This window comes from Lactuca sativa, chromosome 6, assembly GCF_002870075.4.
Source record: "Lactuca sativa cultivar Salinas chromosome 6, Lsat_Salinas_v11, whole genome shotgun sequence".
Taxonomy (NCBI): Eukaryota; Viridiplantae; Streptophyta; class Magnoliopsida; order Asterales; family Asteraceae; genus Lactuca; species Lactuca sativa.
The window spans coordinates 129,864,026-129,936,114 of record NC_056628.2 but is presented as its reverse complement, the minus strand read 5'-3'; the positions used below and the strand labels follow the sequence as shown (position 1 = coordinate 129,936,114).

At 37.0% G+C, this 72,089-nt stretch overlaps 4 protein-coding genes across 4 annotated transcripts; all 4 read right to left on the bottom strand.

Moving 5' to 3' along the window:
* Positions 1–31,227: 31,227 nt before the first annotated feature.
* LOC128126869 (uncharacterized) lies at positions 31,228–32,803 on the bottom strand. Its single transcript, XM_052765020.1, has 3 exons — positions 32,431–32,803; positions 32,141–32,384; positions 31,228–31,774 (listed from the first exon to the last, which is right to left on the bottom strand). The coding sequence occupies exons 1-3, from the start codon at positions 32,801–32,803 to the stop codon at positions 31,228–31,230; spliced, it is 1,164 nt and encodes a 387-aa protein (XP_052620980.1).
* Positions 32,804–32,865: 62 nt separating this feature from the next.
* On the bottom strand, positions 32,866–33,945 carry LOC128126868 (uncharacterized). The gene is made up of 2 exons (XM_052765019.1): positions 33,030–33,945; positions 32,866–32,900 (listed from the first exon to the last, which is right to left on the bottom strand). Exons 1-2 carry the CDS (start codon positions 33,943–33,945, stop codon positions 32,866–32,868), a joined length of 951 nt encoding a protein of 316 aa, XP_052620979.1.
* Positions 33,946–34,098: 153 nt separating this feature from the next.
* On the bottom strand, positions 34,099–43,060 carry LOC111880446 (uncharacterized). Its single transcript, XM_052765018.1, has 11 exons — positions 42,938–43,060; positions 42,716–42,790; positions 42,538–42,611; positions 42,258–42,316; positions 37,223–37,360; positions 37,070–37,132; positions 35,951–36,208; positions 35,411–35,849; positions 34,937–35,315; positions 34,374–34,791; positions 34,099–34,244 (listed from the first exon to the last, which is right to left on the bottom strand). The coding sequence occupies exons 1-11, from the start codon at positions 43,058–43,060 to the stop codon at positions 34,099–34,101; spliced, it is 2,172 nt and encodes a 723-aa protein (XP_052620978.1).
* On the bottom strand, positions 42,221–46,887 carry LOC111880447 (uncharacterized). Its single transcript, XM_052764476.1, has 12 exons — positions 46,790–46,887; positions 46,649–46,689; positions 44,998–45,155; positions 44,556–44,826; positions 44,378–44,471; positions 44,126–44,253; positions 43,737–44,045; positions 43,443–43,639; positions 43,226–43,346; positions 42,938–43,116; positions 42,716–42,790; positions 42,221–42,611 (listed from the first exon to the last, which is right to left on the bottom strand). The coding sequence occupies exons 1-7, from the start codon at positions 46,852–46,854 to the stop codon at positions 43,957–43,959; spliced, it is 846 nt and encodes a 281-aa protein (XP_052620436.1). The 5' UTR covers positions 46,855–46,887; the 3' UTR covers positions 42,221–42,611; positions 42,716–42,790; positions 42,938–43,116; positions 43,226–43,346; positions 43,443–43,639; positions 43,737–43,956.
* Positions 46,888–72,089: the final 25,202 nt, after the last annotated feature.

Below are 72,089 nucleotides of genomic sequence, written 5' to 3'. Positions count from 1 at the left end.
ATGGGGAAAAAGATGTCATTCACGGCTTCTACAAAGACCATGTAACTGTTGGATTAGTGTCTAAGCCCATAACCATATTTGGTAAGTACTTGATCCGGTTGTGCATGGTCCTTTTGGGTTGCCATGAAACCTGGCAATGGAATATGATAATTGTTGAAGAGAGAAGAATGATCTATTAATTTTTTACTTGGTTGATAAATTAATTTGAAATCAAGATAAATGATTTATTAATGTATTATGGATATAATATATTGATTAGAAATCATATTTTTTAATTAATATTTAATCAGAAATTAATTTGGAATTAATTTTAGGATTAAATGAATTAATTAAAACTGCAGGGACTAAAGGTGACAATGTTCAAAACTTGAACATTGAAGCATTCTAGAACCTCCCTTAGAGGTGGGGAACGAAATCTAGAGTTTCCTAGGGTTTCCTTGGGCTCTAAGGGTGCATTGGAAGCCTTAAGGAGGAAGTTAAGGGATTAGGGTTATCTAAGATACACCTGCCTTATCCTAAACCTTCCTTATCACCTATATAAACCCCTATAGGGTTGGATTTCGTCCAAGGCACTCCAAGAGAGGCTTAGAGCCGAATTTTCCACTTCCCTTCTCTCTCCATAGTAATCCTTGGTTGCTAGGTTTGTTTGTGAGCCATTAGAGGGTCGACACTTGTGACACTTGCTTTCAAAGACAAGAAGATTCATGATTTAAGTTGTTATTACAATATAACAACAAGAGGTATGTATTTCATATTTCTTTGTGAATTTCGAAATCCCTAGAAGCTTGTTAGGGTTCTTAACATGTTCATAATGTTGTATAACTAATAGTGATAACAGAGATCCAACTCTAGGGTTGCATGCATACATAGGATTGTTTGTATAAAACTCATCAGTGGTATCAAAGCCATTGGTTTTTGTTTTCAATTAGCATTATACAAATGTATGAACTTGACAAATTAGGGTTTATGGCCAATAAACCCTAGGAGGCATGAATTTTCTAAATTAGGGTTCTTGAACCCTGATTTGCGCAATTTGGTTAGGGTTACCCAAACCCTTTCCTTAGCCTCCAAGATTTCGAAATTGGTTAGGGTTTCCCAAATCCTTTCCTTAGCCTCCAAGTTTTCGAAATTTGCCTCCTTCCCCAAGATAAGAACCTATTTTTTAGGGATTTGGATGAATGCCATATCTTGTAATTATCTTTTAAGTGTTTAAATTTGGTAATTAAAGATTTTGAATTATCCCATCCCATAATTTTGAATTTTAAGGGATTTAAGGGGTTAGGTTAAATTAATTGTTTAATTTAAAAGATATCCTTACCAAAATAGTAGATAATTGTCAAATTAATTAGATATTCATTGCCTTATGTGATAAACTTGATTTATTTGAATTATTTGATAGATTATCTTGTAAGAAATTGAATTAGGTCATATTTAGATAATTTCTAATTAATTGGTTAATTATTACTATTTGTAATTTGATCTAGAATGTTCTTGCTTATGTTTTGAAAAGTTTCAAAACCTGCCCTCATGTTTTGGAATTTAAATTTTGATTAAAAGTTTAATTTTCAAATGTTAAATTCTAAAACCCTAGTTTTGAAAAGTTGAAATTTCATCCTTTTGGTTTTATTAAGTTAATTAAAAGTATAATTAAAAGAAAGTTAATAAATCCATCATCATTTGGTTTATATTTGATTAAATTAAAAGTGTAATTTATAAAATTAAACCACATAGTATTTTAAAAAGTGTAAAATACACCCTTATACTATATATAACATTAAAAGTCTAATATTATATATGTATAACTTAAATGCTAGTCTTACCATTAGCAAGCCTCATTCACGAAGCCGATCTATAAGGGGGGTATAAGGTTATGGCCTATAAAATGGTCGTTTAATGTGTGTTCACTCTCACCCACCGCTTCCTTGATTGGTGGAGGGTCGTTAGCCCAACGGGTAGGATAGGGCAAACCCTCTCCTCATTAAAAGTATAATGAATAATAAAGTAACTAAATGTTTTATAAAATTCCCAATCCTAGTTACTTTAGGCAAAAGTGAATTGATGCAATTCCATGAAATTACACTTTGTACCCTTGCTAAGACGTTAGTGGAGCGTGTGTGGTTAACCGACACACTAATTGGGTTCTAAGCAATGGTGGCAAAGGGTGACTCGATGTTTGTCATAGTTCGATGGAGCGTGTGTGGTTAATTGGCACATCGAATAGGTGACTGTAATGTTGGGGGCACCATGTATATTTGCATGGTTATTCACACATTGTTTTGTGATCCTCGGTATCCCAGTCACAAATCGAGGAGCATATTGAGATTTAAACATGCCATTGAAAAGTTTAATAAATATCAAAAGATCTAGGAGTTTTCAATACATTTAAAACTTAAATTCCTTTTTCGTTTTTCATGGTGGAAAATTAGTGAATCGTCATTCACTTACCTTCAAATGTTCTGCAAGTTGGATTACGACATCTCTCTTCCAATTTGTAGAATATTGTGTTGGGTCCTAGCCTTAATATCTCATTTGGGTGTTTTATTAAGGAGTCAATCAATTAAACTTGAATTTTCTCGCATTTCATAGATGTCAAAGTCTGACAACTATGGTCTTCCTAAATCCGTTGGAAAAGGTTTTCAACATGAAGATGATGTTCCACGATTGGATTGTGGAAATGGAAATCATGCTTCATTTATCCACCTCCTCCAATAATTCTCTCTGACCCACGTGTTTAAAGACTTAAAAAAGTTCAAGGCCACTAAAACCCTATTGGCAATAAGACACAAAGATGGAAAGTCTGTGTGTACATACGTCTTGAAGATGAAGTCACACATTGACAAGATTGTTAGGTGTCGATGTCTCAAGGAAGTTTGAAGAACTTGGTTCCTAGTACGTATAATCTATCTAAGTGACTTACATTTTTAGCCTTGGACTCGGCAAGTTGTAGGTCCGACTCGCCGAGTATAGTCGGGACATTGATTACGTTTAAGTTGGCGACTCGGCGAGTCCACATTCTGGACTCGACGAGTCCCCGCTTTCTGGATGAAACCCTAATTTCAAGGGTTTTCACCCTATTTAAACCAGCCTTATGCGCCCCAAGCCTGACTCCTTCACCCTTAGAGCTCCCTATATCGTCTTAACCCCTCTTCTTGTGAGATTGAAGTGTCTTGGTGTGATTTCTTGAAGATTTTGAGAGAAGAAGAAGATTAGATCAAGAGGAGGAGAAGGAGGTCGAATATCTTGGTGATATTTCAGTGATTCATTGAGGCATAACTCAGTTCCTTCTGTTTTTATGCTTGAAGTCCCTTAGAGCACCATTAAAGTCCTTTTTGATCCATTTCCAAGCTTGATTATGGATTAGAGTTTGTAATGAGTTGAGTAACCTCTAGATCTAGGCATGTTTGAGCTCCAGAAGCTCGGATTCAGGGCCTTTATGGAAGCATATTCCTTGAATGTTCTAGATCTACCATTTTTAGCCCTTATTTGACCTTAAATCCCCATTCTATGCATGTATACACATAAAGTTGGAAACTTTACGTGTAAATCCTACCCTAAGAACCCATATCTATGTTTGGAATGAGCTGGATTCAAGCCAAATCAAGTGTATAGTAATTGCATGTGAACGACTCAGCGAGTCGAGTCGCGAGCCCCGAGTTTTCCCTTTTTTTTGTGTTTGCTGAGTGGAGTTGTGAGTCATGGGTGGACTTAGTGAGTCAGAAGCCAGACTCATCCATGGAGGGACTCGGTGAGTAAATGCCCTGACTCGGCGAGTCTAAGGCAATCTTCTTACCTCAAGAACAGACTCGGCGAGTTGTTCATACAACTCGGCGAGTCGCAGCATAGAGTGTTCATCAGATGAAGAGGAACTCAAAGAGTTGTTCATACAACTCGGCGAGTAGGATGAAGGACTTTGGGCATCAGTTTAGAAGGAGAACTCGTCGAGTCAATGCCTAACTCGACGAGTAGAGACAAGATTAAGGGCAATCAAATGGATAGGGACTCGACGAGTTGGTAAGCCAACTCGGCGAGTCGGGTCAACTAGAAGTTGACTTTGACTTGGACTTTGACCTGGTCAAGGGTAAAATGGTCATTTTACCCTAAGTACAGCTAGTAATGTTTGACTGAACGTTTTGTGGGAATTATAGCCGGAGGACTTCCGGAACAGCAGCAACAACAGTAGACAGTCAGTTCCCAGTCAAATCAGCAGCTACTTTCAGGTGAGTTACCTTCCAGTAGCGGTGGGTCTACGGCCGCAATGCCAGCCCACCAATAGGAGTTGTATGTTAGATGATTGTCTTTGTGATATCATCTAGGTTTGCTACTACCTGATATGTTATGTGCTAGCATGATATGTTATCTATATGATAGTAGTAGAGTTCGGTCGTTAGGACCGAAGGGTAGTCAGATACCCCAGATATGTTGACAGTATGTGAGGTTATGTCTATATGCTAGCATGACCTGTTATATGAGCCATAGGTAGAAGGAGGTAGAGTTCGGCTGTTAGGACCGAAGGGTAGTTCAGACACCCCAGACATGTCTGATAATATGTTATGTTATGATATATGTGATAGTAGCAGTAGGGGGTGAAATAGTCCCCGAGGATCGGTTGTTAGGACCGATGGGTAGTCAGCACCCCAAAATGGCTTGACACGGGTAGGATGGCACCCCAGAATGGCCGCATGGGTAGTCGGCACCCCAGAATGGCCGTACCGGGTAGTCAGGCACCCCAGAATAGTCTGACAGTATTTATGTTATGTGATTGTATGGTATGTGGTACAGTGGGGGAACTCACTAAGCTTCGTGCTTACAGTTTACAGTTTTGGTTTCAGGTACCTCTTCGTCGAAGGGGAAGAAGCTGGCGCGGTAGCGGCACATCATACACACGCACACTGTTTTCCGCATTTATGGGAATTGTTCTGGGATTTATACTCTGACATTTGATTTGATTACATGTTTTGAATTTTAGACATAACATATGTTATGAAATGGTTTGATCAAACAATGTTTATTTACAAATGATTTTACCACATATTAATTGAAAAATGAAATTTTTGGATGTGAAAAATGGGTCGTTACAAAGTTAGCTGTTGACTTGGTTTTTCAGTGACTTCCCAAATCATATGGTAAGTTCGTTAGAGAGTACTATATGATGGACCACGACATGACCCTTATTGATTTGACTCATTTGCTTATTGCTGCTGAATCAGAAATGATTTTGCGCACTGGTCGAGCAAATTTTTTCTGATAAATCAATATCCCAACCTTCTATGGGAAATGGAAACATTGGAAGTCCAAAAATGTTTTCTCTACGCAAGAGACAGGCTGAGTCTGAAATAGTCCCGTGTACCATTCCAGAAGAATCCATGTGTTTATACTGCCAAAAGAAGGGGCATTGGTTACGAAGCTTCCCTCACTACCTAAAAGATCTAAGAGATGGGAGAGTCAAGATGTATGACTCTGCTTTAGGTAAAATCCACTATCTAACGCCATTAAATTCTATTTGGAGATTCTTAATACATGTTGTGATAAGATTATATTTTGATGTTTTAGAAGGATTGAAGAAAAGAAAGGAAGCTTAGAGGAAGGAGCGAGCTGGGTCTAATCGCGAAGAAATGGATTACGATCGCATGGATTCGATGATCGGATTTTTGAGCTGCTGCTTAGAGTTATGGTAGATTGCTTAGGAATATGTAATAACATAGTTTTTATTTACATTGTAAGGATATATATTTTTCTGCAATAAATAAATTTTGATTTTGTCTTATTTATATTTCCTTGTAATGGCAATTGTGAAAATTGATGTTTGTGTGTTTCTATTATAAGCAATATAAAGTGGATGTGATTCTTAGTTATGTTATTTTCTAAGTAAGGAAATATTCCCATCGCCCAATTTTCAATTGGACAGAAGCATGGAACCATATGATTTGAACCATGTGATGTATGGAAATCTTGGTACTTAGAAATTTTAAGGCTAATTCCTTGACAAAGAGTCAAGTGAAGGACTAGGAGATCGAGTTCACAATGTTGTGCACTAGTCAAGTCCACCATAAATAACAACACGATTATTCTTCATGATTTACTAAAAGTCTAGTAAACATGATTATGCTTACAAGATTAAGTGTAATTCTGAATCATCGAAAAGTTTCAATGAATGGCACAAGGAATAAGAAGGATCAATTAGGCAGAAAGATAAAAGTTTCTCCAATCTAAGAAGAAGGGAGAGTACTTTTGTATCATGTTTTATGATCATCTTAAGAACCATATTACAATTCATCCTCTAAGGACACCTTAGTACACTAAGTATGGCTAAGAAGAGGATTCGGGAATTGTCAAATGGGTTAAGTCAATAAGATGAATCGTACTTCGTTTCAAGATCAAGTCTTAGAGTTAAAATCCAAGATTATGACTTGAGTGATAGAATCTTAAGTGGGAATGTTCTTATTTTTTCACATTTTGGTGAGTTGTGATGTCTAGAATAAGACAAAGACCAACTAGTATCAAATTATGTGTAGGTTTTGTCTTAATAAAGACACACACTAACTCTTGAATATTTGTTTTGTCAAGGAATGTTTCTTGACAAGAGAATCTTATATTTCAAGAGGTTAGTAGGAGTCTAAATGATCTTGAATAGGTTCAAGAACTAATCAAGAGTAAACCTATTATTAAACATTAGCACACAACTTGAGGTTTCTAACCTATCGTGTTGACATATTTTTGTTTCTGTGTCAGTCCAGTTTGGTCAACTATGCATGTGAGTTCTATGAGTTCTTAATGGATTGCATAGGGGCAAGGCACCTTATTCAATGGAAGGTACATTGAAATGAAGTGGTGGGCTGCTCAATAACTTGGAAGCAATGGTGGGACCCTTGATGGCAAGAAATTAAGAATGAACATGTTCTATCCATAAGAATTTGGATTTGTCACTAACATTATCTTGTGATTATGGTTATAACAAATTCACATGGATAAGGGCATATACATAATAAAATCTAAGTATCATAAGGTTTCTCTCCTTCATGAAAATGATTGTGAGGAAACGCTTTCACTAAGAGAGATTTTGAAGATAGCATTATGTAATTTGGGTTTCTCAAATTCAACTATGATTACGACATCCCTCTTCATAGTTCGAATTGTGGGAAATGGCAAATGGGTTTGATCATTTTAAACTTATTTCTATAAGTTCTAGAATCGTTTAGACACCCATATGAGTTATCTAAGAAAAGGTGTACGAAGCTTAGATAAAGTCTTATCGAAGCATCTAATTATTAGAAATATGAACTTAAGAAACTCAATAAGCATTGTTTTCTAGAAGTTCAACTTTTTTATGAATACATGTCAAAGCTAGTGGGAGCATAAGTGTTATGCTGGTATGAATATAATCATCATGTTACTGGGAGCATGATAATTATGGTAAGTTGCAAGTTAGCAATAATAATTATAGAAAACAAGTGTTTTAATTTGCAAAGTTGCAAGGGTTGAAAAGTTGTTTTGCTATAATTAACGGAGAGAATATTGTACTTCGTTTTGAAATCTAAGTGTAACGCCGTAAAAATTAGAACAATTTTTCACTTTTGAAAACCATGAAATATCATTTGCATTTATAAATAAAAACATTGTATCACATTGTGTCAGTACAAAACCCCAAGTTCAAAATATTTAAACTCCAATGTGCGTGTGTACGTGTCATGCCGACGCCTTCCCGCGATCATCACTGGTACCTAAAACACATAACACATACCACTTTAAGCATAAATGCTTAGTGAGTTCCCCAAAATACCACATACTGCACATACGCCTTTCCAAGCCATAGGATCTTCCGATCCAAGTGTCTCAGGGGATTTCCATACCAGACTCGGTTGACCTTCTGGTCCAGATCATCTTGACTTTCCGGCCCACATCATACTCATATCACATAACATATCACATATAACTTACATCACATATACACCATACACATAAGACCCTTCGGTCACACATAATTACCCCATCGGGTAAGGCATAGTGAGAAGACTCACCTCAGACGTCTCGGTAAATCTCTGACTCGGTAGAAATATTGACTAGCCTCCGCCTATTCACATAAAGTAAATACTCTCATAAATATAACTCTCAAGACTAGACTCAACCCTCTATTGGCACCCTCAGAAGGGTAAAAGACTATTTTACCCCCCCCCCCCCTATTGACTCAAGGACCCCATCGTTGACCAAACCCTAAAAGTCAACGGTCAAACTTTGATCCAACTCACCGAGTGCACTCCGGCAACTCGGCGAGTACACACATGTCCACTAAATCTCCGTCCCGCTTGGTACGTCGAGTCCCTCCCTATGTTTGATGAGTCACACCTGGCATGAATCGCGGGGCGACCCCGACTCAAATTGCCGAGTCTCAAGAACAACTCGGCGAGTACCACCTTGAACTTCAGTCCTTTAATCCCCTTCTGACTCACTGAGTTATCCCCCAACTCGGCAAGTCTACTCACTGAGTGATTTGCATGAAACCTTAACTCTACTCGCTGAGTCTCAAGAACAACTCGGCAAGTTCATGCCATGCACAAACTCTATTGACCTCCTGAATTCAGATTTGTGCCCCTAATCCATAGATCTAGCCTCCCAAGCATGAATGTCACGTAAAGTCCGAATCTTGATGCTTATATATCAACCAAAAGGCATCAAATGGTGATTTAGTGCCAAAAATGGCAACCTAAGTCCAATAACCCCAAAATGAATCATAAAGCTCCAAGCGTTAAGGTCTCTGGACCTCTTTGAGTCCAGATCCAAGGCACAAACTCGAGAAGGGACCAAATACTCTACACAATCATCTTTCAAAGGGGTGAGAAAACCCTAACTCTATGAATAACCATTCAAAACTGGAGAAGCCCGAAAGAATACCTTAATATGAAGCCCTTGAACTCTGAAATCACTAGATTTGCACTTCCTTTAGCCTTCTCTTGCCTTGATCACCTTCTCCTTCAATATACACCAAAAAAAAATATCAACAATGGCCACTCCTTGCCTCTCAAACGATCTAAGTCTCTCTCTGGGGTGTAGTAGCCGCTATAGACGGCCATAAGGGCCTCTAAATAGGTCCCAAACCTCGGAAATTAGGGCTTCACTAAACAGCGTGGACTCGCCGAGTCCACCCATGGACTCGCCGAGTCCGGACGTGAACTAGGATGAACATCCGCGACCCTACTCGGCGAGTCTTGGCACCAACTCGCCAAGTTCCTCCACAAACTCCAAAACTTAAATGAAGAAATAATATAATTGGGAATCCGGATGTTACAATTCTCCCCCACGCATCTCACACTCAGCGAGTCTTGGCACCAACTCGTCCTCGAAGTCTCGTTCTGAAAACAACTTCGGATGCTACTCACGCATCTCACGCTCCGGCTCCCAAGTAAGCTCTGACCCTTTCCGATGTTGCCAATGGACCTGCACCAGAGGCACTTCCTTGTTCCTCAGAACCTTGATTTTTCGATCCCGAATTGCCACCGGTTTCTCAATGTAGTTTAGGTCCACATCCACTTGAATATCCTCCAATGGCACCACCACGACTCGTCGGCTATACACTTTCTCAGCTGCGACACGTGGAAGGTATCATGAATCTGGTCCAACTCTGCAGGTAGGTCCAAACGATACGCTACCCTGCCCACCCTCGTGATCACTCTGAATGGCCCAATATATCGGGGCCCCATCTTGCTCTCCTTTCCAAGGAGATACCTTCAGGAGCACGAAGTCACCAACCTGGAACTCGAGCTCAGATCGTCGCCTATCCGCATAACTCTTCTGGCGACTCTGAGCGGTCATCAACCTCTGCCTGACCTGCTGTATCTGCTCAGTCGTCTGAAGCACAATCTCTGTACTACCCATCACACGCTGCCCTACTTCTCCCCAGCAAATGGGGGTCCGACACCTCCTCCCATACAACAACTCAAAGGGTGGCATGCCAATGCTCAAATGATGGCTATTGTTGTAGGAAAACTCCGCCAAGGGCAAATACGTGTCCCAGCTCCTGCTGAAATCCAACACATATGCTAGAAGCATGTCCTCGAGCGTCTGAATTGTCCGCTCACTCTGCCCGTCAGTCCATGGGTGGTATGCAGTACTAAAATGCAGCCTCGTACCCAACTCATCATGAAATTTCTTCCAAAATCTGGAAGTGAAACGCACATCTCAATCTGAGACAATCGAGATCGGCACTCCATGTTGCGATACCACCTCTCTCACGTACAATTATGCCAACCTCTCAGCAGAAGAGCTCTCATTGATGGCAAGGAAGTGAGCGCTCTTCGTCAACCTGTCCACAATCACCCAAATTGCATCAACACCCCTAGAAATCCTTGGCAAAATGGTGATAAAATCCATGGTGATATGTTCCCACTTACACTCAGAAACCTCCAACGGCTGCAGCTTACCATGCGGACGTTGGTGCTCAGCCTTAACCTTGCGACAGTTTAGGCACCTCTCAACGAACCACGCGACGTCCCTCTTCATACAGGGCCACCAATATTCCCTCTTCAGATCCATGTACATCTTAGTGGCACCGGGATGGATCGAGAACCTCGATCTATGCATCTCCTCCATCAAAATGGTACGCGTTCCACCCACAAACGGTACCCAAATCTGACCTTGAAAAGTCATAAGCCCTCGGCTATCGGTAACGAACTCCGATACTTGTCCGATAAATCGCTCTCTCTTCTGGTTTTCTGGTCTCACGGCCTTGGCCTGGGCTCCTCGAATGGTGTCCAACACCGGAGTCATCATTGTCAATCTCATACAAACGTCTCGCATCGGAACACTCACCACCCTATGACTTTGGGCATCGGCTACCACGTTAGCCTTACTTGGGTGATACAGGATCTCGCAATCATAATCCTTTACCACATCCAGCCATCTCCTCTGTCGCATATTCAGGTTGGGCTGATCCATCAAGTACTTCAGGCTCTTATGATCCGTGTAAATGGTACACCGGACTCCATACAGATAGTGACACTAGATCTTGAGGGTGAACACTACTGCCCCCAACTCTAAATCATGGGTAGGATACCTCGCCTCATGAGGCTTCAGCTGCCTCGATGCATATGCTATCACATGCCCTCTCTGCATAAGCACTGCTCCCAACCCTGATATCGACGCGTCGTAATATACCACAAAGTCCTCCATTCCCTCCGGAAGGGCTAACATCAGGGCTTCACATAGTCTCTGGCGAAGTGTCTTGAAGGAGGCATGCTGCTCTAGACCCCAAGCAAAAGCTACACCCTTCCGGGTCCACTTAGTGAGTGGCACGGCTATCTTGGAGAAATCCCTGATGAACCTCCGATAGTAGCCTGCCAGTCCTAGGAAACTCCTGATCTCCGTTAGTGACCTAGGCACCTCCCAACTTATCACCGCGTCAATCTTGGCCGGGTCGACCAATATCCCTTTCTGATTAACGAGATGTCCCAGGAACTGAACTCTCGCAACCAGAAATCAAACTTAGAGAATTTGGCATAAAGCCTTTCCGATCTCAAAACCCTAAGGATCTCCCTTAAATGCTCCTCATGCTGCTCTCTAGATATCGAATACACCAAAATGTCGTCGATGAATACGATCACCGAGCGATCCAACATCGGTCTGCACACCCTATTCATGAGATCCATGAATACTTCTAGTGCGTTGGTGAGCCCGAAAGGCATCACCACGAACTCGTAATGCCCGTAACAAGTCTTGAACGCTGTCTTCTGGATATCCTCATCTCGCACCCTCACCTGATGATATCCAGACCTCAGATCGATATTGGAGAACCAAGATGCTCCCTACAACCGATCGAACAGATCTTCAATCCTCGGCAATGGATAACGGTTCTTGACCGTCAACTTGTTCAACTCCCGGTAATCAATGCACATCCAGTGCTCCCCACGGCAAACTGCTCGGCCGAATAAATCCCTTCCCCAGCAGCTCCTGAAGCTGCGAGGTTAACTCCGGCATCTCGGGAGGTGCAAGGCGATAGGGCGCCTTGGCGATAAGTGTAGCCCCGGGACCAGATCGATACTAAACTCTTCCTGCCTCACGGGAGGCACACCCGACAACTCCTCCGGAAATACAACCGGGAACTTACGCACTATCGGAACCTCTTCCACCGACCTCGGTCTCTTTGAATCAACCCTCGTGTCCATCACATACGCTATAAATCCCTTACATCCCTGCTAAAGACTCTGTCTCGCCCTGGCGACTGAACAAAACGCCAACCCAGAATGTGTACCCTCGCTGTACACTGTAAGAACTTCCCCACTAGGGTCTCGCATGGTCACCAGCTCTCGTTCGCAGTCACTGATCGCTCCAAATCTGCTCAACCAGTCCATGCCCATGATGACACAGACATCTCCATCGCAATGGGGACTAAATCGATCGGAAACGCTACCCCGAAAATCTGAAGTTCACAACCTCAAATCACCTTGGTGGCATACACCGCTCTCTCATCCGCTATGGAAACTCTTAGAGGTCAACTCAACGCCAACGATACAAAAGATCGACTTGCACCCGAGTCAAATAACACTAGAGCAGGTACAGAACTCACAAGAAAAATGCATACGCATAACATAACATAAGCACAATATCTCAACATAAAAATGAAAACATGATAGAATACATACCAGCCACGACGTCAGGTGCTACACGGACCTCCTCCGCTATCAGCTAAAACGCCCTCCCTCGGGCCTTCGGCGCCTCGGCTTTCACCGGCCGACTCTTACTAGCTCTCGCAGCAGCAGGGGCAGATCCCTGAGGTACTCCCTGTGTCGTCCCTCGCAACTGTGGACACTCCACCTTTCGTTGCCCGGTCTGGTTGCAATGAAAGCAGACCATGAATCCCTTGGGGCAATCCTTGGCGATATGCCCCTCCTTGCCACACTTGTAGCAAGCACCAACCCTACAAAATCCATCATGACCCTTGCCGCACTTTCCACAAGTGTGGCCCTTCTGACCCCCAGACCTCGAATCGGCGGACTTGGCCCGCTTGGTTGCCGGTTGAGACTGTGCAGGCCGCCGATCCATCCTCTGAGACTCGACCTCCTCCTTGGTCTGCGTCTCCAACTCAATCTCCCTCTTCCGGGAATTTGCCTGAAGTTCAGAAAATGTCCGGTATGATGAGTTTGCCACAAACTCACGAATTTCTCTCCTCAGAATGCTCAGATATCGACTCATACGTGCCTGCTCGGTCGACACGTGCTCAGGGCAGAACATCGCCATCTCTTGAAACTTCCGAGTAATCTCTATAACCTACTCAGTACCCTGCTTAAGGGTCAGAAACTCCTGTGCCAATCGCTCCCTATCCACCTAGGGAACGTACTCATCTCGGAACATAGCAGTGAACCTCTCCCAGGTTACTGTAGCAAGCTCAGCAGGAGTGTAGTGCACCGTTACAAACTTCCACCAGTCCTTCGCTCCCAAGCGAAGCTGGTTCAGCGCGAACCGAACTCTAAGATGTTCCGGACATGAACATGTGTAGAAGCACCCCTCTATGTCAGAAATCCACCTCATCGCGACTATCGGATCCTGAGTCCCGCCAAATTCTGGTGGCTTCGTGTTGCTGAACTCCCGGTACAACAACGAGTCACCTCCCTGCGGCCTGGCAGTAGCGACAGCCGCAGTGGCTGCGGCAACAGCAACATCAGAAAGAGTAGCATACCGCTCATCAAAAGTCTCAATCAAGGTGGTCTTAATAGACCCGAACATCTCTGGAATCTCAGCCCTGATGGCCGCAGCCACCTCCTCGTGGATGATCCTACGGATCTCCTCATCACTTGTCCCATTGATCTCTGGTGTGTGGCGTGTCCCAACCATGATCTCCCTCTGAAATACAACATAATAATATTAGGGACCCACTCGAGTATAATCACACTCGATAACTCAACCCCACTGGTTCCTTAGTGCCCTAAGGATTCTTACTTGGACTGCGCACCAACCCGATATCTTCAGTGGTATGGGCCCAATACTACCGTCCATACCGCATCGGCATTCATCCCTAGTCCTCCTCCTTGAGCCCGACATCCTAAGTTCTCTACTCTTTCTATCAAGTGCTACTCACTAGCAAATCTCTCATAAGCACCTCATTGCTATCTAAACACTCTTAAGCATTTCTAGTAGCAAAACCCCTAGTATAAGGCATCATATATCAGGCCACTCTAGTCCTAATAAGAATACCTAGTCTACTCTAGCATACATATCGTAGTTCATCATACAGCCTAACATAGCATATCTGATAACACTTATTATGAGGGTATTTTGGGAAATCACCATTCGGGCGCTGGATGATCGTACACACGGCTCTGCTCTGTTTCACTCCTTTTCAAAAATTTTACTTTATTATTAAAATTTTCCTCAAATCCCCAGTTTGAGTTTAGATACGCCCGAAGATGTATCTGAATCCCTCAAACCAAGGCTCTGATACCAACTTGTAACGTCGTAAAAATTAGAACAATTTTTCACTTTTGAAAACCATGAAATATCATTTGCATTTATAAATAAAAACATTGTATCACATTGTATCAGTACAAAACCCCAAGTTATTTAAACTCCAATGTGCGTGTGTACGTGTCATGCCGGTGCCTTCCCGCGATCATCACTGGTACCTAAAACACATAACACATACCACTTTAAGCATAAATGCTTAGTGAGTTCCCCAAAATACCACATACTGCACATACGCCTTTCCAAGCCATAGGATCTTCCGATCCAAGTGTCTCAGGGGATTTCCATCCCAGACTCTGTTGACCTTCTGGTCCAGATCATCTTGACTTTCCGGCCCACATCATACTCATATTACATAACATATCACATATAACTTACATCGCATATACACCATACACATAAGACCCTTCGGTCACACATAATTACCCCATCGGGTAAGGCATAGTGAGAAGACTCACCTCAGACGTCTCGGTAAATCTCTGACTCGGTAGAAATATTGACTAGCCTCCGCCTATTCATATAAAGTAAATACTCTCATAAATATAACTCTCAAGACTAGACTCAACCCTCTATTGGCACCCTCAGAAGGGTAAAAGACTATTTTACCCCCCCTTTTGACTCAAGGACCCCATCGTTGACTAAACCCTAAAAGTCAACAAAAGTCAACGGTCAAACTTTGACCCAACTCGCCGAGTGCACTCCGGCCACTCGGCGAGTACACACATGTCCACTAACTCTCCGTCCCGCTTGGTACGTTGAGTCCTTCCTTATGTTCGACGAGTCACACCTGGCATGAATCGCGGGGCTACCCTGACTCAACTCGCCGAGTCTCAAGAACAACTCGGCGAGTATCGCCTTGAAATCCGGTCCTTTAATCCCCTTCTGACTCACTGAGTTATCCCCCAACTCGGCAAGTCTACTCACTGAGTGATTTGCGTGAAATCTTAACTCTACTCGCCGAGTCTCAAGAACAACTCGGCAAGTTCATGCCATGCACAAACTCTATTGACCTCCTAAGGTTAGATCTGTGCCCCTAATCCATAGACCTAGCCTTCCCAAGCATGAATGTCACGTAAAGTCTGAATCTTGAAGCTTATATATCAACCAAAAGGCATCAAATGGTGATTTAGTCCGAAAAATGGCAACCTAAGTCCAATAACCCCAAAATGACTCATAAAGCTCCAAGGGTTAAGGTCTCTGGACCTCTTTCAGTCCAGATCCAAGGCACAAACTCGAGAAGGGACCAAATACTCTACACAATCATCTTTCAAAGGGGTGAGAAAACCCTAACTCTATGAATAACCATTCAAAACTGGAGAAGCCCGAAAGAATACCTTAATATGAAGCCCTTGAACTCTGAAATCACTAGATTTGCACTTCCTTTAGCCTTCTCTTGCCTTGATCACCATCTCCTTCCATATACACCAAAAGATCAACAATGGCCACTCCTTGCCTCTCAAACGATCTAAGTCTCTCTCTGGGGTGTAGTAGCCACTATAGACGACCATAAGGGCCTTTAAATAGGTCTTAAACCCCGGAAATTAGGGCTTCACTAAACAGCGTGGACTCGCCGAGTCCACCCATGGACTCGCTGAGTCCGGACGTGAACTAGGACGAACATCCGCGACCCTACTCGGCGAGTCTTGTCACCAACTTGCCGAGTTCCTCCACAAACTCCAAAAATTAATAGATGAAATAATATACGTGGGAATTCGGATGTTAAACTAAGAGCTTAGATCGAGAAATTTTAATCAAATTTAGTCAAATATATGAATTGCATTCTCAAAATTCGATTATGATTACGGCATCCCTTTTCTTAATTCGAGTTTTGAGAACATGGAAAATAGAAATATTATGGCAAAAGGCTGTTAAAGTATCACGTCTTTATTTAAGACATTATTCTTCGTGTTCCATACGCTACGAGTATAGGATCGATCGCATATGCTGTAATAATTGATCGTTCTAAAATTTTCCAAATGCCTAGAGCATTAAGAGGGAAAAAGGACTAGAACCATACATGACTAAGGTTATTAAACAACTATCAAAGGACAATCTAAGGTTCACCAAGGATTGGTTGCTTATGAATAGTTGGAAGTATAGTAGTGGATGGACCATAATGACATTATTATTACAAGAATTGATAATGAATTGTCATATGGCAAATGTGGAAATGTTTCTATATTGGGAGTTGGACGTTAAGAATCTATATGTCTAGATTAGAAACTTTTATGCAGAAGGATATTCAAAGGAATGTACCTTGATTATAAGACTTCGTATCTATGGAATTGTCTTGCAACAATCTCCAATAGAGGACTTTGTAATTTCATTGGCAATAGTCTTTGTGACTTTAGTGCAGTGGCATTACGAAAGAATCGTTGCATAAAACGTTAGAATATAACATATTCTATAAGTGGCAAGAATTTGATATTCTTACACTTGTGATAAGGATTGGGAGTTGTGAAATGAGTATGATTGGAAATGTGTTCATTTGATCTATTTCAAAAAGTAAGGACCATAGGTAAACATTGTGTGCATGCTAAGAGCATGGGACAATTGTAGTAATAATTCAAGTAATAAGTTAATTAACCGAAAAAACAAATAATGAGTAATCGATATGGTGATAAATAAAAGGTGTTTTATTTGTACTCAAAGGTTTGGGACCATATAGGATTAGTATTATTCTTGTGTTTCACTTTGCATGTTTTGACTTCCTGAATAACTAATTATTTCAGAATAATCAAATTATTCGAATGCTGCACAGTCGTTCATGTCTTGGAAGTAGGTATGTATGAAGACTGTCATGAATTAGTTTGTAGATTGTCTAAAGTGTATTAGACATAGCAAAGGTTTGCTGCAACATTCATGAGCGTTTATGAATATGATTTTGAGCATTGGATTAAACCCATGTCACTTGGATCGCTTCATGAATTTTATCACGAGCGATTGGTGATACAATAATATCTTATATTCTTGAAACCGAGATGTGTGAGTTGTATCTTGCGAATCGGTTACACATTGATAATATGTAAATGCACCAGTAACTTGTTATAAAACATATTGTTGTGTGTGATTTGGGGAGTGAGTGCAAACAACCATTGAGTCGAAGTTTATCCGTTACTTTTACCTAAAGTGGGATAAAAGAGATATATGTGGGCCCCTCGATGATTTAGTGATGACAAACGTAAATGCTCGGCCGGGCTAGGGCTAATTTGATTTGTTCAATTAGTCAGTCGTCGTAAATCAGAAATCAGCAAACAACACATAGACTGAGAGAATGATATCAATTCATGTTTCATGTCTATACGATATCTAGAATGGAGGAATATATGATTCCTTATCTAAAGGACAGGTTACTGATACGATGAGAGTTCGACAGCGTCTTTGAGAGCTATGATTGCCAATCAGGTTGTACTTGCATTTATGGTTACTAGACTTCTCCAAGTGAGAGATTGTTGGATTAGTGTCTAAGCCCGTAACTATATTTGGTAAGTACTTGACCTGGTTGTGCATGGTCCTTTTGGGTTGCCTTCAAACCTGGAAATGGAATAGGATAATTGTTGGAGAGAGAAGACTGATTTATTAATTTATTAGTTGGTTAATAAATTAATTTGAAATCAAGATAAATGATTTATTAATGTATTATGGATATAATATATTGATTAGAAATCATATTGTTTAATTAATATTAATCAAAAATTAATTTGGAATTAATTTTAGGATTAAAAGAATTAATTGAAACTGTAAGGACTAAAGGTGACAATGTTAAAAAGTTGAACATTGAAGCATTCTAGAACCTCCCTTAGAGGTGGGGAACGAAATCTAGAGTGTCCTAGGGTTTCCTTGGGCTCTAAGGGTGCCTTGGAAGCCTTAGAGAGGCTTAGAGCCGAATTTTCCACTTCCCTTCTCTCTCCATAGTAATCCTTGGTTGCTAGGTTTGTTTGTGAGCCATTAGAGGCGCGACACTTGTGGCGCTTGCTTTCAAAGACAAGCAGATTCAATATTTAAGTTGTTATTACAATATAACAACAAGAGGTATGTATTTCATCTTTCTTTGTGAATTTCTAAATCCCTAGAAGCTTGTTAGGGTTCTTCACATGTTCATAATTTTGTATAACTAATAGTGATAACATAGATCCAACTCTTGGGTTGCATGCATACATAGGATTGTTTGTATAAAACTCATCAGTAACAACGTAATTTTTTTAAAAAAAAATTCATTTTTCAAATAACATAATCATCATTTAAACATTCTCAAATCACATGTTCAACAACTGTCATCATATACAAACATATCCCTAGATCACAAATGAAATCCCCTAACTGTGTGTGTACGGATCATGTCGGCGCCTTCCCGCGATTGTCACTAGTACCTGAAACACATAACACATAACACTGTAAGCATAAATGCTTAGTGAGTTCCCCAAAATACCACATACAACACATACGCTACTTGAGGCTACAGTGTGACCCTTCGGTTGGTGTGTCTCAGCGGGACCCTCCAGTCCCGTAGCTCGTTGGACCCTATGGTACGGTCATAGCTCGTTGGGCCCTTCGGCCCGGTCTGTATCATTGGACCCTTCGGTCCAGTATGAATCGTTGGACCCTCCAGTCCGGTCTATACAATCATATAGCATACATATATCATATTGCACATAATCTCATACATAGCACATAAGACCCTCCGGTCAACACATAAATACCACTATAGGTAACATATAGTGAAAAGACTTACCTCGGGTAACACGGTAATCTTGAACTCTGTAAAATCGGGTCTAGCCTCCACCTAATCATATGAAATAAACACTCTAAATCAATACATCTCCCAAGGCTATACAATTCCCTCTCTTAGTACTCTCAGGAGGGTAAAAGACCATTTTACCCCTCTCATGGCTCAAAGACCCTGAAGTTGACCAAACCCTAAAAGTCAACAAAAGTCAACCCTCTAGGTTACGTTGCGCGTACCAAACATGTACTTTGGGCGTACCCAGCGTCCTCATAGAAACGAGGTGTACGACCCCTTACGCTGCGCGTACTGGGATTACGCCCCACGTAACTCCCAGTTTCAGACTTTAAGCTCTTGAGGTCTTAAACAGTTAAGACCCACGTCCAACTTTTAGATCTGACCATTTCTAAGCCACTTAATCCATAAAGTCGGTGACTTTAAGCCTTTGCATGGCTGAACAAGTCACTAGCACCAATAACATTCCATTTTCCAACTCTAAAAAGTCCATAATTCAAGCATGACCTTATAACAACGACCAAGATGGAATCTTTATGGATCTATAACACAAATATCACTGAAATAGAAGAGATCTAGGTCCATGGAGTACATTACACTCATAAAGTCTCCACCTTTGGGACTTTTAACCCTAAAAATGGTCCATGCAACATCTAACCAAATAAAGAGGAAAGTTTTGAACTTTATACCTCTAGATGAAGCTCCTTTCTCTGAATATCACAGATCCAAACTTGCACTTCAAGTACTGTCCTCCAGAAGATCTTCTCCTTATTCTTCACTAACACACCAAGACACTTTTTTCCCCAAAACACACACACTCACTAAGGACGATGGAAGGCTCTCTCTTAGGGTTTCACTCACTGATATGGAGGGTGAGAAATGTGCCTTAGCATCCTTTAAATAGTGCTCAAGAAAAACATTTAGGGTTTGCATCTGGACCCGTTATGCCTAGCGTAACCCTGGGTACGCCCAACTTACCCAAGTGAGTTCGTATCTAAATTAAGCGCATGAGTACGCGCAACGTACTCCCCAGTATGCCCAGCGTACTCATTTGCCACAAGAACTCTCTCAACGGACCAATTTTGACAACTTGACAAAATGCAAGGGTTAAATAGCTTTACCTGAATTTTGGGATGTTACAATTCTCCCCCAGTAGAACCAGACTTCGCCCTCGAAGTCTCATGCCGAAAACAATTCCGAATGCTGCTCCCGCATCTCTGACTCCAGCTCCCAAGTTAGCCCGGACCCCTCCGATGCTGCCACTGGACTTAAACTAGAGGCACCTCCTTGTTCCTCAGAACCTTGACCTTCCGGTCCAAGATCGCGATCGGTCTCTCAACATAATTCATCCCTGCGTCCACCTAGATATCATCCAATGGCACCACTGCCGACTCGTCGGCTATACACTTCCTTAGCTGAGACACATGGAAGGTATCATGAATCAGGCTCAACTCTGCAGGTAGCTCCAATCGATATGATACCCTACCCACCCTCGCGAAACGGTCCAATGTACCGGGGCCCCAACTTGCCCCTTTTCCTAAATCAGATCACTCCTTTCCAAGGAGACACTTTCAGGAGTACAAAATCTCCAACCTGAAATTCGAGCTCGGATCGACGCCTATCCGCGTAACTCTTCAGGAGACTCTGGGCCGTCAGTATCCTCTGTCTAACCTACTATATCTTCTCTGTCGTCTGAATCACTATCTTAGTGCTCCCCATCACTCGCTGCCATACCTCTCCTTAGCAGATGGGAGTCCGACACCTCCTCCCATAAAACAACTCAAAGGGAGGCATACCAATGCTCAAATGGTGGCTGTTGTTATAGGAGAACTCAACCAAAGGCAGATACGTGTCCCAACTCCCTCCGAAGTCCAGCACACATACCCAAAGCATTTCCTTGAGTGTCTGAATCGTCCGCTCACTTTGTCCGTCCTTCTGTGGGTAGTAAGCGGTACTGAAATGCAACCTAGTACCCAACTCCTCATGAAACTTCTTCCAGAACCTGGAAGTGAAACGCACATCCTGATCTGACACAATCGAGATCGGTAAACCATACCGCGATACCACCTCCCTCACATACACGTCTGCCAGCCTCTCTGTGGAAGACCTCTCATTGATCGCAAGAAAGTGAGCGCTCTGTGTCAGCTGGTCGACGATCACCCAAATTGCATCGACGCCTCTCGCAATCCTCAACAATTTGGTGATAAAATCCATGGAAATCTGTTCCCATTTCCACTGGGGAACCTCAAGTGGCTGCAACTTTCCATGTGGACACTGGTGCTCGGCCTTAACCCTGCGACAGGTCAAACACCTCTCTACAAACCACGCCACATCCCTCTTCATACAGGGCCACCAATAGTCTCTTTTCAGGTCCAAATACATCTTAGTGGCCCCGGGATGGACCGAAAAACTCGACCTATGCGCCTCCTCCATCAAAATGGCACGTGCCCCACCGTTAAATGGCACCCAAATCCGGCCCTGGAAGGTCATAAGCCCCCGGCTGTCGGCAATGAAATCAAATATCTGACCTATCACCCGCTCTCGCTTGCGGTTCCCCGGTCTCATGGCCTCTACCTGGGCCTCCTGAGTGGTGTCCAACACCGGAGTCATCACTCTCAACCTCAGACAAACATCTCGCAAGGGGGCGCTCTCTGCCCTACGATTCAAGGCATCTGCTACCATGTTAGCCTTGCCCGTGTGATACAGGATCTCACACTCATAATCCTTTACCACGTCCAACCATCTTCGCTGACGCATGTTCAGGTTTGGATAATCCATCAGATACTTTAAGCTCTTGTGGTCCGTGTATATGGTACACCGAACCCCATACAAATAGTGACGCCAAATCTTAAGGGCGAACACCATAGCCCCCAGCTCCATATCGTGAGTAGGATACCTCGTCTCATGAGGCTTCAGCTACCTCGACGCGTATGCTATCACATGCCCTCTCTGCATCAGCACCGCACCCAGTCCCGATATTGACGCGTCACAACATACCACAAAGTCCTCCATTCCCTCCAAAAGGGCCAGCACTAGGGCTTCGCACAATTTCTGGCAAAGTGTCTCAAATGAGGCCTGCTACTCCAGGCCCCAACTGAAAGTCATGCCCTTCCGGGTCAATTTGGTGAGAGGAACAACAATCCTGGAGAAATCCTGGATGAATCTCCGATAATAACCAGCCAACCCCAGGAAACTCCTGATCTCCGAAGGGGATCTCGGCACCTCCCAAATCATCACTGCCTCAATCTTGGCCGACTCAACCAATAACTTATTTCGGTTGACGAGGTGTTTCAAGAACTGGACCTCTCGCAACCAGAAATCACACTTGCAGAACTTAGCGTAAAGCCTCTCCACCCTCAACACCCCGAGAATCTCTCTCAGATGTTCCTCATGCTGCTCTTTAGATCTCAAATAAACCAATATGTCATCGATGACCACGATCACCGAACGATCCAACATCGGCCTGCATACCCTGTTCATTAGATCCATGAACGCTGTCGGTGCATTGGTGAGCCCAAAAGGCATCACCACGAACTCGTAATGCCCATAACAAGTTCTGAACGCCATCTTTTGGATATCCTCATCCTGCACTCTCATCTGATAATACCCATACCTCAGATCAATCTTGGAGAACCAAGATGCTCTGTCAAATTGAACGAACAGGTCATCGATCCTCGGTAAGGGATAACGGTTCTTGACCATCAACTTGTTCAACTCTCGGTAATCAATACACACCCGGTGTGAATCATCCTTCTTTTTGACAAAAAGGATCGGCGCTCCCCAAGGCGAGCTACTTGGTCTGATAAATCCCTTCCCCAGCAGCTCCTGGAGCTGTGAGGATAACTCTTGCATCTCTGGCGGCACAAGGCGATAGGGTGCCTTAGCAATAGGCGCTGCTCCCGGAACTAAATCAATGCGAAACTCCACCTGCCTCTCGGGAGGCACACCCGGCAGCTCCTCGGGGAAAACATCGAGGAACTCTCGCACTATCGGTACCTCATCAACCAATTTTAGCCTCTCCACTGCCACTCGTGTGTCCATCACGTAGGCCACAAACCCTATACAACCTTGCTGTAGACTCTGCCTCGCCCTAGCATCCGAACAAAATGTTGACTCAGGACGGGTACCCTCGCCGTACACCGTAAGCACTCCCCCACTAGGGTCTCGTATCATCACCAACTGTTGCTCGCAGTCTATAACAGCCCCAAAACGGTTCAACCAATCCATGCCCACTATAACACAAACGTCCCCCATCACAATCGGAACCAGATCAATCGGGAATTCAACACCGAAGATCTCGAGTACACATCCCCGAATCACCTCAGTAGCATAAACCGCTCGCTCGTCAGCTATGGAAACCCGATGAGGTCGAATCAATTCCTCTCGACAAATACTGATATGGTGACTAAAAGCTAACGACACAAAAGATCGACTTGCACTCGAGTCAAAATAAATAGAGGAAAGAATACATACCTACGCATATCATAATATAAGAACAATATCTCAGACACAAAATAAATAGAGGAAAGAATACATACCAACCACAACGTCGGGTGTTGCGCGGACCTCCTATGCTGTCAACTAGAAGGCTCTCCCGCAAGCCTTCAGTGCCTCAGCCTTCGGTGGCCGAACCTCGGTAGCTCTAACAGCAGGTGCAGATCCCTGCGCTGATACTTGATGTAGCTGAGGGCACTCGGCCTTCCGATGGACGGTCTGGTTGCAATGAAAGCAAACCGAGAATCCCTTGGGGAAATCCCTCGCGTAATGGCCTTATTTCCCACACTTGTAACATACTCCAGCTCTCCACGTCCCCTCATGACTCTTGCCGTACTTTCCACAAGCGCGGCCCTTCGTACCCCCATATCTCGAATCAGCAGGCTTTGCCCGCTTGGCTACCAGCTGAGATTGTGCCAGTCGCCGATCCCTTCCCTAAGACTCCCCTTCCTCCCTGGCCCGAGTCTCTAGCTTGATCTCCCTTTTCCGAGCATTTTCCCGGAGTTCGGAAAATGTCCGGTAATTCGAGTTCACCACGAACTCACGGATATCTCTCTTGAGAACACTCAGATATCGGCTCATGTAAGCCTGCTCGGTAGACACCTATTCAGGGCAAAACATCGCCCTCTCATGAAACTTCTGAGTAACCACAATAACTGAATAAGTACCCTGCTTGAGGGTCAAAAACTCCTGAGCCAGTCGTTCCCTTTCCACAGGGGGAACGTACTGATCACGAAACATAGTGGTGAACCTGTCCCAGGTCACCGCAATAAGCTCAGCTGGGGTGAAATGGGCCGATACAAACTTCCACCAGTCCTTCGCCTTCAACTCAAACCGCACCCTCAAATGCTCCGGACACGAGCAAGTATAGAAACACCCCTCAACATCCATAATACATCTCATAGTAGTGATCGGATCCTGCGTCCCATCAAACTTTGGTGGCTTCGTGTTGCTGAAATCCCGATACAGCAACGAATCGCCTCCCTGCGGTCTGGCAGCAGCGGTGGCCGCAGCAACAACAACATCAGTAAGAGCGGTATACCGCTCATCTAAAGTCTCGATCAACGTGGTCTTGATAGACCCGAACATCTATGGTATCTCAGCTCGTATGGCCGCAACCACTTCCTCATGAATCAACCGGCGGATCTCCTCATCACTGACACTGCTGCTCTCAGGTGTGTGCCGTGTCCCAACCATGGTGTCTCTGAAATACAACATAAAAACATCAGAGACTCGTTCGAGCATACTCGTACTCGATAACGCAACCCTACTTGTCCCCTAGTATCCTAAGGATTCTTACTTGGACTGCTCACTGATCCGGTGTCTCTAGTAGTACGGGCCCTATACTACCGACCACACTGCATTAGTATTCACCCCAAGTCCTCCTCCTTGGATCCCAGATCACAAGTACTCTATTCTCGCTATTCATTGGTTACTCTCCAGAAGACCTCTCATAAGCTCCTCACTGCTACCTACTCACTCTCAAGGCATCTCATAGGAGCAGTGATCTCCTAGGCTAAGGCATCACAAATCAAGCCACTCTAGTCCTAATATGAATACCCAGCCTACTCTAGCATGCATAACATATCATAGCATATCTGAAAACACTTCACGTAAGGGTATTTTGGGGATTCACCGTTCGGGCGCATATCATATCATAGCATATCATAGCCCAGCGTAACCCCATGTACGCCCAGCGTACCCAGGCGAGTCGGCATCCAAATTAAGCGCATGAGTACGCGCAGCGTACTCCCCAGTACGCCCAACTTACTCATTTGCCACAAGAACTCTCTCAAGGGACCAATCTTGACAACTTGACAAAATAGAAGGGTTAAATAGCTTTACCTGAATTTTGGGATGTTACAGAACAAGAGGTTAAAACAGCTAAAATAAGAGCTTTTATTAATATTATGCTTTTTAAAGGACTAAAAATGTAAATTTTAGCCTATAGGGCTTAAATTTGGGCTTTTTAGCTATTTAGGCCCAAATATGCAAAAAATCAAATTTAAGGGGGCTGAAATGGAAAGTTTTCTCTAAACAGGGGCTATAAACGTAAATGAACCTATTCCAGGGGTTAACATGGCCTTATTTATCAAAAAGGACTAAAATGCAAACATTTTGGATTTTCGATTAAAAATGTAAAATTTTCGAAATTTGGGTCAAAATAGTAAAATTTTGTAAACAAAGGATTGAAAATGTTCAAAGTTTATAACTTGGGTTGAAACTCTATTTTAATAAATATTTTGGGCCGAAAATGCCAAGAGAATAAACTTAAGGACCAAAAATGTCAGTTTTCATTTAAAAAGGACTAAAAATGTCATTTTATTTAAAAGGGGCTAAAAATGTTACTTTTGGTGAAGAATGGGCTGAAATGACCAAATAAACATTTTGATCAGATATGTCAAGAATACAACAATTTCTAACTTATGGACACGAAGTATATATACATATATCGTTAAAACATAACGTCTTTATAAATCGAACATCGGGTGTTTTTGCTTCGTAAATAAGTAATCAAAGTAAAACAAATCCTATGTCACTAGTTATATAGACAAACAAATACATGATACGATAATTGGGCCCATTGTTCCCTATTTGTGCTTATTGGGCCTTCGTGACCTAATTTCATAATCTCTTGGACCCATTATAATTAAAATATGCTTAATGGGTCTTGGTGGCCCAGTTACGTGTTTTTTAGACCTCCATTAACTTTTAAATGCTATTGGACCTCAGTGGCCCATTTGTATTACTAATGTGGTCCCAAACATTCATCACAAGCTTAATGGGTTTTAACGGGCTGTCGTATGCTCGAATGCCTAGAATAACATACATGACCTACAGTCCGTCATGGTCCTCACTCATGTTTGTTAGGCCCACTTCATAATCACGAAAACATTAAACAATTATGGACAAGGTTATTCATATTCATAGACTATCAGTTTGGATTTATTGAGAAACGTCGTTCAGCACCAACAAGTGTTTGGGCGTAACCTGTAGTTATAATCAGAGTCTCCCGGAGGGAGAGTGAGAGTTTTTTATAGATCTATACGGGGGTGACTCCCCTACACCTAAGTTGTTCGCTACAGTTAGACTCGCCCAGTCTAGGATGACAAAACCTTGATCAAATCCGACATTTTCACAAATGCTAAGACAGGCGAAATAGTCATCATCATGTCTGGTTATAACGACTCACATCGAGATCCGTTACTCATTTCATTATCTGGGAAGGCGAATTCATATATAACGACTCACATCGAGATCCGTTACTCATTTCATTATCTGGGAAGGCGAATTCATATATAGTAAACGTATGAGAAATTATTCAATAATACAAAAATCGCCATACTATTTTAAAACGGAAAACATCGGGTTTTCCGGGGGTAACAACGGTATTTATTATAAACATATACTCTTTATACAATGATCAAATATGAAAGTTATTCATTTCTCATGTCTTAAATCACACACACATACACTTATGGGATCTTCGCAACATTTTTCATAAACAGTCTTTTTACAGAGAATATCAGATTTTATTGGTTTTACAAGCGACATAAACTACTTTACATCAAACATACTTATGAACTCACCAACATTATATATTTTGATCGTTTTCAAAATAACTTGTATTCTCAGGTAACCATTAGAACGAGAAAGCATCAAGTGTGTAATGAAAGTTTCTTTTGTGATATTGTTAAACATCAAACATTTAATATTTTGGGATTATGTAATATAAATAATGTACTTGATGTGAACAATGCTAGTTGTACTATGTAATGTTTGGTTATGAATGTGTTATGTTTCATGTATATTCATTGTAATGATATTTCAATTGATAGTCACGTCAGCCCCCGGATGTTTCCACCGTCTGGTTTGGGGGTGTGACACTTTATTATTTACTATTAATAAGCTTTATTAATACAAATATAAAAAAAATGAATTTTACCACACTGAAAACAAAACGCAAAAGAATGAAAAAAAATAGAAAAAACGATATATAATTTAATATTTAAAAGTTCATATTGTTATGTCATGTATACTCTCGAAAAACGGCAATATCTTTATTTTAAATGTAGTTCAATATTATTATATATAATATAACATATTTTACCTTTTCAATTCGAAATGAAACAAATAAAGTGGAAATTTATCATCTTAACATTATTCGTTAAATGAAAGTAATCGCCGTCCGCTGCTAAAGAAAGAGTAATGGAGGCAAATTACTATTTGCCGCCCGTCTAGAGACATCTGATCGCCGAAAGGAACAAATCACCGAAATGAAACAAGTCGAAAGAAACAAGATGACGACCGCTGAAATGACACTAAATTTCATTTGTAAATTAATATCCAGAATGAAACAAATCGTCACCGTCGCATCGTGGGTGTACGCTACTATTATATATATATATATATATATATATATATATATATATATATATATATATATATATATATATATATATATATATATATATTATCATATCTTAATATTTTACACTTAATTGTGCTCATTATCAGGACAAAAGATACTTAATTTGCAATGTTTTGTGTATTAGTAGGAAAATACATGCTTGGATCAGAAAGGAAGAAAATTGGATGTTGGAAGCTAGGAACTTGGACTAAGGCGCAAAGAGGATGAAAAAATAAAGGACCACGACATGTGGAACCTCTCCACACCATGGCGAAGTGAAGATTCCTGATAAGTCTATGACTTGTCGGATGCACCATTTTTGCACCAACCAAGGCGTGGTGGCCATTAACCATGCTATGCTGCACTGATTTTTGGAAAATTATAAATGAATTGAATTATCTCACAAACCTATCTTACGTTGGAAGCTATTATTGACTTCTATCAGAGACAAACCTGGAAGGCTTTAAATTTCAAAATTCGATTACTAGCTGGATTTTTATATATCTAAGGAAACATTACTCCCTTTTACTTGATTACTTTGATTTGATTATGTCTTCTAAAGTAAACATTGTTTTTATATGTTTGTTTTATGAAGTTAACGGCTAACACCCTAACTTTCATTTAGACTAGATTGCTTCCTTATTTATGAGTTGATTTATGAATTGGATTATGCTAAGTTGAATATTTGTTATGTTAGTTTATTAAAGAACCTATCAATGTTTATGATAACTAATTTTTTGTTTATTGATCAGTTGAATTAAGTTTGCATGACCTGTCATTCTCAATTTACTTGAATCTTATGATCTTGTGATTTGCAAAATTGTAGGCCTAGTTTTTTGACCAAAAACCTATGATGAAATAGAAAAGTGGGTAAGTGAATGTAGGAGTTAATATATGAAGACCAATCATATATTTAATTGATTTTATTAAGAAAATAGATTAATCTGTTACAAATCTCACATAACTTGAACTGAACACTAGTAAACATTTTAGTTTATTCATTTTATCACGGTATGAATTAATTTATTTGCTAAAGAATTAGGTTAGTGAACATTTATCTACTCACCTTCGGAATCAGTAATCAACGAAGCATTAATCTACTGCACTTCCATTAAGTCAACCATAATAGCTAGTATATCGAATCTATTTGTGTTATTCTATTTCCGATTAAGTATACTGCCTTAGGTATAATAGTTTGTTAAATTTAGTTGGTTAACAATAGCTTATAAGTCATGTGATACCTATAGTTCTTCTTATTGCAAAAATATAGTTCTTATGCCAAAATAGTGCTAGTTAATTCATAAGAACAAAATGATCATGAAAATATGCTTTGTAATAAGAAGTGGGGGATTACACAATTTTAAGCGAGGGGTCAATCTCAATAATAAATTTAAAGCTTAAGATGGAAGGAAGGTGAATGTATTCAACACAAGTCGATCTGAAAACTATTTTTGAAGAAAAACTAAAAGCACTGTAAAAAATCATGCCCACAATTATCTACTACGTGCCACGAATATTTGTCAAAACTGAAGATAGAGAACATAAAATCATGCCACATCTAATGAAATCATGCCACAATTTGATACTGCTGATGAATGCATGACTTTAAGAACAAATTATTGGTTCAAAGTGCCAAATCATGACCCGAAGCTATTTTCAAAGAGAGGAAATAAGGAATGTAGAGTTAAAACTGAAGAATAGCGCTTAAACGAATGAGTATTTAGCACGGACACAAGTTGAATACTTATTATTCACAAAAAGAAAGACGTATAGTACTAATTAGAAATTGAGAGAAGGCCCCAAGCAGAAGAAGAACCTCATGTTCGACCAACTCTAGCATCTTTTTGCAAATGAAAATTTTTTCAACTCAGTTCATTCCATAATAGTTAAATGATGAAGATGCCAATGCTCACGTACACATATAAGATGCCAAAATCCCGCCAAAGAAGATGTCTGAATTACTTAAGTGTGGCCATTTGCTGAAAAAAAAAATACAAATTCCAGCTAATCCAACAAGTTTCAAATTTGAAGAAGTTTTCAAACAAACATTTTGTCCTCAAGTCAAATATCCACCACTTCACTTCTATCCCATGGAGTCCTTTTAGTCGTTCATTTTTATTAATTGTTTATTCGCAAAGGTACGAAGACATTATATTATTCGAAAAGGAACAAATATATTTTCTTAATGAAGTTTGGGTATGGGATCGAACATGCAGAAATGCATATTATAATGTAAAGATGCATATATTAGGAAAATTGAATTTAAATGCTAAATTATTTCTAAGAAAATAGTTCTTAAGTTGTGTTTAACCATTTTGGATATTATTTTTGTTCTTTTTAGAATTTCAAGTGAATTTTCAAATTGTAAAATCAGACGTTTGTTACGTTAGATACCTTAGAATTTTGCATAATCAACGTAACGTACCCCTTAAAATTTTATTAACCAACATAGAATAAGTTGGGTTTCCAAGTAAAAATAAAAGAAATGAAGTAAAGAAAACTTCCAAATATAAAATGTGAAATATCGAAGAAATTATAGTTTTCTAGTTAACTTCAAGAGGAAAAGTCAATCTATGACATTTAGGATGAAAAAACTTGTTTAATATATATATATATATATATATATATATATATATATATATATATATATATATATATATATATATATATATATATATATATATATATATATATATATACTAGGTTACAACCCGTGGAAACTACGGATCAAAAATTGAAAAACAGATTTATATTATTAATAAGAATTAAGTTTGTTTAGCAATATTTGTAATGATTATTTAAAATTAAAATTAATATAATTTTGTAAAAAAGTATATAAATTTGAATATATGTTAAATAGAAATGCAATCAATCCATCGAAAGTTAAATATGAAGATAACTAAAATACATCTTTGAATATGTGAATGATTTATGAAGTGTGAGGGCAAATCAATATTTTTTGTAATGGGGAGGAATCAAGAAACACCATGTGGCGTCTATTAAAGTCTGAAAATGAAATATCAAAACAAACTGAATATTATGGATTACAATGCTATATAAAGAATAACTTATTTAAAAAAAAATGTTACAAAAAAACAGAAAAAAACATAATTGTTAGAATTTAATGGGTAAGAAGCAGTTATAAATTCCTAAAAACTTCCTTATACACAACATTTGAAGTTTTGTTTGTAAGTCTACCATCGTTATCTAAAATTAACAATTTCAGTCCTTCTCTACTTTGAACTCTAGATAAGGCAACATACAGTTGTCCATATGAAAAAACAGGATCCTTGAGATACAGACCAACCTTTGATAACGACTGCCCCTGACTTTTATTAATTGTCATTGCAAAACATACAGCCAATGGAAATTGTCTTCTTTGAAATTTGAAAGGAATTTTTTTTTCAGATGGACTTAAAGACATTCTTAGAATAAATGTTTGCTTTCCGATATTAGTTCCAGATATTATAATTGCCTCAATAACACGTTTTCCAAGAGATTTCACTTGTAGTCTAGTGCCGTTACATAATCCATTTTTCTGATCAATGTTTCTTAGTAACATAACTGGAACACCGACTTTTAGAATTAACTTGTGATTTGGCAAACCTGATACCTTAAGACCATTTAAAATATTCGGGGAGTATAAATTGGGATCAAACTGATCATGAATAAACTCGGATTGACAAAGAGTATCTGAACTTAAATATTCTACTTCTTCTCCGGGAAACAATGATAACAAACGATCATTGATTTGTTGGACAACTTCATTTTTTGGAGCTAGTATAGCTCTTTCTTGAAAATAACTCGTACCGTTGAAGTTTTCCAAGATTGAAGGATATACAAACTCAATTAATGAACCTATAGGATCATGTGGATCACTAATCAGAATATCATCCAGAACATCAATAATCGTTTCACCATCGTTCAAACCACCAAATTTTCCTTCTCCTATGTCCAAAAGCCAGTTTGCAAAATTTTGTATTTTTCGAATATCAGATGGATCCTTTCCAACGGTTAGTCTCATGTTTTTTGTTAATCTATGGACTTTGCATTGTTGCCATATATATGAAGAGCTTAAAGAAGCATTAACGATATTTTGTCTGCTACCTCCTTGAACAACAGGTAGAATCTGCCTGAAGTCTCCTCCAAAAACAATCGCTTTCCCTCCAAATGGAATATCTGAGTTGGTAGACTTATCAAACTTACATACATCTCTCAGAGCTCGATCTAAAGCTTCAAATGCATGTTTGTGGACCATAGGTGCTTCATCCCAAATAATCAATGAGCTTTTTCTTACTAATCTGCCGAGTTCACTATTAGGCGGTATCTTACAAACATTTACAAACAGAATACTCGGTAAGATTCAACGGAATTATAAACCGAGAGTGTGCTATCCTACCTCCAGGCAATAATAAAGATGCAATACCACTTGAAGCAACATTTAAAACTATATCACCATTACATCTAATTGCTGCAAATAACGTCTTCCAAAGAAAGGTTTTTCCTGTTCCACCATATCCATAAACAAAAAACACACCTCCTTTATTATCATTGACTGTAGTCATGATATCAAGAAAAATATTGCGTTGCTCGTTTGTTAATGCATGAAACATACTATCAAACTCTTTCTTTAAAAGCGTTATGTCATACTCCAGCTCCTCCATGATAAGTCGATTTGTTGAAGAAGAAACTGTGTCGGAATCAGAGTAAGGCATTTGTTTATAATTTTTAAGACTCGTGTTGTTACGAAGTAAAATCTGTTCGATCTCGAACAAAGTCAGGTTTTGAGTTGATCCTCATTGAGTGATAAACCTGTAAAAAATGAACAATATGTCAAAAAGAATTTAATATTAACCAATTTAATGGTAAAAAAAATTATACCGTGCATATTTAAAATATATAAAATCCGTTTTTACATATAATGATACGAAATTATAATACCTGGAGATTTTAATCTACGCTGTTGGTTGTAAAGAATACCATCTGACAAGTGTTGCCATGTATTTTCCCAAACAAACTCTGGTCTACCCAAACTGTTAGACATTAACATTGTAGCAAATAAGAAACGAAGATAAAAACCAGTTCCTGGATGACTTGCTTCCTTAATTGCATCAACGTATTCTTTGTCATCATCTAAGAGGCCCAAAGCATAGCATGCATCTCGAAAAGTAGGAAATTCTTCACCGTTTACCGTGCGAATTTCTTCAAATGATTTTGGACCTTTCACTTTATTTAAAAGAATCCATAAGAAGTAGACTTCGCCAAGTTTAGGTGAAACAGAGTGAATCCTTCCTATTGAACGTCCAATTTTCCTTGGCTTCCACAACTTATCATCAGGTTTCCAAACAAACTTTGTAGGAAATTCAACATATGTAAGTTTTCGTGCATCTTTATTAATTTTATTACATTCCATCCAAGATGTGAATATAGAAGCAGCAACTGAAGGTTGTTCAAGAACATCGTCAATATCATCGTCTGCGGCATATATGACTTGTTGTTGATCAGGAAGATGAAAAGGTAGTCGCATCACAGAAGGATATCGGTAATGAACATCGTATTTAAATATTCGCCACGATGCTTCACATGCAGATATATATCTACAATCATAATAATCTTTTATTTCATCGACAACCTTTTTGTGATTAGAATCAGCGTTGATGTCAACAGCAATTGTAGCTCTATCTGGACCTTTGTTTATATATTTAAACAGATACTTTATGGAAGATCCCTGATTGCACCATTCAACATTAATGTGTGCCTGATATCTTTTCAACAGATATTTGTTATATGGAACAACATTTCTGTTGTCTAACTTGACACCTGATTTTTCGACAAAATATCCATTGTTTCTTCTCATATATAAGGGATAACCGTTGACATCAACCGAAGAATGACCACATAATTGCTTTGGAAAATTTTTCGAACATTGCTTGTCAACCATGCATGGACAATTCATATTTTCAGCTCCACAAGGACCATGTATCATGAATTCACTTACAAGTGAATACAATTATGGATCTTCATTGATATTTGGAATCTCAACAGAAATAATCGAATCAATATATTCAACAGTAGGCCGCTTGGAGTTAGCATGCATAAACAGACAAATATGACAATGTGGCAAACCTCTTTTTTGAAATTCAATCGTATAGACCACTGCAAATTAATTTTATAAATAAGATAATCTTTGTACTGGATGAAATATATTTGCAAATTACCAAAAATATTAACAAACTAAATAATCATTATAACAAAACTATTAGAAATAAATACAAGTTTTATTACCTCCTTTAACAATGCCGAAAATTTTATTTTCCCGTATGTCTTTAAACAAAGCATCGAGCTTTATTTTGAATAGCCTACATAAGATATCAGGTCTATCTTCTGGATTTAGTGAAGTGTTATGAAGAAACCTTTTAACTTCAGGCCATTTTGGATTGCATGTAAAGGTTATGAAGAAATCAGGATATCCAAACCATTTACATAAGGACATGGCATCAAGGTAGTTTTGCATCATATAACGTGCACCACCAGTGAATGAAGAAGGTAAGATTACACGTTGTCCAACGTTGGATATATCTTTATTCCCTAGGTTCTGTTGAATACGTAACTTTTCATAAGACTCACATCTAAGAATTTGTTGTTTGCTCCTTATGAAATGTAATCTCTCACTTTCAATCATAGTATAAGCATCAACCAAAAACTGTTGGAACAACCTTTTTGAATTAAGAATTAGTGAAAAATATTGATCCCTGTCTTGTATTCTATAAGAAAAAAAACTCTCTCATTGTACAGTTGGGCCTCTTGCTGTTGCTTATTGGTGTAATACCTCGATGTGGTATGTCAACCCTATAACCATCATCACCATATGGAAACAGTAGTGGATACTGAAGAGGAAGGTATGATGGATGTAATTCACTAATACGCCGTAGAGAACCTGATGACGTTTGAACAACAATATCTCTATTATCAATTGAATCACCAATATCTCCAACAATTAAAGCGGCAACCTCAGAAGCAGATGGTAGGTTGTATATCCTTCCATCTTGGTCCCTTCTTCCAGTAAGTCTCAACTTGATATCAACATGAGGGTTTTGATGAAAACAATCCCTAACCATTCTATAAGACTGAACCAAGACATTATTTGAACCCAACATCAACTTCAAATCTTGTATAATATCATTATCAAGGACAGAAGAATTTGACGTAGATCGTTGATTATCTCTACTGCAAGTAACATGAACATATAAACATAAGATAAATAAATAATATAATGTTGATGAATAAGATATCTATTAATGTGATAATTGTGAAAAGTGTACCCAAAACATGTCCGTCTATTCGCGATCTCATTATCAGTATCGTATATGTACAACTGAGAGAATTTTGGTTTTAACCCATGTTCCGGTAAAAGGCTTCCGATACTATGATAATTTTGACCGCTAAGTCTAAAAATGTACGGAGCATTTCCTCTATTGATTGAGGAATCAATTTTTCCACCCATTGACGTAAAAGAAAACATAGAATTGTAAGAACGAATGTTCTTCATGAAGTGTTTGCTTTTAGAATCTCCCGATGTAAAAAGATGGGCATAACTTGAAGGTGCATTCTTTAAAGCTGGTAGTTCAACTTTGCCATAACCACAACATAAAGAATAATTTTGATTCTCATTTTTTTTTTTACATTTGATAGATTCTTCTTTCCATAATTTTGCAAAACATGTTTGGCATACAACAATCTGATCACCATGATCCAAATAATCTATCAATTAAGGTTGACATAAAGATGTTAAATTTGTAAGTTTATATAAGTGAAAAATATTGAATGAAAAAATGTAAATATTATATTTGTATCAAAATTACCTTTTGATATACCGTTGTATATGTTTTGCTCATTTTGACCATCGATTTTGTCTTGATCGGATCTCAAACCAAATATTGGAATAGGAGTTAAATTTGGCCTTTTTTTCTTTGCTTTATTATTTGGATTAGCTAACAGGACTGAAGACGGTTTTGATGTTATTGTAGATGATTTGTTGGATGTGTCGCCATTTGAAAATACAGAGAATTGTCTAATATTTGTTAACGGCGATTGACAACTATTATTGGAAATATCCATGGCTGCGGAAAAAATTGAAAGTATACATTGTTAAATATGATACAATAATAATATATGTTACAAATTAAAATGGTAAAATAAATGAGTTACCGTTGGAAATGTTAGATAACGGAGTTCTAACATTTAAATGTGATGGAGGAGGTTGTAACATTGCTTGTTTTGATGTATTTGAACTTGTTTTTGATCGGGATGTGCTTTTATTTCGATGTACAACTCCTTTGAATTCATATAAAAAAAATGGTTATCAGAAATGTAAAATTTTTTAATAATTATTTTAATATTATATAAATATGAATATTGATAAAGAGATGATATAAAAAGACGATGATGTAATAAATTTTATTACATATATTTAAAAAAAACTTAAAAAGTTTAAAAGCAATCAAGTACTTTACCGGTTGAATCCAATTTCATGTTTTGTAACGGTGTCTGAAAACTGTTATTGGGAATATCGATTGACTGAGAAAAGAAGATTGAAATGTAGATTATCAAATATGATACAATAACAACATATATTATAAAAAAATATGGAAAAATAAATGAGTTACCGTTGGAAATGTTAGATAACGGACTTCTAACATTTAAATGTGAAGGAGGAGTACGTAACATTGTTTGTTTTGACATATTTGCACTTGATGTAGATGTGGATACACTTTTATTTCGATCGACAACTCCTTTTAATTTGATTGGAAATAATATCTTATTAGAAATGGATAAATATTAAATAATCTTGTAAATTTTTAAATAGTATATGAATACTAATAATGATAAATAGATAATATAAAAAAATATGGATGATAGAATTTTTATTTTACAGATTTAAAAAAGAGAAAAAAAAGTGTATAAGCAATCAAATATGTTACCGTTTGAATCCAATCTGATGTTTGGTAACCGTGATTGAAAACTGTTATCGGAAATATCCATGACTGGTAAAAGAAGATTGAAGGTATACATTATTAAATGTGATACAATAAAAATATATATTATAAAATAAAATGGTAATATAAATGAGTTACCCTTTGAAATGTTAGATAACGGAGTTCTACCATTTAGACGTGAAGGAGAAGTTTGGAAATTTGATTTTTTTGAAACATTGACACTTGATGTAGATGCGGATAAGTTTTTATTTCGATGCACAACTCCTTTGAATTTGGCTGCAAAAAAAATTGTGATAACAAATGGATAAATTTTAAATAATAATGTAACTCCCCAAAATATTCTATGAATATTAATATACAAAAAGACATAATACAAAAAATAGCATGTGAGAAATTTCAATTTAGATATTTAAATTTAAATTTAAATAAAGAATAAAGAAGAAAAGTGTATAACGAATTAAGTAAATTATCATTTTCATTTATTTTAAAAAGATGTGATGTTGATGTAGTTGTATGGATTTATTCGGTCGAACCTTTTTTTTTATTGTCCAAGTATAATTTTCTTATTCTTCTTTTTTCTGTAGCCTGAACATGATAGATATTCCTATTTGAAGCCGCATAATCAAATATACACAAATGAAATAGTTATAATTCAGATTAAAAACATTGATAAAGAAAGTTGTAAAATATATAATGAATGTACCGTTATCACCAGGGTTAGTAACATTTGTAGAAGTTGGAATTTGACCGACTGATGTAGTGTACGAATGTAATTGTTTTGTATTATCCAGATAGAAATTATTTAATTTTATCTTCTTATTAGTCTTAAAGGAGTCCATGTTAGTAGTTGCTATCTGAAATGGAACAAAATATATAACTTTATACAAAAACATTATATATTGAAATTTATTGTCAAATTTAAAAATAAAAAAAAAATGTTGTTGATTGAACTTACGTATGACATGAAATACAAAAGTACAATGCCTTTATATGTAATGTTTCCGAATTTTGTTGCAGATATAATTTTTTTTGTACTGTATTGTTGGATTACATTTTTCTTTCATTCTGTTATTTTACTTTGTAACTATTGGAACTAATGTTTATTATGTTATATAAAGATAAGCATTGTTGGAAAAGATACTATTAGGGAGGATGATTTTGATGAATGACTTCCAATTCCATAGTTACAGATTATGATATATCAAGGATATTAGGTCCAAACATATTAAAAGAAACTATATACCCCTGATGTGAAAATTACCAATATGTCCTGGAATAGTAGGCAGATAAAAAGATAAAAAAAACAAACAATGACAACATCAGTGATTCAAGCATATCAGGATCAGAAAAAACAAAAAACAGATAATTGGATAAAAAGATGAAAATACATTATCCATATTTACAAATTTACAGATTATGATATATTAAGCATATGAGGTTGCGAAAATACAAAAAACATAGAAGGTGAATGTGATTCCTACAGATGATCTTAGTAAAGGTATTGTTCCAAATAAGATGACATTTGTTTCTAATGAACACCAAGTTGGATGAGGAACTTGTCGATTGTAACAACTAAAAATGGACTATTTATTATACTTTATTCCGTGTATATAGCCCGTTTTGGATATGACATGTTTTAGCCCGTTTTGTATCTCTCGACTGAGGAAGGGGAGCGATAGATGAACAAAACGTAAGTTTTTCATCGTTGTTATGATCATTCTTTTGCAATTAAGACAGACATTGGACTTACTTATAACATGAAAAATAAAAGTACAATGCCTTTATATCTATTTTTTTTTTAAATTTTATTGCATATATATTGTTAATAAAAGTGTTAAGATAAATATACAGTCGCATAACAAATCTTTAAATTTGAGAAACTGATTTAGATAGCAGGAACATAAATTCTTAATCTTAATCTTAATAAATTAATAAGATTGCGGTAATTGGAGAGGGCATTTTCGTCCATTGAACCTAATTATAAATTGTTAGTTATTGCAAGAGGTAGGCAGTGACAACAAACATTCATACAAAGAAATGAAAATCTGAAATAAACATGCTAACAAACATTCATGGGATTACATCTTAGTGGTATGTGCTTTAATGGTAAACAAATCTATGTTATTTTGGGCTTCATTTATTACATCACAAGGAATTCCATGGCGAGGGCATTTTCGTCCTTAGCATATATAAACGTTGTTATGTGGATTGTTTCGAATTTTATTGCATATATATTGTTAATAAAAATAAAAGTGTTGAGATAAATATAGAGTGACATAACAAAAAACAGAGAATTGGACAAAAATAACAAATGTTTAAGTTTGTCAAATCCATGGCACAGGCATTTTTGACCATTGAAGTTAATTATAAATTTTTACTTATTGCAGGAGGTAAGGTGTCACAACAAAAATTCATACAAAAAAATCAAAATCTGAAATAAACATGCTAACAAAAAATATATACCCCTGCAACAGGTAATGCCTTTATATGTATTTTTTTCGAAGTTTATTGCATATATATTGTTAATAAAATGTTGAGATAAATAGAGAGTGACATAACAAATCTTTAAGTTTGATAAACCGAGTGAGATAGCAGGAACATAATAAGATCAAACCGACCTAATAATCAAATTCAAACAGGGATTTGGCAAAAAACAATGATTCAAGCATATCAAACCGACCATAAAGACCCTGTTGAATGTCCATATTCAGATTACTGCCTTAATGCCTGCTGCCATATTCAGATTACTGTCTTTAATGTCCTTAACCGAGCATATAACGAAATTTGATTCAAGCATATCAAGTTCAGAAAAAACAAAAAACAGAGCGTTAACTGTTTACCAATCGATAACGTACGTTCAATACTGAGAAAGGGGACCGATAGATGAACAGAACATAAGTTTTTTATCGTTGTTATGATCGTATGTTTGCAATTAACACAGTTTTTTCCCACAATTGATAATAAGAAACTTACAGAATTACTTTCGTTAATGTCCTTAATCGAGCATATAACGAAAATTGATTCAAGCATATCAAGTTCAGAAAAAACAAAAAACAGAGAATTGCATAAAAATAAAAAACTTACAGAAGGATTGAAGTTGCCGATTAAAGAATGATTCTTGATTGCTGGAACACAATGTGTCGATGATGCTTGATTGCTGAAGTGTCGATGATGCTTGATTGCTGGAACACGATGCAGTAAATTATGAATCTTATTCGTATGTTTCAATTATATATTGAACATAATAAAATCCAATCGACCCAACAATGAAACTTAAATGTAATTGATACGATTGATATTGATACCATAAAAAGATGTAGTTAATCGGGCATATAAATAAAATTGATTCAAAAGTACATTCGATTTCCATCCATAATCGGAATTTCACATTGAAATTGCCATATTGCCATAATGCCATATATATTTCGATTATTAATCAAATCAAAGATTGTAATAGTACGTGAAACCAATCAGGGGTAAAAATGGGATTTAACATTGACAGGAACGTGAATTTTTGTTAGGACAGAAGTGAAAAATTTGTAGGAAACTGAATTTTTGCAAAATACTTATTTTTTGAAGTTTATAATTTCATTATATTTCAGTATATCAATATAACAAACTGTAATAACATAACCATTTTTATTATTCTGATTTATTTGAAGTAATTTAGACTTATAATACCTGTATAAAAAAACCAAGAGTTTGCATAGGTTCATGGGATTACATGTTCGTGGTATGTGCTTTAATGGTAAACATATATATGTTCTTTTGGGCTTCATTTATTACATCACAAGGAATCCCATAGCAAGGGCATTTTTGTCCTTAGCATATATAAATGTTGTTATGTGGATTGTTTTGTACTTTGTAGTGCTGAAGAAACAAGAACATATGAGTAAGTTGTGAATTGATCCGGTTCAGTATCAATGATCTGGTACCATTATACCCTTTGTAAGAGAAAACACAGAAAGTCACAAAATATATACCACTGCTGTGAAATTACTAATATTACTAATATGTCAGTATGAAAAAATGATTATTATTTTTATCAGGTTGTTCTAATTACCATTATACCCTTTGAAACCGGAGAATGATTAATTAATATGTCATGCATTGTTTCTTGTTGTTGCGTGTTCAATATTATAATCATCAATAAACAATTTTAATGGAATTTAAATGATTGAAATTTTAGAGCTGATCAAAAGAATTGACAAAGGGCAAAATTGACATCTGATGCGTTGTTTCTTCTGTTGCGTGTTCAATATTATGAGAAATCTCATTTGACAGCTTGATTACAATTTTTTTTAATACAATACCTCAAATAATATCAAAGCACATTCCCAAGAATGCATGCACCAATATACCATTTTATTGTGAAAATTATGAATATGTCCATGTTTAAAAAATGATCATTATTTTGAACAGGAATTTATTGAATGTATTCAAATTTGAGACATCTTTTTTATAAAGCAAATATACTGATATCTTATAACACGAAAATGAAAAGTAGAATGTTATTGATTGTATTTTTTTTTATTTTTATTGCAAATATATTGGTAAAAAAATCTGTAAAAACATAATGGTTTCCTTCAATTAAAGTATCAATAGACACACATAATTTAAAAGAAGATTAATCTAATTACAGCCATAACCCAAAAAATAGTTTTTTACAGTAAATGAGAGAATGCTGAATGTGATAGATGAACCTAGAAACAACACACGTTTTAGAGTTATGTTGGTTGCTATTGTTGGGCATTTAGTTGGTTGTGTATTTGATGGAAACTCCATTGTTGCCCACAAATTATTCCAGAGGTATGTACTTTATTTATGTTATCACTTTAATTTCATCAGAAAAATTATTTATGACGTTAAAATGAATACATCCTTGCCCAGAACTAAAAATATACCTTATTAGTATCTATGATTGTAAATACAAGTAATGTAATTTAGTTGTATGTAATATACTTATTTGTATATGCTTGAAATGAATTAATACTTGTCAAGACCACCATCGTTAAATAATTAGTATATTTCTGATAAGACTCTTTAGAAACATATTTCTTTGCTTCTTTTACACATAAATACACAAACATATATGCCACACATTTATTAAAAGAAGATTAGTCTAATTACAATGATAACCCTAAAATCATAATCGTATTAAAATATAGAATACCAGCAAAAATAAAGCAAGAAGTATCAATGTTTGAACAGTATACACCACAAAGAGCAATACTGTGAAAGAGAATCCAAAAAGAATCCAAATTCAAGAACATTGTTGATTAAAAAAGGACAATCTGAAATTACTTTTCAAGCTTTGGTATTAATAGACTTGTGTTGCCATCAACTTTGGAATTCAATCGAGGGACCTTGGTGGACGAATTCACATTATCATAATCATCAACATCAATGGTATCTCCAACATTTCGTTTTTTACTATTGTTGGGGAATTATACTTGAACGGACTTGTAGCTTCAAATTTGTCAGGCAATGTTGGGGTCAAATTATCACCTGTTTGCGATATCGCATCCTTAAAACAAAATGTTGTAAATAGGTTTAGTAATAAAATATTAACAAAAAGTAATTTTTAAAATAGATTATATAAAATTAAATAATGTAAATTTATAATATAACCTTTAAGGACTTTGTTTCTTGAGATACTTCATGAGATGCGATTTCTATATCATCAGCATTTGCAGGACTACCTGCCTGATTCAGAAATTTAAATATTTATATAATTAGTGGGACATAGCTCTCAATCAATATAGATTTACAATTTATTAGTGAAGATCATTAAAAAAATATGCATCATAAAAAGTAATATTAAAAAAACAAATAAAAATAATATATAAATACCTCGACAGCTAACTTTTTTTCCAAAGCATCGATAACGTTACTATCAACCGTATAGCCAAGTATCCCAAACCGATTGTAGTTATTGGATACATTAAAACTATTAACATCTATCTTAAAAGCCATCTTTTTATGCTCTAGACATTTGAGGTCATAAGGATATAATCTTGGATTATCCCATCCTGGAATAAATGTGTTATATAATATATTTATGTTTAAAAGCACATTAATATAAAGAAAATACAACAAATAACAACAATTAAGAAAACAAAAATTATAATTATGTTATACCTGTTTGATTTTATCTATAAGATCACGTGCGCATTTTTTGACGAGTCTATAAGCATCTCTATCGAAAAGAGTTAGAGTGATTGTTCCAGAATCATCTTGCACACGAATAGGTATTTTATACCTATAAAAAATTCCCACATAAATAAACATAAAATATGTTTAATGGTTAATAATGTAGTTAAGTTGTTCAGTTGATATTTTCTTAAATGTAAAAAACCTTGGAACAGAAGAGATCTTCTTATTTTTACAATTATCACCATTGCATTTTAAAACGACACTTGCATCACCACTATCTGGACCGCTGAACACATCTTCTGTTTCAACTTTCTTTCCACAGTTTGTACACGCATCATAATACCAATCAATATCTTGGCGAATACCATAAATGGTCCCGACAATGATATATTGGCCGACCTAAAAAAAATCAAAAGGATCATAAAAAACATTATAATTTAATTATCTGTTAAATAGAAAACAATATCACATCAATACAGATAAAATATTCACATACCTCTTGTGGTTCTATCAAATCGACAACATTTTTAACTTTGTAATTATTCAAAAAGTCATCAGATTCCGAATATGATTTAGAGCTTTCAAAAGTCAAAGAAGCAGAAGGGTTTTGAAGTCCTTGTAATCCAACCAAGCTGTTTTTAATTTAGGAGTTTGAAAATAAAATTATAAAATTATTAAACAGAAACAAAAAAACGATGAATTATTAAAATGTTTTGTTACTTATCTGTGAATATAACAATTTCGGGAAGATTAGCATTTATGAACATCCGTGTTTGTTCATAATAACTGTTAACAGAAGGTGTTGCTGATGAAACAAAATAAAATAGTAAATAGAATGAGTAATATAAAAGACTAAAATAAGGTTGATTTGTATAAAAAATTTACCGTTATAGACATTAATTCTTGCAAATTGCAAAAGGACAATCACACGACCAACTTGTTTATGAGCTTCAAGATAAGAAATTAACTGGTATGCAATATCTCCAAACAACGTAACGTTAACCTGCAAACCTCTGCAAAAATAATAATGGTTAAATGAATATATAATACTAAAACTCTACATGCAAGTTGTAAAGTAATGAATGTAATATATAAGATATAAGATATAAGATATAATATAAAAAAAGTTTTGGTTACTCTAAGTTTCTTATTTGTAAAGGCAGCCTATGTAGAGATTTGCTGATATCACGGGAATCAAGCTTTCCTAATGAAACAACTTCACCAATAATATCTACAAAATGATAATACAAAATGTCAAAATGATGTGAAATTAAAGAATTAAATATAATATACAATCAATAAGGAGGGAAATTACCAATTGATTCATTAGATGTAGCTGTTGCAGAGATAATTGTTTCAAAAGAAACAAAAGAAAATCCATATGTTGTTTTGGATTGAAAGTGTAGACACCCGTTAACAATTGTTCTTCCATTCAAATTTAACTTGGAGGTTACATCACTTATTTTAAAAGTGTATTTGTTAGGAGTGATAGTGGGGGACCGGATGTAAACAGCTTGATCTTCTTTCAGTTTGGACTCAAACCTTTGAAAATCTCTTGGATACACACTTGCTCGGATTTTTGTACACTATTCACATAGGGTAAGAATATTATATAATGTTAAAAAGGGAATTTTTAATAAATATAAATTGGTCAACATTAAAGATAACATCTTCAATGATTGAGTTTGAATAATATTATTGGAATGATCAAATAAAAAAATGGTTTTGAATAATGCTATTAAAATAGTAGATTTTACCATTTCATCCATGAGTATCATCTCAATTGATCTGACAATAGTGGGGTTGCCATCTGAAAGCGATCTCCACAGCCGGATGATAGACACTTTTAGTGTGTAATCATCCTTCATATTGTCCAAGTCTCTAATGAAAGTGATCTTTCTTTCTGCCATTGTCACTATAACAGAAAAGTACACAAAATAATTACAATTATGTGTATGGAGTACTAATAATATAAGAACAAACTGAATAATACAATATGGTTATATTGAAACATTCATATAAAGAAAACAAATTCTAAAACAAACATGCTAACAGAAACTATATACCCCTATACAGCATTCATAATTAAAAATAATAATGATAAGTTTGATCTATATATGATTCCTTTGTTTGAAAGAAAACTTCAATTTACTAATATACCAAATGTATCCTTATTAGAAAGAGGCCCTTAAGTTGGATTTGTAAAATTTAGTAAAAATAGGTAAAAATGGTAGGAAAAGAAGTCAAAATTCTGAAATTGTTAACTGTATATTAAAAAAATATCGATGTAAATTTTTGCAATAGTAATGGATTTAAACAATGATAAAACATAACCTAAACAGGAAAATCAGAAAAATAGGAACCAAGTAAGATGCTAAATTTGACAGAAAACAAAAGTTAAATGCTATAAACAGCCATAAAACAGAAAGTGCAAAGTGTGATTCAAAATTTATATAGCCATTTTATAGAAATTTGACAGAAAATGAAATGCTAACTGTTTTGTTATAATTACTTGTTTGAAAGAAAAATTCAATTTGCTAATATAGCCAAAGTAAAATTAATTTACATAATTTTCCATGTATAAGAAGTTCTAGCAAACAAATGTTTAAAAAAAGTATCATAAATGGTATTCTATCAAAGAAGCATGCTATAACAGGTAAATAACTGAAAACTAAAATGCTATATTATGGTAGACAAAGGGTGTTAATGGAATTGTAAAAAGTAAAGATTAACAAAAAGGTAAACAAAGTTCAAAAATGGTCCCTAGTAAAATAAATTTACATAATGGTCCCTATATAAACAGAACAATGTTTAAAAAAGTATCATAAATGGCATTCCTTGGATAAACAAATGAAATCAATAATCCATGTGTAAATAAAAAGTCACATGTGGTTACTCTTAAAGTAAATTTATAGAATGATCTAACTTGTAATAAATGGTTTGGTGTTAGATATTGTTAATAAAACTGTTGAGATAAATACAGAGTGACATAACAAATCTTTAAGTTTGATAAACAGAGTGAGATAGCAGGAACATAATAAGAACAAACCGACCTAATAATCAAATTCAAACAGGGATTTGACAAAAAATCAGTGATTCAAGCATATCAAACCGACCATAAAGTCCCCGTTGAATGTCCATATTCAGATTACCGTCCTTAATGCTTGCTGCCATATTCAGATTACTGTGTCTAATGTCCTTAACCGAGCATATAACGAAATTTGATTAACACAGCAATCGAGAATCATGGCCGTACATATACACAATTAGAACCAAAATTGATAATAAGAAACTTACAGAATTACTGTCGTTAATGTCCTTAATCGAGCATATAACGAAAATTGATTGAAGCATATGAAGTTCAGAAAAAACAAAAAACAGAGAATTGGAAAAAAATAAGAAACTTACAGAACGATTGAAGTAGCCGATTGAAGAATGATTCTTGATTGCTGGAACAATATGCAGTAAAGAATGATTGTTATTCCTATGTTTCAATTATATATTGAACATAATAACGAAAATTGATCTTGATACGATTGATCTTGATACCATAAAAAGATGCATTTAATCGGCCATATAACGAAAATTGATTCAATAGTCCATTCGATTTCCATCCATAATCGGAATTGCACATTGAAATTGCCATATTATTGCCATATTCAGATTGATAAATTCCAAATTTAATTTAAATTAAGTTCCGATTCTAATGTTAAGTTCCGATTCTAATGATACGTGAGACCAATCATGGGTATAATTGGGATTTTACATTTGGAGAAAAACGTTTTTTTGTATGACACGTGGGTAACCGGTTTTGTTTATTAAGAAGGGATATATATATATATATATATATATATATATATATATATATATATATATATATATATATATATATATATAAGTCATTGACTTCTTTTAGTGGCATTTAGAATAAAATAATGGATCTTAATTGTTTTTCGAACTTATATTGTTGCCTAAACTGTTAAGGATTTACTTGGGGACAAGCAAAAGTCAAGTGGTAGATATTTTAATGTGTCCTTAATTCATATTTTAAGGGATATTTCATGTACCTTTTAGGCGTTTTTATGATTAAAATATGAAAATCAGTTGTTAGTTTCTTTATAAGTATATTTTTAGCTGAATATAGCATATTGGTGAATTGTAGTTGAAAAGGGAAATTTTCGACACATTCTGGTGAAGTACGTAACAAGAAAGATAGTTAGATATTAGCATGGAAAAGATTTTGAAGATTTTGATGATAATTTCTAGCTTTTTTATTTCACCCACCATGATTTTAGAATCTTGGCGAGATTTCATGTCGGTTAAAAAGACTATAAAAACACACCTAATTTCGTCTAGAAGCATGTAGATACAAAATAAACATCATAATGGAAGAGAAAGGGGAGGGGGAAATGACCAAAGAGGTTGTTTTGAGGGTCCCTCGGCGAGATCAACAGGAAGGTTGATATAGATGAAACAAATCTAAATATAAAGATAAGAATTCATTAGGTTATCAAACGATTTGCCTTTCTATCTATAATTAGTAAAGTATTTAATTTTTTATATCTTTTTTTCCAATGCTTGGGATCAAACCCTTTATGAAAATTTGATATGTATTAAACCCTATTTCTAGATATGTATTAAACCCTATTTCTATTGTTGGTTGATATTTTGGTTATTTAGAACTATTTAATTTATTATGAGTTCTTAATTAAATATATATGCTTATTAATATTGGTAATCTTACGCCTATGTAGTTAGTGCAAGATGTTATGATTGTATTCGGATTATGATGCTTGAATTAACTACTTAATTAATAATCAAGAGACCATAACTTTGACTAATTGAGGAGTACACATATCTGATTAATGGAGACATCTCTAGGTTAGACATAGAAATAAAGAGTTAATATTCATGATTGCACTATTTGTTTAGGGAATTCGAGTAGTGGCAACTAACATTGGGGCTAACCATATATGTTAGAGACTATGACAACTGGCAAGATTTTAGATCAAGCTAAGTCTAAGAGGTCTTGTGTATAAGTGTATACACACAATATATCTTATGTAACTTGATGCAATAATGTTATATGAAAGCCAAGAGGGCACCTTTTGTATGATTTAAAGATAACATAAAATTGGAAATTTATGTTGAAATAAGCCTTGAAAAAGGTCCATACAATTCAAACAAGAATCAATAGTTTTAGCAAAAAACATGCAATTATGTGATGACTTAAATTCTTGACGTTAAGACTACCATCTTTATGAATTCTATCACTCAAAACCGAAATCATAATGTCTAGGAAGTGTTAAGACCAAAATCAACCCCAAGCTATCCCATTAGGGTCGAAAACACATACTAATGACCCACTAAGGCTGAAAACACCTTAACAAGGGTGATATGATCAAAAACACTTATTCAAGCCATGCCTAGTACCGAAATCACTTGTAAATTTGGTCATCCTAAAGTATCTAGAAGTGTTTGCGGTCATGGTTGAGGATAAGACAAGAAAGTTTGACTTTAGGATGTGAAAACTCACCCATTTCCAATGAAGTCATAGTAACCCACGTATTATCCATCAAATATCAATGCTTTAACCTCCATACTTCCAACAAAATATCTTATCATCAATTTTCTTTTATTAAGCACGAAAACCACTCCCTCACATATCACAAACCCATTTCACTTACTATAAAACTCTAATTTCTCTCAAGAGGTCAAGCTTCAAGCTTAAGAGAGGCTTATTTATTCAACCAATTTCCTAGATTTGGTAAATAAATTTGATGCTTCTTAGCATCCTTTACATCCCTATGTTTAATTCATTCCATTTAACCACTCTAAATGTGTTAAAAACACATAGGATAAAGGTATCTCCAAGGAAGTTCATCAACTCCATTCAAGCTTTTAGACTTGAAAGCTTCTCCACACCTCTTCAAATCAACAAACAAAACCACTCAAGGTGAGTTCATACCCCCACATTTTCAATATTTTTCATGTTTTTAGGGGGGGGGGGACAAGTAAAACTTTGTTTACCTTACAAATATCTATGTTATAAATAACAAGAAATTTAAGACTTGTGAAACTACATGATTTTTGAAGCTTTTACTAAAATATAACTTTCATAGAAAAGGGCGTACATCCTAGTTAGTTACTATTTTGTGGGTTACAACCCAAAACATAATGTTTTAACCTTACCTTTTGAAAATGGACAAGATAATTACTACGTATTTATATAAATGTACTTGACAAACAAACATATAAACTATGATAGGTATAGTCTATGGGACATATATATATATATATATATATATATATATATATATATATATATATATATATATATATATATATATATATAGTTTATTCATTATATTAAGGCTTTTCATTACTCTACATGTAACCATCAATATAACTTTGTGAGACGCACTTCAAGTACTTTTCTAAGTACCAACAAAAGACCTGACATTATAACTCACAATTTGGTATTAACATTATAACCAGAGTCTCCTGAAGGGAGAGTGTGACACCTGTGTATAGATTTATATGGGACAGACAACCACGCACCTAAACTTATAGCTACGGTTAGGTCGGCAGGCCTGGGGTGACAAATATCATATCTTTGCCGACACCTGAAAAACATCGTAATCAGGCCATTCGAGGTCATCGGGCATGGTTATAATAACTCACAATTTGGTATTAACAATACCATTAATGTATGAATACATAGATAACTTCATTTGTTTTTATTTAAGTGTAAAACTACAATATAATATTTGACAATACAAATGGTGAATCCAGACACATACATTAAAAAGGATTACATACAAATCCAATTACAGTATACTATTTTCTAGTACAGTGTAAGTTACATTTCGGATAGGACCATTATCGTTCTCTTTATAATTTCTTAGTGTACGCATTAGGGTTATATAAAATGAAGAACAAATAGGCATTCGAATGTGTGATTTTCACTTTACTTCCTGTTCCTTGTTTTGGTTGTGGGCTTAGGGCAAAATCATTCAATCGACGGTCCGTTAGATGTTAATTGTAACGCCCGTAGATCCAGGCTAGTCAATTTAGGATAATAGGGGTCGAAAACGACTTTTCGGCAAAAGATTATTTATAATAAATAATCTTAACCAAGTTATAGTATATGTCACAAGGTTTTCGTACATATAAAGAACACCGAAATCCGAGTTATAACGAAAAAGTTATGGCCCGTTGAAGTTTTATCTAAACCAAAGTCGTAGAGTATGTTAAAACGAGAAAATCCATAAAAAGAACTCTCAAATCTGACTTTATATGAGGAAGTTATGATTTTTCAAAGTTTCGGCTTAGCAGTGTACAGCCCGAAACTCGAATTTTAGTTCGAGCGGTTTTTGGCTTACACGACCTAAATGAGAGTTAAATATATAACTAATAGGAACTCAACGGTAAAAAGATGGACGAAAACGGATTTCGTATGAAGGAGTTACGAATTCTCCGCGGTCATTTAACAGTCTAAACGTCTCCTACTGTTAAATTTATGATCGGTCGAGAATTAGCCGACAGAGTCAAAATGAAAGTTGTAGATATTATTTTTACCTACACATGAATATAAACAACTTCAAAAACGGAGATAGTATGAGATAGATATGGACGAAGCTTAGTCTCTACTCTTCGAGCGCGATAAATTTGATACAGTTTTTGTAAATCCGAGATAGAATGAGAATTAGCCAACGAGGTCCAAATGAAAGTTGTAGTACTCGTAAATACCAACGCGTAGATATAAATATCGACAAAAATGGAGATTGTATGCGAAAGTTATGGACGAAGCTTAGTCTCTACTTTTCGAGCGCGGCGAATTCGATACAGTTTTTGTAAATATGAGATAGAAGGACAATTAGCCGACGGGGTCTAAATGAAAGTTGTAGTACTCGTAAATACCAACGCGTGGATATAAATAACGTAGAAAACGAAGCTCGTACGCGGAAAATACGGACGACGCTTAGAGACTACTTTACTATAAAACTCCTATAAATACAAGGGTGAACTCTTCATATTTTCTTCACACCATAAGCCTCTCTTTCTCTCTCTAACTTCTCTCTAGCCTCCCTTAAACCCCTCCCAAGTCTAGGGAACCTCCCTAGCATGAGAAGAAAGCCCTGGAGCGCCCAACGGCTCCGAGAAGAAAAGCTTTCGGCTCGGAAACGCTGCTCCAGCGAAGTCCGGTTTTTAATAAAAACCCGCTGTAAGTGAGCTACGCCTATACTATATTTAATATAGATTTTATTTAATTATAGTAACATTATTAGGACCTTAAAATAATTATTTGGGCTATTATTATGAGTTATATTGAGTGTTATTTAACGCTTATATAATAGTAATAATAGCTAGACTATTAATTAGTCGCGGTTAATGTTAAAAACTAAACCCTAGTGGTATTGATACTAGGTTTTGTCGAGGAAAATTGTTTTGAGATAACGAAGTGTTGTCTGAGTTCGGAATCACCACCTAATCAGGTGAGTGGATGGTTCCTTTCATCTTACACATAGATATGAAGTATTTTAATATAAATTACGTTTTATGTGTGCATATTGTCTGAATACTTGCTGTCTATGACGGTGAAAGATTTTTATACATGTTTTAAATGATGTAAACTGTATAAAGTATTTTATATCTACAAAATATGTTGGGTAAAACATGGGAAGATGAATGATGAGGGATAAAAGTTGAATTAGAGGAACATTAGTAGTACGGACCTAGTGCCCTATAGGTATACATTGGCAGCAGTGGACCTAGTACCCTATAGATGAGCACTGGCAGCTGCGCCACAACCCGTAGATGATTTAGATAAACGTCCTAGCCGCTGCGCTCTAAGGATAGTATTGGCAGCTGCGCCTAATAGGGAGCCTTATGACCATGACAATAGTGTTTAAAGGTCAATACCGGCAGAAGCGCCTCATAGAAATTGTCCCTATTCTGGCAGCTGTGCCTAAGTGACAATATTAGCAGCTGCGCTTGACCAATGTGTCATTGGCAACAATGGACTTCATGTTGTTTCCTTAGGATGATCCTTAGGAATGAATGAATGAGAAATAGCTGATTCTTAGGGTAGATCCTTAAGAATAAAGAAGATAATGGGGATGGGTAATTGGGTTGATTGTTTGATTGTTTAAACATAATAATTATATTATTGTGGGTAGAAAACCCTATGTACTCACCAGGTTTCCTAACCTGACCCACTCAGTTTATTTATATCACAGGTGTTGATATGAAGTCACATTACACTGAGAGATTTAAAAGAGATGTAGATCACTAGTGTAAATGAATGTAAGTTCTGTTTATGTTTATGTTTATGTATTGACGATGACATCCCAAGCATTTTAAAATGAATAAAATACGTTTCTTCGAAAATGTTTTGATAACGTATTTATCGTATTTTTCTGGGAACAAATTCCGCAACATTTTTATGAAAAGAAGTACTCTGATTTTTATAAAGCATAAACAAAATCGGTCTTTTCAGGCCGTGAAAATGGGGATGTCACAGTGGGTATCAGAGCATTAGTTTAAACGAAATAGGAATATGGATTTATTTCTAGACTTAAACTTAGAATGGTAAGCGATGATTGTGAGGTGTGAGCACTAGATTATTTTAGGAATTATGCCTAAAATGCTCTTATGTGCTAAATGCTTAGTGCCTTATATGCTATTAGTTATTCGGATCTATGGTCTGTTGCCGATCGGATCTGGAAACCTTATGTGTTTAGGATTCTAAACATACGAGTACGATATTAGAACTAACATATAAACGTTTCAGAGTGATAAGGATGATTTAAGACGTCAATCCTAAATTAAGATCTAGATTCACCTTATTCGGTGTATAGATCAAGATGGCAAGGACCCGTAGCGAAAACGTGAATGCAAATGGGAACCGAGGTCATCCCCCAGTGATTGAGCAAATACCAGTTGTGGTAGCCGCTTCTGAGCCAATAACGATGGTCGGAGTGCAAGCATCGATCCAAATGATGTTGGATCATCAAATGGAGGAAACCAGATGTTTGCTCCAGCAAAATCGAGAGTAAGCGACTATTCAGATCGAACGACCCGAGTTGAACGAAGGGCAGACTGAGGAGGAGAACTACAGTGGAACCGTTGGTCAAGTCGATCCACCAACAGTTCGACAAAACAACCAAGATGACGGAGTCGAGAGGAATGGATGCAAGTACAAGGATTTTCTGACTTGCAAGCCATCGACTTTCACTGGAAAGGAAGATCCGATAGGGGTCATGGATTGGATCTAGGAGATGGAGTTAGCTTTCATGACGTGTGGTTGTAGAGGCAAACTACAAACCACGTTTGCGGTACGCCAGTTCAGAGGAGTCGCGGTTCGTTGGTGGAACACTATGTGGAAGACTCTAAGCCCCAATGAGCCCCTGCAATTGACGTGGGCAGAATTTTTGGTGCAGTTCAAAAGTAGGTACTGCTCAGCCCAAAATCTGCTCGAGCTAGAAACCAATTCCTTACCTTGAAGAAAGGAAGCATGTCTATTGATAAATACACCAACAACTTCACAGATGGAGTTTGCCTTACTTCTTGTTCCGGATGAGCTGACGAAAATCGACAAGTATGCAAAAGGACTTCCATGGGAATATGCAGTGCCAGTGCGTCAGGCACCTACTTTGGAGGCAACTATCTGGGCTGCCAAGTCGGTTAAGGAGATGATCAAGGGAAGAGCCGCCAACAAGACCGAGGTTGGCGAAAAGAGGAAGTTTGAGAGGTCTGCAAAGCCCGATGAGAGAAGCAAGTCTAATACAAGGAAGTTTAGAGGAGAAGGGAGTGAAGAAAGATGGTGCGAGAAGTGCAAAAAGAAACCCTCTGGAAAATGCAGTGAGGAGGTGACTTGTTTCAAGTGTGGGAAGCATGGGCATTACTCCAATGAGTGTAAATTCAATAAAAGGGTGTGTTATGAATGTAATGAGGAAGGGCACTTCAAGCAAGATTGCCCGAAGAGAGAGGGGGCTAAAACGCCAAATGTGCCGCCAAAACCAAAGGCCAGAGTGTTTCAAATGATCCTTGACGAAGCAGATGACAATGCGAGGATTCAGGAGTGAAGGCTTGACATCCGAAGGTCGAGTTATGAAGTAACCATATAATCATATGATGTAGCCTATTAGAGGCATAGTCTAGGGTGAACTTGAACACCTATGTAATAGTTTCAAGGAGTAATAAACCTTCGTTTTGATATTTGATGTGTTAAGATGTTATGTGATTTTCTTGTGTGGTGACTTGGAAAACTGCGAGACAATACTTGGGGCGAGTATGAGTAGGTGTGAATGGTAGTAGAGACCTATACTACCGGAAGCACAGGACTCACGCTTGGATCAGGGAAAGTCACAAGGTTACCAAGAAACTAGTAATTGATATCGTTTTATTCAAATATGTCGTTACCATCGTTTCGGTAATGACTAAGAGGATGATTGTTATTTCGACCCTAGTGGTCATATCGAATTGAGTCCGACTACGATGAGTATGTTACATGGTTCAGAGAACCAAGTTTGATGTAGCATCTGACTTAAGCCGGAAGATCGAAATAAAAGATAATAAAAGCGATCGATAGAGGTATCACAATAGTTGCTTGTAGCTAGAAATGCTACCTTTTAAGATGTGATTAGAACATGAAGAAATGTATAGTCTGTTCTGGAAGACTCTAAGAGACCTGAGTCTAAGCGTGGGAATATACGATGATAAGTCATTAAAAGATGACACATCGGTCCATTTTAGTAATAAAATAACTTATCTTATGTTTGTTAAGAAGAAGAAGCAGTCTCCAGTAAGGATCGAGATTGTGACTTGAAGGTCATAATTTGGAATCTAACGTGAGATAGGGAGCAAGTACAAGATCGAGCACCGCTTGCAATCAGGAAGTCTTAGAGTTAGATATTCGTTTGAAGAAACATAGAAATTACAGTTATTACCTAGGATGAAGAGATAACATATGGAGTCATTATACTGCCATGTTTCATTGATGATTCCGGGACGTAATCATCCTAAGGGGGAGATAATTGTGATGCCCGTAGATCTGGGCTAGTCAATTTAGGGATAATAGGGGTCGAAAACGACTTTTCGGCAACAGATTATTTAGAATAAATAATCTTAACCAAGTTATATTATATGTCACAAGGTTTCCGTACATATAAAGAACACCGAAATTTGATTTATAACGAAGAAGTTATGGCCCATCGAAGTTTTACGGCAAAATCGGCACAGCACCGGGAACCGTAAAAAGTAAATTTATGATAGAAGACTTTTTAGCCTTATTTATCTAAACCAAAGTCGTAGAGTATGTTAAAACGAGAAAATCCATAAAAAGAACTCTCAAATCTGACTTTATATGAGGAAGTTATGATTTTTCAAAGTTTCGGCTTAGCAGTGTACAACCCGAAACTCGAATTTTAGTTCGAGCGGTTTTTGGCTTACACGACCTAAATGAGAGTTAAGTATATAACTAATAGGAACTCAACGGTAAAAAGATGGACGAAAACGGATTTCGTATGAAGGAGTTACGAATTCTCCGCGGTCATTTAACAGTCTAAACGTCTCCTACTGTTAAATTTATGATCGGTCGAGAATTAGCCGACAGAGTCAAAATGAAAGTTGTAGATATTATTTTTACCTACACATGAATATAAACAACTTCAAAAACGGAGATAGTATGAGATAGATATGGACGAAGCTTAGTCTCTACTCTTCGAGCGCGATAAATTTGATACAGTTTTTGTAAATCCGAGATAGAATGAGAATTAGCCAACGAGGTCCAAATGAAAGTTGTAGTACTCGTAAATACCAACGCGTAGATATAAATATCGACAAAAGTGGAGATCTACGCAAAATTTATGGACGAGCTTAGTCTCTACTTTTCGAGCGCGGCGAATTCGATACAGTTTTTGTAAATATGAGGTAGAAGAAGAATTAGCCGACGGGGTCTAAATGAAAGTTGTAGTACTCATAAATAACAACGCGTGGATATAAATAACGTAGAAAACGGAGCTCGTACGCGGCAGATACGGACGAAGCTTAGAGACTACTTTACTATAAAACTCCTATAAATACAAGGGTGAACTCTTCATATTTTCTTCACACCATAAGCCTCTCTTTCTCTCTCTAACTTCTCTCTAGCCTCCTTAAACCCCTCCCAAGTCTAGGGAACCTCCCTAGCATGAGAAGAAAGCCCCGGAGCGCCCGACGGCTCCGAGAAGAAAAGCTTTCGGCTCGGAAACGCTGCTCCAGCGAAACCCGGTTTTTAATAAAAACCCGCTGAAAGTGAGCTACGTCTATACTATATTTAATATAGATTTTATATAATTATAGTAACATTATTAGGACCTTAAAGTAATTATTTGGGCTATTATTATGAGTTATATTGAGTGTTATTTAACGCTTATATAATAGTAATAATAGCTAGACTATTAATTAGTCGCGGTTAACGTTAAAAACTAAACCCTAGTGGTATTAATACTAGGTTTTCTCGAGGAAAATTGTTTTGAGATAACGAAGTGCTGTCTGAGTTCGGAATCACCACCTAATCAGGTGAGTGCATGTCATACCCCCGAACCAGACGACGGAAACGTCCGAGGGCTATTGTGACTTAATTGAATACCATCACAATGATTATACATGAATCATAACATCATTCATCACCATGCATTGAAATATTACAACTGATATTGTTTACATTCAGTACATTGTTTTAAACATTACAAATCCATAACATAAACCGTTCGATAATAAATCTAAGCAAAACACCATGACATCACTTGGTACTTATTCTTCGGTTTACCTGTTACCTGAGAATACAAGTATTTTGGAAAAACGTCAACATATGAAATGTTGGTGAGTTCATAAGTAATGTTGTGAAAAATGATTTCTGTGAGGTTTGAAACACCCAGAAAACCGATATTTTCTGAAAAGAGTATTGTTTATAAAAAGTGTGAAGATCCGTAAGTATGCTTGTCGATTTTTGTAAACATGTATAATTGTTGAACGTTGTATACATCACATAGGTAAAAGTGTTGAACTCCCCAGGAAAACCCGATGTTTTCCCAATACATAAAATTACGTGTCTTATTTATTGTTTTACTGATACGATGATTGTTTTTGATTACCCATGTGACATTGGATTAATTATGGGTTGTGAGTTGTTATAATCATGCATTAATGAAAATGACTAGTTTATAACTACCAATTACAAACGATCCTTTAGGCGTCGTCCGTACTACTCACTTAATCCAACCACCCTGACTTCTCATAGCCCCACAACCAAGGAGAAAGGAGGGTACGAAGCCCCCTTTATTTCCATAAGTTGTTCAAGGCTATCGGGAATGCGAAAGGCACTTGGGCCGACTCACATTTGACTTCTCGACTTCGCTAGCAGTACCAATGGACCCTTGGGGTCCAACAGCACAATAGCTATTGAAAGTCCTTTTACATGGAATTAGGTCATAGAAGGCCTAATAACATGTAAGCGCGTTCCCTTCGGGCCCAAAGATCATGTGATTGGGCTAGCAAGGCCCAACAAGCACGATTTGAAACTTTCAAGCCCAAAGATTGAATATTGACTCCTCGTAGATCTCGTGTGTTTATTGAAGTACTATTGTTTATTGATTTTTTTCTTGTTATTGATTCGAGACCGAATCAATTCGTTTGGTAACGATATTGGTGTTGAAAGTGTATTTGTTATTACGTTTCATCGGTAGTCGTGGATCTCGTATTTTATCTTAAGGGATTTATTTTTTTAAAGGTAAGATTTTACCTTTTCACAACCCTTCTTGGATAAAATTTGCACTTTTAGTCCATGATATAAAAGAATTTCCATTTTAGTCCTTAAACCATTTTTCTTGACACTTTAGTACCATAACTTATTGAGAAGACATTTTCAGCCCAAATTTACTTTGTAAACAGCTTAATTCCTTCAAAAATGAAGTTTTCTCGGTTGGAACCCCCATTTTCGCAACTTTTACAGTTTTGGTCCAAAATGGAAAAGTTTTGCATTTTTGATCCCTTTTGAATTTGAAAAAAACATTTTTGACCTTTGAAATGGTTTTAAACACTTGAAATCCCCTGTTTTACAGAAAGTTGCATTTCCAGCCCCTCAAATTTAAAATTTTCGCAAAATTGAACTTATTGGGCCGAAAAGCCCATTTTAGCCCATTAAGTTCAAGATTTACATTTTAAGCCCCTCAAAAATGTTGATATTCAGAAAAATTGTATTAGAAACTGTTTGGACCCTTTTTAACCTCTAGAAATTATAATTTGTCGTTTTGGGCCCTTAGTTTTGTATTTTTGACAATTTAAGCCCAAAAATGGGTTTTATGTCCAAATATGTTCATCCTAACCAAATGAACTTTTTTTCTTGACTTGATTAGTGTAAAATGGTTTAAGTTATGTTTATTTCATTCCTCATGTTATAGATCTCGGTTTCTAGATACTTTTTGGGTAACATATTCATCACAACACATGATATTACACACAAACATGCATCAAATCACACATAGCATACATTTACTCATAGATCTACACATTTTCTTGTATTCTCCCCCATAAAAACTCATGAAAACCGAAAGAAAAGGGGTATGAAGCTCACCTTGGGTATGGTTTCGGTTTTTGGATGGAAAAATGAGAAAAAATCGGTCCTAGCAACCTTTCTTGGAAGATCTTGAACTTTGATGCTTCTAAGGTGCTAAATCATAAGTTTGAATGAATTAGGAGATGATTCTTGAACGGAATGAAATAGCTAGCTTATGGATCTAAGCAACATCTTACCTTAGATGATGATTTTTATGGAAGAATCCCTTGAACACCTCTTAGACCTCGAAAATATGGAGATGGAATGAGAGAGTTTCTTGAGAGAATTGTGAGTGAAATATGTGTGTGTGCTTGGATTCGGCCGAGAGCAAGAGAGAGAGAGAGGAGAGAAGAGTGATTTTGAAGTGAGTTGCATGAAAACATGAGATGGCATGGATGTTTGAAGTGTAATAACCTAGATATCTTCCATACAAAGATGAGGTGTCATGCAAGAAGTCAACTTCTTCTTCTCCTTTTGGGCTTGGGCCGAGAATTAGAGAGGAAAAAGAAAAGAATTTTGGCCTTGTATGCTTAATCCCTTTTTCATGGTTATGTTAAGTGATGTTTGGCCCAAATAAATATATGTGGGATTTTTATGACCTATTAGGGCTAAATTAGGTTAATTATGGCCCAATATGGTTCATTTAATTAATTTATTTCATTCTAGGCCCAATATGGCCCAAAATATTGAAATAAATGGAAGTGGATCCAATTAGAGCCCATTTAACAGTTCTAATCCCGATATGGTCAAATTGGAAGCTTATTGGTCCATTGGGCCCAATAAGGAAGTCCTAGTCCAAAATGGACTTAAACAAGAACTTCTAGGGTTTCCAATTGCTTATTGACTACTTGAAATGATTGTATGGGGTGTTTGATTGAAATTCTGTTGTCATAGAGTAAGCATCATACATGCTCTCATGTCTTTGATTCATAATTTGGCTTAAGCGTTGTAGTTACAAGGCACAAAAATTTCTAGTTGTGACATGATCCCCCCGTTAGAGGGAATTTCGTCCCGAAATTCTTTTGAAAGCTAGATTTGAGAATGCTAGAATAGGTGAGGGTACTTTTGCTTCATTTGGTCTTCGCGTTCCCACGTGAATTCTGGCCCATGCTTCGCGTTCCACCGTACTTTCACGATCGGGATGCGACTTTGTTTAGTACGCTTCACCTCCCTGTCCATGATTTCGACTGGTTCTTCAATGAACAGGAGATTCTCGTTGATTTCAATCCCATCAAGGGGAATGATGAGAGTTTCATCTGATAGGCACTTCTTTAGATTGGAAACATGGAGCACGGGGTGTACACTACTTAGCTCAGCGGGTAGCTGCGGTTTGTACGCCACTGGACCTATTCGGGCAACGATCTCTAAAGGTCCAATGTATCGTAGGTTCAGTTTTCCCTGTTTTCCAAAATGAATGACCCCTTTCTAAGGTTAAACTTTTAACAGCACTCGATCCCCGACCTGAAACTCTAAGGGCTTTCGCCGTTAACAACGTAGCTCTTTTTTTAGTCGCGCGATGCTTGTAGTCGAGCTCTGATTTGAACTATCTTTTCCGTGGTTTCACGTATGATCTCTGGTCCCGTTAACGTCTTGTCTGATGTTAGTTCCCTCGCTAGCTGGGTGTCGCCCACTTCAGCCCAACACAACGGTGATCTATACTTACGTCCATATAGGGCTTCGAGAGGAGCGACTTTGATGCTCGAATGGTAATTGTTGTTATACGAGAATTCAACTAAGGTAAGTGGGTATCCCAAGACTTCCCAAAGTCTATCACACATGCGCGAAGCATGTCTTCGAGCACCTGGATGGTTCGTTCGCTTTGACCGTCCGTTTGTGGGTGATAAGCAGTGCTCATGTCGAGATGGGTTCCAAGTGCTTTCTGAAGTGATTGCCAAAAACGTGAAGTGAATCTACTGTCTCTATCTGTGATGATAGACAATGGTACTCCGTGAAGCCTCACGATTTCTCGGATGTATATTCGGGTCAGTCTCTCCATCTTGTAGGATTCTTTTATTGGCAGGAAATGGGCGGATTTCGTCAGCCGGTCAACTATTACCCATATAGTGTCTAATCCGTCCGACGTCTTGGGTAGATTGGTCACAAAGTCCATGGAAATCCCTTCCCATTTCCACTCGGGGATCACCGGTTGCTGTAATAGCCCCGAGGGCTTCTGGTATTCCACCTTTACTTTGGCACAAGTAAGGCACTTGCTGACATATGTGGCAATTTCTGCCTTCATGTTAGACCACCAATATTGTTGTTTAATATCCAAGTACATTTTTTCCGAACCTGGATGGATGGAGTATCGCGTCTTGTGAGCTTCATTCATGACTACCTCCCTAAATCCTCCGAGTTTAGGGACCCAAATACGGTTCATGAAATAGTATACTCCGTCCTCTTTTACCTCTAGATTCTTCTCCATTCCGCTTAATGCTTCGCTTGCTCTATTTTCCGTCTTCATTGCATCTGACTGGGCTACCCTGATCTGAGTGGTTAGGTGAGATTGGATGGTTATTGAGAGAGTTTTCGCATGACGATTAGAGTACTCCTTCTGGCTCAAGGCATCAGCTACCACGTTGGCCTTGGCTGGGTGGTACTTGATTTCATACTCGTAATCGTTTAATAGTTTAACCCATCTTCGTTGCCTCATATTCAGCTCTTTCTGATTCAAGATGTGCTGGAGACTCTTGTGGTCTGTGAAGATGGTGCACTTCGTACCATAAAGGTAATGCCTCCAAATCTTCAGAGCAAAGACCACTGCTCCCAATTCCAGATCATGGGTTGTATAATTCACTTCGTGTGTCTTTAGTTGGCTGGATGCGTAAGCTATCACTCTTCCACGCTGCATGAGAGCGCAACCTAAACCCTGATTTGACGCGTCACAGTAAACCACGAAATCTTTCGTTCCCTCTGGTAGAGATAGTACCGGGGCACTGCAGAGTGCTTGCTTCAGAGTTCGGAATGCAACTTCTTGTTTGTCCGTCCATTTGAATGGTATGCCCTTTTGTGTAAGCGAGGTAAGTGGCTTGGCATTCTTAGGAAAGTTTTGAATGAACCTCCTATAGTAGCCTGCTAGGCCTAAGAATTGGCGAATTTATGTGGGTGTCGTCGGGACCGCCCATCCTTCAACGGATTTGACCTTAGAAGGGTCCACATGTATTCCATCCTGACTAACAACATGACCTAAGAAGTTCACGCTACGGAGCCAGAACTCACACTTGGAGAGTTTTGCGTATAGCTTCTCCGTCTGCAGGGTTTCCAGGATTTGTCGAAGATGTTGGCCATGCTCTTCTTTGCTTCGGGAATAGACTAGAATGTCGTCAATGAAGACGATAACAAAGTTGTTGAGGAATTGTCGACAGATTCAGTTCATCAGGTCCATAAATGCGGCAGGGGCATTCGTTAGACCGAAGGGCATTACGACAAATTCATAATGTCCGTAACGAGTTCGAAAAGTGGTTTTGGGAATATCCTCTTCCTGGACCTTGAGTTGATGGTACCCGGACCGTAGATCTATCTTAGAAAAGTAACTAGCTCCTTGGAGCTGGTCAAATAGATCGTCGATTCGTGAGAGTGGATAATGATTTTTGACAGTGAGTGTGTTTAGCTCCCTGTAATCGATGCACATTCTAAAAGATCCGTCCTTCTTTTTGACAAAGATGACCGGAGCTCCCCATGGCGAGTAGCTGGGTCGGATGAATCCCTTGCCCAGGAGTTCGCTGAGTTGGCTGGACAATTCCTGCATTTCAGCAGGAGCTAGTCGGTAAGGCAATTTAGCGAGAGGAGTTGCTCCCGGAACGAGATCAATTCGGAACTCAACTTGTCTCTCTGGGGGTACTCCAGGAAGATCTTTAGGAAATACGTCTGGGAATTCACGTGCTATTGGAATGTCTTGAATGTTAACCTCTTCCTTGGTTTTATCCAATATGTGAGCCAGGAACGTCAAATCGTTCTTTCGAAGATGCTTCTGTGCCTGGATGCACGAGATGAGGCAAAGTTTCATGCTAGGTTTGTCTCCGTAAATAATTTGGGTTTCGTGGTTGGGAAGGTGAAGGCGAACGGCCTTCTCGTGACACATAATTTCAACATGGTGGGGGATTAACCAGTCCATGCCAATAATCACATCGAAACTCCTAATGGAAACATGCATTAAGTCTATTTGAAAGACGTGTTGATTTAGGGTTAGGGTACATCCGATGTAGATTACCCCAGTGGATTCGTTTTTCCCATTGGCCATTTCCACCGTAAAGGTTTCATTGAGCTTCTAGGGTTGTTGTTTTAACAAATGTTTAAACTTATTGCTCACAAAACTTCGCTCTGCTCCGGTGTCAAATAGGATGCGTGCATAAGTGTGGTTTAGGGGAAATGTACTGGTAACAATAGCGGGATCCTGAATCGCCTCCCCCTGACCCATGGTCAGCACACTTCCTGTTCCTCCATTTCCGGGATTGTTGTTTTTAGGGCCATTTCGACGGAAATTCCCAGTCCTTCCACACCCATAGCAGGTGTGGCTAGGTCCTGCATTGTTGCCGCCGGTGTTGGTGTTGTTGTTGTTGCGGTTGTTATTGTTGTTGCTTCCCTATTGTTGATTCTAAGGAGGGTAAGTCCTGCAGTACCTTTCCGTGTGCCCATTCCGATTGCAACTGGTGCACTGCATCTCCCTGCATTCTCCATTGTGATGGAGACCGCACTTGTTACACTTGGGAAGATTACCGGAATAAGGTCTAGGAGCACTTGGAGCAGCTGAGGCTGGAGCATGTGGTGTGGGCGGAACTTGCGCAGTTGCAGCATTAACCGCCACTGTATGCTGCTTCTTGGAAGATTCGGAGCCTTGACGCCCCTTTCTCTTGTCGTTCTTCCCCTTCTTGCTATCCTTTTCCTTCTTAGCTTCAGTCTCCGCCGGCTTCTCACCCTTCTTGTTGTTGTGGTCATACATCTTCTTGGCCAATCTCTTAGTAATGTCGAAAGTTTCGGGATTTGCAACTATCACGTTTCCTTGGATCGGGGAGGTTAGTCCCCAGATGAATTGCTCGATCTTCTTTCCTTCTGAGGTGATCATGCTAGGACATAACAAAGACAGTTCGCTAAACCTTGATATATAGGCATCTATATCAGCATTCCGGACAGTGAGGTTCCACAGCTCTTGCTCCATTTTCTGAATTTCACTACGAGGGCAGTATTCGGCCATCAACATTTCTTTCATTTCTTCCCATGGCATGGAAGTGGCTACGGGGAGTGTCATTGCTTCCACGTGTCCGTTCCACCAAGTGAGCGCTTGGTCAATAAAAGTGCATGAAACAAACTTAACCTTCATCTCTTCAGGGCAATCGCATATCTCGAACACCGATTCCACCTTCTCGATCCATCGTTTCAGGGTGATCATTCTTCCAGTGCCGTTAAAGGTTCGTGGTTTGGCGTTTGTCAAGTCTTTGTAGGAACATGTTTTGGTGGGTCCTTGATTCATTCCGTTGTTCGAACTCCCGGCCCCTTGTCCGTTGACTCCTCCATCGTTCCCTTGGTGAATTTGTGCCATTGCTGCGGTGACCGCAGCAGATACAGCTGCCTGGAATGTAGTTGAGTCAACTTCGGGTGGGGTTGGTCCAGGGTTTCCGCGAGTGGGTCGTCGAGGTATCTTTCTACCAAGGAACAAAAAGATGTTGAGTGTCTGTTCTTTTTGTGAGAGCGTGATCCTATGAGCTAGGTGTGTGGCACTAACTTAGGTACTTTCACAATTTGGCACACAATCATGGATTTGTACACATAGCAGATTACCACATCAAAGTAAAACACATAAAAGTTTACTAATATTATCCGCATTTGATATATGAAAATTTTGCTCGAAAGAGCATATATAAGTGATATTAGTTCGACAGCATAACGACTCTATGAGTAGTGTAGTCACTTAAACATAGAGTCGGGGTACATAACATAGATCCTAATGAGCTAGTAAGATAAGTCTATCCCTAACACTCCATGGTATGTCCTAATATAGTGGCGGGATCATATGCCGAAGTGTTGAGCCAGCAACTGAGCCATCTCAGTCATGTCTCCAATGACCTCATCCCTCTCATGCTCAGCTTGTACTGCACGTGCTTCCATGGTGAACAGCTGCTGCCGCAGGGCGGCAATCTCAGCTTCCAGAGAGTGGTTCTCCCTTGCGGGGTTCACTGGTGGGGCGGGGTGGTCCAGTTGCGCCTCGCCGACAAATGACGTGGTGTTATCTTTGCTCGAGTTTTCTCCTTCCTCCATGTCATCATCAGTCTCCTCAAACTCGTAGTTAGTGTCCGTGTACTCGTTAGGTCCGACGTCGTGTGCTCCCTCTTAATTCCCTTCTGGTTCATCTTCAAGCATTCCGTGAGCCACTAGGACTTGATGAAACTGAATGCCCTGTTGCTCCCCTTCCATGAAGGCTGGGAGAAGGTATACGAATAAACTATCATTATCCTATGCGTCTACCACTATTGTATAAACTAAATGGATGTTCTCTTCTTGGTGATAAACGGGTATGTTTTTAAGTTCCCTAGCTATCATGATCTTCTCAGGACGTGTGATAGTTATACCTTGGAGGGAATGTAGTTGATCAGGCTACATCCACTCCTCGATATGACTAGAACAGTTCTGGCTTAACCGAGATACTAGTATTATCTTGTTTGGTTCGGTATTATGTTCTTGTTCCTAATACAAGCAAGGGTGTTTTTATTGTTATGTTTTACTTGTTTTGTTCAGAGTTGTGTTAATCCCTCTTTAGGTTTATAGTTGCATATCAATGTGTGGTTAGATATGCTAGTTCACTATAAACAGAGCTCTGATACCAACCTGTCACACCCCCGAACCAGACGGCGGAAACGCCCGAGGGCTATTGTGACTTAATTGAATACCATCACAATGATTATACATGAATCATAAGATCATTCATCACCATGCATTGAAATATTACAACTGATATTGTTTACATTCAGTACATTGTTTTAAACATTACAAATCCATAACATAAACCGTTCGATAATAAATCTAAGCAAAACACCATGACATCACTTGGTACTTATTCTTCGGTTTACCTGTTACCTGAGAATACAAGTATTTTGGAAAAACGTCAACATATGAAATGTTGGTGAGTTCATAAGTAATGTTGTGAAAAATGATTTCTGTGAAGTTTGAAAAACCCAAAAAATCCGATATTTTCTGAAAAGAGTATTGTTTATAAAAAGTGTGAAGATCCGTAAGTATGCTAGTCGATTTTTGTAAACATGTATAATTGTTGAACGTTGTATACATCACATAGGTAAAAGTGTTGAACTCCCCGGGAAAACCCGATGTTTTCCCAATACATAAAATTACGTGTCTTATTTATTGTTATACCGATACAACGATTGTTTTTGATTACCCAGGTGACATTGGATTAATTATGGGTTGTGAGTTGTTATAATCACGCATTAATGAAAATGACTAGTTTATAACTACCAATTACAAACGATACTTTAGGCGTCGTCTGTACTACACACTTAATCCAACCACCCTGACTTCTCTTGATTTACGCCACGAATTTGTCTACTCGATATGACCCAGGTGACATTGGATTAATTATGGGTTGTGAGTTGTTATAATCACGCATTAATGAAAACGACTAGTTTATAACTACCAATTACAAACGATCCTTTAGGCATCGTCCATACTACTCACTTAATCCAACCACCCTGACTTCTCATAGCCCCACAATCGAGGAGAAAGGAGGGTACGAAGCCCCCTTTATTTCCATAAGTTGTTCAAAGCTATCGGGAATGCGAAAGGCGCTTGGCCCGAATCGCATTTGACTTCTCGGCTTCGCTAGCAGTACCAATGGACCCTTGGGTTCCAACAGCACAATACAGCTATTGAAAGTCCTTTTACATGGAATTAGGTCATAGAAGGCCCAATAACATGTAAGCGCATTCCCTTCGGGCCCAAAGATCATGTTATTGGGCTAGCAAGGCCCAACAAGCACGATTTGAAACTTTCAAGCCCAAAGACTGAATATTGACTCCTCGTAGATCTCGCGTGTTTATTGAAGTACTATTGTTTATTGATTTTTGTCTTGTTATTGATTCGAGACCGAATCAATTTGTTTGGTAACGATATTGGTGTTGAAAGTGTATTTGTTATTACGTTTCGCTGGTAGTCGTGGATCTCGTATTTTGTCTTAAGGGATTTATTTGTTTAAAGGGAAGATTTTACCTTTTCACGACCCTTCTTGGATAAAATTTGCACTTTTAGTCCATTATATAAAAGAATTTCCATTTTAGTCCTTAAACCATTTTTCTTGACACTTTAGTACCATAAGTTATTGAGAAGACATTTTCAGCTCAAATTTACTTTGTAAACAGCTTAAGTCCTTCAAAAAATGAAGTTTTCTAGGTTGGAACCCCCATTTTCGCAACTTTTACAGTTTTGGCCCAAAATGGAAAAGTTTTGCATTTTTGATCCCTTTTGAATTTGATAAAAAACATTTTTGACCTTTGAAATGGTTTTAATACACTTGAAATCCCCTGTTTTACAGAAAGTTGCATTTCCAGCCCCTCAAATTTAAAATTTTCGCAAATTGGAGCTTATTGGGCCGAAAAGCCCATTTTAGCCCATTAAGTTCAAGATTTACATTTTAAGCCCCTCAAAAATGTTGATATTCAGAAAAATTGTATTAGAAACTGTTTGGACCCTTTTTAACCTCCATAAATTATAAATTGTCGTTTTGGGCCCTTAGTTTTGTATTTTTGACAATTTAAGCCCAAAAATGGGTTTTATGTCCAAATATGTTCATCTTAACCAAATGAACTATTTTTCTTGACTTGATTAGTGTAAAATGGTTTAAGTTATGTTTCATTCCTCATGTTATAGATCTCGGTTTTTAGATACCTTTTGGGTAACATATTCATCACAACACATGATATTACACACAAACATGCATCAAATCACACATAGCATACATTTACTCATAGATCTACACATGCATCAAATCACACATGCTGGTGAAAGATTTTTATACATGTTTTAAATGATGTAAACTGTATAAAGTGTTTTATATCTACAAAATATGTTGGGTAAAACATGGGAAGATGAATGGTGAGGGATAAAAGCTTAATTAGAGGAACATTAGTAGTACGGACCTAGTGCCCTATAGGTATACATTGGCAGCAGTGGACCTAGTACCCTATAGATGAGCACTGGCAGCTGCGCCACAACCCGTATATGAGTTAGATCTACGGTGAACGTCTTAGCAGCTGCGCTCTAAGGACAGTATCGGCAGCTGCGCCTAATAGGGAGCCTGATGACCATGACAGTAGTGTTTAAAGGTCAATACCGGCAGAAGCGCCTCATAGAAAATGTCCCAATTCTGGCAGCTGTGCCTAAGTGACAATATTAGCAGCTGCGCTTAACCAATGTGTCATTGGCAACAATGGACTTCATGTTGTCTCCTTAGGATGATCCTTAGGAATGAATGAATGAGAAATAGCTGATTCTTAGGGTAGATCCTTAAGAATAAAGAAGATAATGGGGATGGGTAATTGGGTTGATTGTTTCATTGTTTAAACATAATAATTATATTATTGTGGGTTGAAAACCCTATGTAGTCACCAGGTTTCCCAACCTGACCCACTCAGTTTATTTATATCACAGGTGTTGATATGAAGTCACATTACACTGAGAGATTTAAAAGAGATGTAGATCACTAGTGTAAATGAATGTAAGTTCTGTTTATGCTTATGTTTCTGTATTGGCGATGACATCCCAAACATTTTAAAATGAATAAAATACGTTTCTTCGAAAATGTTTTGATAACATATTTATCGTATTTTTCTGGGAACAAATTCCGCAACATTTTTATGAAAAGAAGTACTCTGATTTTTATAAAGCATAAACAAAATCGGTCTTTTCTGACTGTGAAATTAGGGATGTCACATTAATTATGTATAACTTGTATACACTAAGTGATCATAGAAGGAACGAGTAAGGGTTACACTACTTACATGAATTTCATACTTCGCATCACAACTTTTAAGCCTAAGAAAACTTGTACATTTTTGGTCTTAAGGCCTAAGACTACATTTCATTTATAAAAGAAAATATTGGATTTTCTAGAAGTATACAAATCATTTTACCCAAAAACGTTAAAAATCCTTCTCACACAAAAAAGCTTATGACCTCACAAACTTAATTTTTGGCACTTTTCAAAATCACTTGCATTCTCAGGAACCAGTAGACAGGTATTCAACCTTTCTTGAGGTTCGGCGTCGTCATTTCATGTTTTCTACTTTTTAGTTATTTATATTTAACTTTTGAACAAACAAAGTGTTGTAAACAATGTAAACTTGAATCCTCAATGTATAAATGTTTGTGTTGCTATGTTTCAATTATATTCAACTGTTATGATACTGTACATGAAAGTCACTCCATCTGTCCCAGACGTTACCGATATTATGGTTTGGGGGTGTGACATAGATAACCTAGAAACATACAATTAAGGACATTAAGTTTCAGTTAGTTAATGTAGGATTCAGTAAACAACATACCAATATCCATTTAAAGGAACTCAGCTATAGAATAGAGAATGATTGAATACAAATACACGTACCTTCAGATTATGTTATCTATACAATTATGTGTGTTCTTTATTATTTATTTGCTAGTTTATTTAATTGATATTTATTAAATTCACTTTACATGCTTTCTGTTATAGTTTATTAATAATAACAATATTACATCTTCGTTTCCCTTGTGTTCAAAACCATTACATACCTAAGATATGTTATTCATGATCAGGTACACTACTTGGTGTATATACTTTAAGTTTAGTTTGTTTGGTTTTAGAAATTTAAAATTGGATTAGCATTTAAAGTTTATAGAATCAAGTCTTTTGCACAATTTTCCAATATAATTATTTTCAAGTATATTTTATGGACCATCCACTACACATGAATACATAAGGTATATTTTTTTCGAGTCCCAACATCTTTGATTACAATAGCTGACATGGTTATACCATCAGTTCTGATCACAATTGGTACCTATCACACAAGTAATTTTGGACATCGGGAGGTTATCTATTTTTAGCTCCACTATAGGGTTCAGTCTATAAGGGTTTGGCTTCGAGCTAGATATTGTGGGTTAGTTAACTGCTCACTGACTTCGATTGGAGAAAACGACTTCGAATGCTAGGTTTAGTGCTTCGTAATCACTGAGAGATAAGAAAAACGAAGAACAGAGAAGGAGTGTAGTTGTGGGTAAATAAATGTGTTTATTTTGACTTCAAATAAATGTGTTTATTTTGACTTCTAAATCTTATGTGGATAAAGAAAATTAAATATATAATTTAAACTTATTCCACATAAGCAATACCAACGGTTGTTCCATTTACTGGGTGCATAAGGGGGTAATTATCTAATATTTACCAACACTAAGGATCAATTGAGCACAAAAAAATGTTCGTGACTAAATGTGCAAATTGATCAAACATTGATGTGCTACAATGTTAAAAACCCGACAAACTTCATATGCTTATCACATAAACTCTTAATTATAACAATAACGACCTACTTTGCTATTTCTTTCATTATATGTAAAAATACCAAACTTTTTACGTATTTTACTTCTAATAACCATATTTAAGTGTACATTAAAATTTTAATATATGACTACCCTTATGGTTAATTCAATCTTTAACATTGTAATTATGTTAAAGATTCACATACAAAAAGTTCATTATCGCATGAAAATTTTTAAGTTGTGACAGAAATTGTCTGCAAATATGTACGAAAGACAAACAAAAGATGAATAAAGTCCCTTACGTCTCAACAGTTAGTAGTTTTATGTATGTAAATGTGTACACCAAGTTAAATATGTAGTGGGTGGTGTGAGTCAGTTTATGTCTAAACTAAGGATAGAGTATTCAGAAGGAGTCAAGTGGCATTTACAAGGTAGTCTATGAGGCTCCCATATATTTTAGAAGAAAAGGAGTAGTCTTAGAAGATTTTGTTGTAATTTTGTTTCGAAACATGATTTTTAATCATAATTTTCTAGGTTTGACCTTATAGATAGTTTTAGATCAAACAACTTGTGTGTTTATATATATATATATATATATATATATATATATATATATATATATATATATATATATATATATATATATATATATATATATATATATATATATATATATATTCAAGATCAAATAAGAAGGAAAATTTTGATAAGAATGTAAAAAAAAAAATTTCTACATTTTAGCGAACATACAAAATGAATCATTAGATGATTCAAGAGTAAGATGATTCATAAGAAAAAATTCTCAAAAAAACATCTTCATGATTCATTTTTAAGTAAATTAAGAAAAAATTCACTTTTATGACAATTTTAGTGAATAACAATGAAATCATTGTATAAATGAATCATCGGTGTGTTTTTTTGAGATTTTATTTTGATGAATCATGTTATTTTTTATTCATCTAGTGATTCACTTCTTTTGTTCGTCAAAAAAGTATGTAGAAAAAAAACTTCTTACCTTCCTACCAAAAAAAATTTCTTACCGGATCTATATCCTATATATATATATATATATATATATATATATATATATATATATATATATATATATATATATATATATATATATATATATATATATATATGTATTCCCCAAATTCATGTGACCTAATGCATTAGAAACACTTTCGGAAAAAAATAAAAAAACAGAAAAATAAAAAAACTAGAAACTCTATCGTGTTTGTCGTGGACGTAGTTGATCATCCTGATTTTGTGAACCAGATAAATTGGTTCTCTTTTATTTCCATTTTTGAACTAGTAGCTAACATAATACAACATGCATGGTTTTATATAACACAAACATAACACGTCATGTCGTCTTTTGTGTTGCCAACACGAAAACAACGTCGTCTTTTATTTAATGCAATCGTGACACTTCACAACGTCGTGTTTTGTGTTATCAACATGAAAACAACTCAATTAAAACAAGATAAATATTACACTACAAAACAAAGATAACATGCGGTAACTATTTGTTTATTTAATTTATATGAAATCATAAAACAGACGACAAACACAAGAAACCCATGTTAACGCTGTTTGAATTTCGTGGCAAATTTTAAATAGCACGGCAGATGACACAACATTTTTATAACTCCGGACACGAACACAAATTAACATGTTAATTTCATTCTAATTTTGTTTCCAAACATGATTTTAATCGTGTCATATAGGAGT

Coding starts and splice junctions, on each gene's coding strand:
- LOC128126869 (XM_052765020.1), bottom strand. CDS start 32,803: ATGCCTTACTCTGATTCCGACACAGTTTCTTCTTCAACAAATCGACTT. Junction 32,385..32,430: donor TCTTACCGAGTATTCTGTTT/GTAAATGTTTGT, acceptor TCGGCAGATTAG/TAAGAAAAAGCTCATTGATT. Junction 31,775..32,140: donor TCTTCATATATATGGCAACA/ATGCAAAGTCCA, acceptor TTCAGATACTCT/TTGTCAATCCGAGTTTATTC.
- LOC128126868 (XM_052765019.1), bottom strand. CDS start 33,945: ATGAGAAGAAACAATGGATATTTTGTCGAAAAATCAGGTGTCAAGTTA. Junction 32,901..33,029: donor GCGTAGATTAAAATCTCCAG/GTATTATAATTT, acceptor CATTTTTTACAG/GTTTATCACTCAATGAGGAT.
- LOC111880446 (XM_052765018.1), bottom strand. CDS start 43,060: ATGGCTTTTAAGATAGATGTTAATAGTTTTAATGTATCCAATAACTAC. Junction 37,361..42,257: donor TTCTTGCTTTATTTTTGCTG/GTATTCTATATT, acceptor TTTTTTTTGCAG/CCAAATTCAAAGGAGTTGTG. Junction 34,792..34,936: donor ATGGTGATGATGGTTATAGG/GTTGACATACCA, acceptor TTGTTCCAACAG/TTTTTGGTTGATGCTTATAC.
- LOC111880447 (XM_052764476.1), bottom strand. CDS start 46,854: ATGGAAATCGAATGGACTATTGAATCAATTTTCGTTATATGGCCGATT. Junction 46,690..46,789: donor ATTAAATGCATCTTTTTATG/GTATCAAGATCA, acceptor ATATTGTTCCAG/CAATCAAGAATCATTCTTCA. Junction 44,046..44,125: donor AAGAATTAATGTCTATAACG/GTAAATTTTTTA, acceptor TTGTTTCATCAG/CAACACCTTCTGTTAACAGT.